A 72,089-nucleotide genomic window follows, 5' to 3' on the forward strand; every position below is an offset into this window, starting at 1 on the left:
CAGGGTCCCTCCTCACAAAGGCTTCTGGGAACGGACAGGGTGGTGAAGGAAGGGATGGGGCCTGGGCGTAGGGGAGGGACGTCGCGGGCGGAGCCTAACAGAGGGGCGGGACTCGGGCAAGGAGGCGGTGTCTGGGAGGGCCGTGGCAGGAGCGGAATGGAGGCGGGGCAGAGCGGTAATGGGTGGGGCCTAAAGCAAGGTGAGGTTGAGCTACTGTCTGAGGCAGAGGGAGGTGCACGCGGCAGGCGGGGCGGGCTCCAGGTCTGATCAGGGGCGGGGCCTGAGCTCGGGCGGGCTTTCCGGGTTTTAAACTTGGCTTCCTCCATCCCGCCCTCTCCTGCTCGTGGGCTCCTGCGCACACTGTTCCGTCCCGGAGGAGGTGAGGCGTCTGTCCTTCAGGGATCCCCCCAGACCTGGCATGGAGAGCTTGGAGGAGTGCGGAGAGGACGCCGCGCTGGAGCCCTGCAGGACCCCCCAGGTAAGCAGCAGCGGCTTCTCCTGATGGGGAGGCTCAGGCAGCGGGTGTAGACGCTCCTCTCTCCTAACATGGAGACTCAGGCCCAGGTGTAGACGCTCCACTCTCCTAACATGGAGACTCAGGCCCACGTGTAGACGCACCCCTCTCTCCTGATGGGGAGTCTCAGGCCCACGTGTAGACGCACCCCTCTCTCCAAGGCTCCAAAGTCACCCGTTTCCCTTCTTGAATTCAAACCCTTCCCTGAAGCCCCGTCCTGGTGTCCGGGTCCAGCCGGATACAACCGTGGGGTCCGTGAAGCAGCCACCTAAAAAGACCATAGGGGGAGAGAGGGGAGACCAAGCACGCAAGGAAGACAGAGTCTGTCTGATAGTGTCAAGGCTCGTTTATTGCAGGTGCAGGGTAAGAATATATTGTGATTAAGGACGGGTTGTAACAGGAGGGAATGTGAAGAGTTTTTATGGTTTGTGGCCGTTGGTCTAGCGACGCCAGTTTCCAGGAGGTAACTTGTTTGTTCAGATTCTCAGAAACCCTTATCTTGTTCCTGGTCAAAAGTTTTCCCCAGATATGGTCTCTGACAATTCCCCCTTTCCTTTTTATTAGAGGGAAGGTTTTTAAGTCAGGACTGCAGCGACGGCCCCTGTCTTAGGCTACACAGGGGGAGTTACTGGATCATCTGGGGTGGAGGACCTGTGCTATTCCCGTCATTGGGTTACCACCCTGCTAGTAAGTTGGAGACGATCAGTATCAAACGGGGTGTGTGGTTGGTCAGTATCTGTTATTTCAATACGATGATATTGGACCCTAGGGAACTTAGTAAGGGCTGAGTCAATGTTTGATTTGATAAATCCTTTGATAAATCCAGTCAGGCGTTGGAAAGCCCAAGGGCCAAAGGTGAGGATTAGGAGGAAGATAATAAAGGGAACTAGTATAGTGGGAATTAGGGTAGAAAGCCAAGGGGAACCTCTCAAAAGGTTGTTGTACCATCCTTCTTGGGCCTCGGCCTCCTTTTTTCTAAGGGCTAGGCGGTCTCTTAATTTTGCCATTGATTCTCTGACCACGCCCGTGTGGTCAGCATAAAAGCAGCATTCTTCTTTAAGGGCTGCACACAATCCCCCATCTTTTAAAAGAAGCAGGTCGAGGCCACGTCTGTTCTGTAGTACAACTTCTGAGAGGGAGGATAGGGATTTCTCTAAAGCAGAGACAGATTTTTCTAGGGCTTCGAGGTCAGATGTCATAGCAGAATGTAGAGCTGCGAGGTGTTGGGTCTGTAGGAGAGGGGTGGTGCCAGTACCAATGCCGGCAGCAAGACCCCCAATACCTAGAATGATGGCAAGAGTAGAGAAGGGTTCCCGCATAACCCGAGGGAATGAAGACAAAAGTTTACCCAAGGTGGTGTCTGAGTGATAGGTAATTCTGGGCCATAATTGTATAAGCACACAGAATTCAGAGGAGGTATTAAAAACCTGAAGGGAGATGCTGTAATGGGGAAAATTTTAGCTTCTGGGATTGTTATAATATTGCACAATGGCCGCCAAGGAATTTACTTATGAAATTCCTAAAATTGAAACACTCAAGTCAGAATGGAGTTTATGGAGGTTTAATCACACTGGGAGTAGGGAAAGGAGAGGGAGAGAAGGAGAGAAGAGAAAAGGGAAAGGGGCTACTCAACCTCTGACCAAGGCAGAGTGAGTTCTAGGCCCAAAGGGCCAAGGTGGAAAGAATCAGTCCTTAACTCACGTGAGTGATCTGAAGGAAAGCTGTCTGCAGGCATCCTCTCCCTCGAAGCTCCTAACACCAACTGCCATCTAGCTCTCTCCACAGGAAGTGAGCGAATTCCAGAGGCTGTTCCTTACCTCACTTCCTGTGTCTCACAAGTGCCAATGGTTGGCTCGAGCTTAGCTTAGGACAGCCCAGGTGGGCAGTTAGTTATTTCTGATTTGTCATTGACTAGCACATGCCCGTGTAGGTGGGTGTGCACAATTTTTGGGTGCTAGACCAAGATGGAGACTTTTAAAATTCACAATCCCCCCTGATGATGATTGGGAGACTAGTCTCCCCAATTGATCACTAAACATAAGCATACTGCACCCCCAAAATTTCTAACTGTAAGTGTATACAAAAATTTTTTCCCACTAAGAGGAAAATTATAATAGTTGTAAATATGGGGAAATAGAGGAGAGAGAAAGACAGCAAACCAATGTTTTGCTGGGCGCATTGACAAAAGCCAATTAGGGGGCAGTCCCCTTTGGCATAAGAGTGTACATTCAAAAGATGTTCAATCAACCACACCCCAAGGTTCATTCTGGATCTTCCTGTAGTGAAAAGGTTTAGATATCTTTCTGCAAACAGTTCATTCTCTGGATTCAGTTAGTTAGCAAGCTTCTTCTCTGAAGATTTCTCTCTCGAACAAAATTTAAATCTTGGATTTGATGAAATACAATCCCCCCTGAAGAAAGTGTTGAAAAAACACTGAGTCCAGCTGAGGATTCAAGTTTTAGTTGTGGGAGTGTGTGAGTTAATCCAAAAGAAAAACAAAACAAAATGAAAATAAAATAAAAAATCAAAATGAAAAGAAGAAAAAGGGAAAAATTAAGGGAAAAATATAAACCCTTTATATATGCATATTTATATTAAAGAAGAATTCAAAGTCAGTATCAAAATTCAAAAAAAAAATCTATGTATACAAAATTTGAGAAAGCAAGAATAAAAAAAAATTTTTATTTTTACAGGCCCCTGTATTAGGGTCCAGTTAAGTAATTTCTAATCCCACAAGTCTGTAGGACAGAATGCAGCATATTTTACTTCCCCATTTGCAGCCAAGGCTACAGGAAGTTGCCATACTATAGGAGAGAAAAAAGAGGACCAGATTTCTTATTTTATATCTAGGGAAGTGTTATTCCCTCATCTGATTTTACCTTCGTTCTCAGGGATGGATGGAGTCAGGATGGTAGCCAACCTTAGGTACTTGTCTGTAGGTACTTTCATGAAGAGTGTGGATACAGGGAAGGCCTACATCTTAATGTCTGTCAAGTGTCGCAACCCCGAGTCTCACACTAGGTTCAAGTCCTTGGTATTGGCTTAGAAATGCATTAATCCTACCTGGATTGGTCTTTTGATTTTTAGACCTGTGAGCTCTTTTGGCATTATCCAGGTTATCTCTGTGCTCCTTTTTTGATCCTGTTCCTAGAATCAGACACAAACATTAATCATAGTCCCACAACAATTATCAATAAATGGCAGGTTCCCAAAGTCTAAAGCTGTTTGGGTGTGTATTAGTAATAACAGCAAGTATATATATTTAAACTAATATTGTAGAATAAAATTAATATTGATCATATGTACCTTAAGTACATAGAAATGAGAAAAGGGAAAAAATAAAATAATGTAAAAATAATAATAATAATAAAATAAGGAAAAGAGAAAAAAGGAAAAAAGGAAAATAAAATTAAATTTAGGAATTCAATGTGTCAAAAGCAGAATAAAACAGTTTCACTTGTCAATGGGTAGTTATCTCCAATGCATGTATAGGATACAGTCAATCAGTCTCAACAGAGGATGCTCTCTTTACATGAGAACAGTGAATCCAAGAGTCCTTTTTTCCAACCTTTATAGATGTTGGAGTAGTTAACAATATTTGGAATGGTCCTTCCCATGAAGGTTCAGTTGCTCCAGTATGCTTGAAATTCTTAATATAAACTTTATCTCCTGGGTTCAGGTCATGCAGAGAAAAGTCTAGTGGTCCAGCTTGTACTGCAGCTCCGGATTCATGAAGTTCACGTAGTTTGTGCTGTAATTCCTGTATATAGGAAGCAATAGTAGTATCTCCCCCTAATAGCGATGTATAAGCCGGGGAGAAAGGCTTAGCCTGTATAGGCGGATGTCCAAAAAGCATCTCAAATGGTGAGATGTGTAAGTCTCCTCTAGGCCTGCTTCTAAGATAAAATAGGGCCAAAGGGAGAATTTCAGGCCATTTTAAATGGGTCTCAGTGCATAATTTTCCAATCATAGTTTTAAGTTCTTTGTTCATCCTCTCAACTTGGCCTGAACTCTGGGGATGATATGGAACATGGAATTTTGGAGTTATCCCCAAGCAAGAATATATCTGGTTTAGAACAGAATCAGTAAAATGACTCCCCCTATCGGAATCAATACGTGCTGGTAGGCCAAAGCGAGGAACAATTTCTTTTAAAAGCACCTTAGCAACAAAAGCTGCTGTGGCTCGGGCTGTAGGAAATGCTTCCGGCCATCTGGTCAGTTGGTCTACTATGACCAAACAAAATTTATATTGTCCAGCCTTTGGCATCGTTATAAAATCTATCTGCAGGTGCTCAAAAGGTGTGTAAGCCAGAGGACGTCCACCAAAGGCTTTGCTACGAGAGGCGTGTTGGTTATATGCCTGGCAGGTAGGGCAGGATGAACACACTTTAGAGGCTACAGTAGTTATACCAGGGACTATCCATACTCTCTTAACAGAGTCCACGATGCCCTTTTGGTACCAAAGTGGCCATTATTATGAACAGATTGGCAGATTTGGTGATAGAAACTTCTAGGGAGCAGGGGTTTTCCTTCAGATGACACCCAGACTCCATTGATCTGTTTCGCTTTGAATTTCTGTTTCCATTTTTCCACTTCCTTCTCATCATAGGAAAGTGATAAATTTGAGTCATCAGTAGTTGTTAATGTTAGAAGTAATTCAGGCCCTTCTATGGCTGCTAGCTTTGCAGCAGCATCTGCTCGGTCATGTCCCCTAGAGACAGGGTCGGTGCCACCTGTATGGGCAGAGCAATGAACTACAGCTAGGGCTTCAGGCAGCTGAAGAGCAGAAAGGACTTCATTAATAATTTCTGCATTAGCTATGGATTTTCCAGCTGAGGTTAAAAATCCTCTCTGGAGCCATAGCATCCCGACTGAGTGACAAATGCCAAAAGCATATCTAGAATCCGTATAAATTGTTGCCTTTTTACCCTTGGCAATTATACAGGCATGTTTCCGAGCTATGAGCTCAGCTCCTTGAGCGCTAATGTTAGAAGGTAATGAGGCTGACCACTCAGTGGCAAATTCTGAGACTACGGCAGCTCCACTGTAGCTGATGCCATCCCTCATGAAAGAAGAACCATCAGTAAATAAGATCAGGTCTGAGTTCTTTAAGGGAGTGTCCAAGAGATCATCCCGAGGCTTTTCTGCCATGGACACTAGTGTTTCACAACTGTGTAATGGTTCTCCTGAAGTTGGTAAGTCTGGAAGCAAGGTGGCAGGATTAAGCGTTGAACAGCATTTCAAAGTAATATTTTCATTATTTAGCAAGGTTATTTCATACCTTGTAATTCGCTGATCAGAAAATGCCTGTGTTCTCTGTCTTAGCAATAATGCTTCTACCTCATGTGGACACATAATTGTCAATGGGCATCCTAATACTAGATCAACGGTTTTTGTCACGAGTAAAGCAGTAGCAGCCACTCCTCTAAGGCATGGTGGTGCTCCTGAAGCTATTGGGTTCAGCTGGGCTGAATAATAAGCAACTGGACGCTGAGAAATCCCCAGAGTCTGAGTTAAAACGCCTGAGGCTACTCCTCTTCGCTCATGTACATACAAAGTGAATGGCTTGTTGTAATTTGGGATGCCTAGAGCAGGGGCAGATAAGATAGCCTTTTTTAGCTCTGATAGAGTTGACATGTGTTCAGGCTCTAATTTGAGGGGTTCAGGGACTGCATCCCTTGTTAGTGCTAAAAGAGGTTTAGTAATTTCCCCATAGCAAGGAATCCATTGTCTGCAAAACCCTGTTGCTCCCAGAATTGCTCTTACCTGTTTTTTAGTGGTAGGAGCACTCAATTTTTGAATATTCTCAATTCGCTTGGGAGAAATAGAGCGGGCACCAGCTGTCAGAATGAACCCCAAATATTCTACTTTGGGGAGACACTACTGAACTTTATCCTTCGAGATCTTATGACCTCTTTTGTGCAATTCCAAAAGCAGGTGTTTACTATCTTCCTGACATGCTTCTGCATCCACGGAAGCCAAGAGTAGGTCATCTACATATTTTATTAATTTGCTGTTTTTAAATTTTATATTATCTGTATCTTGTCCCAAAATTTGTGCAAATAAGGTCAGACTTTCTACATAACCCTGGGGCAGACGACTCCAGGAATATTGTATGCCATTCCAGGTGAAAGCAAAAATATGCCTCGAGTTCTCATGTATGGGTATAGAAAAGAAGGCTGAGCACAAGTCTACTACTGTAAAGTATGTAGCTGTGCTAGGAATAGAAGAAATAATAGTATTGATATTGGGAACTATGGAGTGTCTCTTTATAACGTGATTGTTCACAGCCCTCAAATCCTGTACGAATCTATAGAGGTGTTTGCCATCGGGCCCCCTTTTTGGTTTTTTAACGGGGAGGATGGGCGTGTTGTATTCAGATTTACAAGGGAAAATTATTCCTTGGTCAATTAAAGAATTTATTATTCGGGTAATGCCCTCCATTGCCTCCTTGGAAAGAGGATACTGAGGAATGCAAGGAGGTGGGCTGGATTTAGTTTTTATTTGCACGGGAGTAGCTGATTTAAGTAAGCCTACATCAGTAGAAGATGTGGCCCAAAGAGACTCTGGTATATCTGTAGGTATTTCAAAGGTGGGAGGCTCCTTTGCCTCCTGGCTCTCTGAGAGAAATACAGGGAGTAAATTTAAGGTTTCCTCGGGCACTTCTAAAGAGAGGGAGCCATCTGGGGCGCACATTATTGTGGCTTGTAATTTGCATAGTAAATCTCTCCCCAGCAAATTTGTGGGAGATCCAGGCATTAAAAGAAAAGAATGTTCAACAGTTAGGGGTCCCACACGTACCATGCGAGGAGAAAGTTTTGGGACCTTTAAAGGTTTTCCTGAAACACCTACTACATTTAAAGAGCCAATAGAATCACATTTCTCATCTGGTTTGCTTACTAGAACTGACCTAGATGCTCCAGTGTCTAGAAGACAGTCATAGTATGAATTTCCTACCTTTAAAGTGACATGAGGTTCCTTATTGTTCGGGGGGGGGGGGATATATAGGGATTATTGGCATTAAAATATCAGGGTCTGGAAAATCAAAGGTCTCATTCTTTGATTCCAAGGCCCTCACCCCCCCCTTCACACCTTCATAAAGATGCTTGGGCAGTTTTTTGGGACCCTCCACGCTGTTGGGGGTGTTCACCCTGAGTGTAGCGTGGTCGAGCTCCATTTCTTATATATTGTTGTTGGGCATTTTTTGGGATAGTATCATTTTCTGTATTTTGAGCACTGTCATTTTGATTGGCATTGTGGTTCCTATAGTTATTATTCCTAAAGGTGTTATTATTTCTTGTTTCCCGTAGCCTGCTCCTACAGACTATCATTGCATGGCCTCTCTTCCCACAGAAGGTGCATATTAAGGGGTTTGTTAATGATCTATCTGTGGATTCCTGCAAAGGGGCCATGGTCTCTCCCTTACTTTTCAATTGTTCCTTTAAAATTTCAATTTCTTTTTCTAAGTCTGACACTGATTTATTGTGTGTCTCAGGTTTTTTTGTACGATTATTATAGGCATATGCTGCTACTTTCCTCAGTTCTTCGAGGTCCATAGACTCCCAGTTGGGACAGTTGGTTTCAAAGTAGTCTTTTACTGCTGAACAACAATTCCTAACAAATTGTCTGCGTATATGTTTAATGTCTTTTTCTCTGGACAAATCAAGGTCCATATATGTACTTCCTACGTCAATAAGTCTGTCCATAAAGTGGGAGGGGGTCTCATCAATTTCCTGTCGGGATTGTTCAAATTTTTCCCATGCATCAGGGCTATCAGAGCAGTCTCTCATGGCTTTTAATAATGCTTCTCTGGCCAGGACTAGTTTTGTGTGATCCTGTATAATATTAGGGTTCCAGTGTGGATCTACAGTTGGCCAGTGATGAGCACCTCTACCACTTTTCTTATTAGCTAGAGAGATGACATTATTTTTCTCTCTCTTTGTCAGAAATGTATCTAACAAATTCTCCACATCCAACCAAGAAGGGTCAAAGTTTCTGAATATATTTTCTAATTTTTCTATAACCAACATTGGTTCTGCCTCAAATGATTGAACATTGTGCTTGAATTTTTCTAAATCATCAGGTTTAAAAGGTGTATAGTGTCTTACAGACACCAAGTTCCCTTCTTTATTAAAGGTGGGTACTTCCCTCAATGGAAATAAACTTCTGTCTAAACTATCTGGTGTTACTGTTTCTAGGCTACTTGCTCCATTTTCAATGTTAGGATTATTGGCTGTTGGAGATTAGAGCATTAGTGGAGGGGAGGGCAGGGGGAAGGGCTGGGACAGGAACAGGGGGTGGGGCTGGAGCATGAGCATGGGTGGGGGGGAGGGCAGGGGGAGGGGCCGGGACAAGAACAGGGGGTGGGGCTAGAGCATGAGCATGGGTGGGGTGGAGGGCAGGGGGAGGGGCTGAGGAGGCAGGGTAAGAGGCATGAATAGAAGGAGGAATCAGGGTGGGAGGGGCAAGAGTGGCAGGGGGAGGGGCTGGGTGGTCTGGATGGGGAGGAGCTGGTTGGTGTGAAGGGGCTGCTATTTGAGCCAAATCGTTTTGGGTAGGGTTGGTCAGGGAATCTGATAATGATGGGGGATGGAGAGTTAAATCACTCCTATTATAGGATGTTTTTAACTCCCTTTCACTGTTTTGCAGGAAGGTTTTTATCTCTCCCCATTTTTCCTCCCTAATTTCATCCAGGGAAGTTTTCATCTCTCCCCATTTTTTCCCCCTAACTTCATCCCGTTCCACCAATTGTTGATAAATAAAAGCATTTTTTTTTTTGTAATTTGTTCAATAAAAGTATTTTGGTCCCGAATTCTTTGATCAGTGACAGTATTCAGTTCTTTATGTTGCTGATCAATAAAAGTGTGCAGTTCTTTAATTCTCTGATCAGTATTAATATTTTGTTCCCTAAGTTGCTGGTCAATAAAAGTGTGGAGTTCCCTAATTCGTTGATCAGTGATAGTATATTGCTCATTAATTTGTAGATCAATAAAAGTGTGTAGTTCCTTGATTTGTTTAGTTATAGAAGGAACAAGGGAGTGTTCTCTCTTAGAGGTTAGGTATATTATTGTAAGTACAACAATTACAATCCCAAGGCAGATGAATGTAAGGGTCACGAAGAGGTTTATAGTTTCTGAAAAATACCATCCTAGAGAAACACCTACTAAAAATCCAATGTACTTGGTCATTAAACTTATAAGCCAATTTCGAAGCAAAGCAGACAGTGGTTGTAGCCACATCTTTCTTCTTTGAGTCAATTACTAGGTTGCCTGTGACTTTTTTTTTTTTTACAGTAGGGGGCTCCCTAGTCTACAACCCTATACAGGCTAAGGGCCTATTGTGTTGTAAATTCTCCTTAGCAAGCTTCTGGGAGGGGTTACAAAAGCCTAATGCAGGAAGGTAGAAGCTATGAAAAGGCTGATTAGGAGTGAATAGACCGTAAACAAAAGGTAGAGCTAAACCTCCTTCTTTTACAAAGTGTGTATATGGGAGGGTCCCAGCAATCTTCTTTAGCCCTCAGGCTAAAACTGCTAGGACCATGTGCTATCTTCCTTGAGCAAAGCTCACTTAAATTTTTTTTAAGACTAGAAAGGCCAGGAAACAGAAAAATGGGTTTTAAATTAGCTCCCTAGCTGTATTCAGCTGTTTTTTTTTTTTTTTTTTGCGGGCGAGGAGCTCCTAAGAGCTCCTTCTCCTGAGGTTCCTCGTTGCTAATCAGTTGATTAGGTAATCCTGGCCTGCCTCTCAATCTACTGAGCCACCTCCTTAAAGTAAAAGGAGAGGGAAATGAGAGACAAAAGGGAGAAGAAAAAAAAATCCTGTTGACCCCAATTTAACTTAAGGAGAAAAGGAGAAGAGAGAAAAGGTGTTTTATACTCACCTGTTCTGGCAGCTGTGTCTTTAAGCCAAGGTATTTGGTAAAAGGACTGACGGAGTGAGTAATAAGTGGGGTGAAAGGGCAAGAAAATTCAGGAAATTTATTGAGGTTCTAGAAACTTTCGAAGCACTAAAGCAGGGCCAAGAGCCGGAGTGGGTAGCCGGGGTGGGACCTCTCCCGGGTGATTAGTAAGGAGATCAGAAGACTGATATAGTTCTTTTTCCCGAAGTGGTTACGCCAATTGTAATGGGGAAAATTTTAGCTTCTGGGATTGTTATAATATTGCACAATGGCTTCCAAGGAATTTACTTATGAAATTCCTAAAATTGAAACACTCAAGTCAGAATGGAGTTTATGGAGGTTTAATCACACTGGGAATAGGGAAAGGAGAGGGAGAGAAGGAGAGAAGAGAAAAGGGAAAGGGGCTACTCAACCTCTGACCAAGGCAGAGTGAGTTCTAGGCCCAAAGGGCCAAGGTGGAAAGAATCAGTCCTTAACTCACGTGAGTGATCTGAAGGAAAGCTGTCTGCAGGCATCCTCTCCCTCGAAGCTCCTAACACCAACTGCCATCTAGCTCTCTCCACAGGAAGTGAGCGAATTCCAGAGGCTGTTCCTTACCTCACTTCCTGTGTCTCACAAGTGCCAATGGTTGGCTCGAGCTTAGCTTAGGACAGCCCAGGTGGGCAGTTGGTTATTTCTGATTTGTCATTGACTAGCACATGCCCGTGTAGTGTGGGTGTGCACAATTTTTGGGTGCTATACCAAGATGGAGACTTTTAAAATTCACAATGCAGGGGGTGAGGCCGGTGTTGCAGGCCCAAAAGGTGTTATTGGGGGCTTCTAAATAATGAGGGGAGTGGGAGATGGAAAGGGTAACATTACAAAGATGGGAGTGAGAGGAAGGGGGGTGACCTAGGCAGAGGCCTTTGCCGGAAACTTCGGCAAGGGTGAGGCGGTGGGGGTACGGGGTGCAGCGAGGGGAAGGGGCTGAGGTGTTGCGAGGGTGATCAGTAAAAGCGATTCCTTCATAGTATGGGGCCTGCGGGTGGAGACATAGCCAACAGCTGATCGTAAGGTTCGGGGTGGTAGCATTCAGAGCCAAATAGGAGCTATCAATGAGGTTAAATGGGGTATCGGGCAGGGAATGGAAGACAGTTAGTGCTGCATAAAGCTCTACCAGCTGTGCGGACTCATAAGGGGTTTTGATAGAGCGGGGGCGGTTATTCATAACTATGGCGGCTAGGCCAGTTTTAGAGCCGTCCACGAAGACCGTGGGTGCCCCCGGGATAGGTGAGGATCGGGTTTGGCGTGTAAGTATGAAGGGGGTAAGGGAGAAAAACTGCAACAATTTATTACTTACTGGGCATGTGGTTGTCCAAGATGCCCTGGTAGGTAGATATGAGTATAGCCCAATTATCATTTTGAGATTTGAGCCAGTCAAGTTGCTCCTTGTTATAGGGGGAGACTACATGGTCAGGGGAGCGGCCGAAATGCCGGGTGGAGAGACGGGTGCCCATCATTGCTAATCGGGCACTCAGGTCAGGATAAGGGGCAAGAATTTTTTGGTTATACATAGGGAGGTGGATCCAAATGAGGGGAGAGGGATCTTGCCATAGAAGTCCCGTGGGGGAGAATTCAGTGGGAAAGATGAGAAGGTAAAGGGGAAGGTGGGGAGAAAAATATCCAATGTTCTGTGTAGCTATAGCTTGCTCTACTTTCCTAAGGGAAGCTTCGCCTGCTGGGGTTAGGGAGCGAGGGGAGGAGGGGTCAGCATCCCCTCGAAGGATGTCCTCCAGAGGGCGAAGGTCCGCCTTGGCGAGTTGCAAATAGGGGCGGAGCCAATTAATGTCCCCTAGAAGTTTCTGGAAATCATTAAGGGTTCTGAGAGTGGAGCGTGTCAGTGAAACCTTATGTGAAAATAAGAAGTCAAGCTCAAGGCGGAATCCCAGGAAGGTGAAGGGGTACTGGGTCTGGACCTTGTCAGGGGCTATTCTGAAGCCGCGGGCCTGAAGTGCGCATATGATGGTCTGAGCTATAGTTTGTGTTAAGGGGGGAGATGGAGCTGCTATCAGGAGGTCATCCATGTAATGAATGATGTAAGCTGAAGGGTATCGTGTCCTTACAGGGTCAATGGACTGAGCTACAAACTTTTGACATAAGGTGGGGGAGTTAGCCATGCCCTGGGGGAGAACACGCCATTGGAATCGAGGGTTGGGCCCTATGTGATTAACTATGGGGATGGAAAATGCGAAGCGGGGACTGTCGGCTGGGTCAAGGGGAATGGAAAAGAAACAGTCCTTGATATCGATGACTATTTTACTAAAACCTTTTGGGATGGCAGTTGGAGATGGAAGGCTGGTTGTAAAGCCCCCATGGGAAGCATAGTTTTATTGACCTCTCTTAGGTCCTGCAAGAGCCTCCATCCCCCAGATTTCTTTTTGATGACGAAAATGGGTGTGTTCTAAGGGGAGGTAGAAGGTTTGAGGTGACCCAAGGAAAGTTGCTCCTGCACCAACGTTATGGCAGCCTGAACCTTTTCAGATGTTAAAGGCCACTGATCAATCCAGACAGGGGAGTCAGATTTCCATGTAATTTTATCAGCCTGGAGTGCAGGAGGATCAGTGGCCCTTATGAAAAATTCTGCAGCCCCAGACCTTTCCTGTTCTTATGAGGTTGAAAGGAAATGGGGTGGGGGAGGCCTTGTTCCCTTTTTCCGAGGCCCTTCCCTGGGAGGTATCCAGATTTTAACATCATGGTGGTGACAGGATCGCTAGGGCTAACCAAGAGAAGTCGCATTTGGGCTAGGATGTCTCTGCCCCAGAGATTGACAGGAAGTCCTGCGACTACATATGGGCGAGTGGTGCCACTGTTGCCCTCGGTGTCCTGCCAATTAAGGACCTTAGAGCTCTGAAGGGTATCTTGGACTTGGCCTATTCCTGATAGATGGGTGGATGAAGGTTGAAGGGGCCAGGAGCGGGGCCAGTGGGCCTGAGAGATAACAGTGGAATCCGCCCCTGTGTCCAGTAGCCCAGTAAAGGTTTTTCCTTCAATGTTTAATCGGAGAATGGGTCGGGACTCAGTAAGTTGCTGCACCCAGTAAATATTGGAGGAGCCTGGAGAGGAAGGGCCCCGTGTGTGGGTTATTGCAGGGAAATTGCCAATCATAGGGAGGGGGAGGGCTTGAGCTAAGCGTTTGCCTGCAGGGATGGTAACAGGGCCATGTGAGGATTCTATGATAATTTTTATTTCCCCTGTGTAATCATTATCGACAAGGGTAGGATGTACTACGACACCTTGCAAAGTGGTGAGTGCTCTACCGATGACCAAGAAAAACATATCAGGGGGTGGTGGTCCAAATTTGCCAGTAGGGAGGACTATTGGGCCCTCCTCAGGTGTCAATATTCTGGTGGTGGAGGCACAGAGGTCCAAGCCTGCACTGCCTGCTGTGGCTCGAGTAAGGGAGCTAGACAGGGGCTCCCGAAGGAGCCCCGCATCCCGTTTCCCTGTACCGGGGGAAGAATTTGCCCATCCAACGTAATTCTGGATCGGCAGTCTCGGGCCCAGTGCCGGCCCTTCCTACACTTCGGGCAAATGCTAGGTGGTGGTTTTGGGGGGGCCTATTATCGGTGCAGGGGTCTGCCTAGGATTTGTCCCGGAAGGGCATTCACACGCAAAATGGCCAGGTTGCCCGCATTTAAAGCAATTTCGAGGGGTATTGGGTCGAGAGGCCTGGATGGCTGCCCCAATGGCTAAAGAGATGGACTTGTTTATTTTGTGATCATAAGTGTCAATATCATTGCATAAGCAGATCATCCCATCTAGATCAAGATCTCTTGCTTTTCCTCTTAGGGCGGCCTTACAGGCAGAATTAGCATTTTCGATTGCCAAATGTCTCAGCATCGGGTGATCTGCTCCATCATGGCCCAAGACCCTTTCGGCGGTTTCTAAAAGTTTTGCAACAAATTGAGCGTAAGGCTCATTGGGTCCCTGGAGAATTTTTGAGAGGGGTGCCGTGACAGACCCGGCGGCAGGAACTGCCCGCCAAGCAGCCGTAGCGGCATGCGCAGTTTGCATGAGCAAGCCAGGGGGCAATCTCATCTGCTGGTTTTCTAATGCAAAGTGGTTACGGCCAACGATTTTGTCAATCATCCAGGCGGTTGTCTTGTCATTTTTCGAGTTAAGTTTAGCCTGATTTTCTGCCCTTTCAAGGAATTCTGCCTTCCAAATTAAGAATTGTCCCCTGGAGAGGACGGATTGCACTACCTTGGACCATTCGGAGGGGAGCATATGTCCTTCTCCTCCAAGCCCCTCCAGAATGGAGAGTGTAAAAGGAGCGTTGAGGCCATAATTTTTAACAGCTGAATGGAGGTCTTTAATGTGTTTGAATTTTAATTTGTTATAAATCGGAGTACGGGACTGTGGCGAGCCTGAAGTGTCAGCGCCCCTGGGGTGTTCACCATCGGTCTCATTTCCCTCCGCCCCTTTGGAGTCAGAGGATTCGCCAGAAGGGGGGAGGGAAATATCCTCGGGGGGAATCTGAGCAGCCTGTTGTTGCCTAGTAACAACCGGGAAGGCGAGGGTGGTCTTATCTTTTGATCGAGGTGGCTTGGACTTAGGGATCAGAGGCCGGAAGATATCTATTTGCAGATCATGTAATTGGTTAGTTAATGTATGCACCTCCTTTTGAAGTCCTAGGAAATGTTTGAGGTCAGCGACTTGCCGGCCGAGTTGTTTTGTGGCCTCTTTAAGATTCTCAGAGCCAGGGAGTAAGGGGAAAACAAGAGGGGTGGGGCTGCCGCCGGCGGGGTTGTACTGGGGAGGCCTGTTTTTACACTGCGGGGGAGGCCTGTTTTCCAGGCGATTACTGTCCTGATAGCGTGCGGCCTCTTCCTCTAGCTCTGTCTGATAAGCGGGATTAAGTGTGTCCTCTGAATCAGGGTTCCTATATAGAACGGGATAAAGGTGGGGTTTGGGTTTGGAAGGGACAAGAGGTTCCCTAAGGGAGGGATTTTCAATTGGTTCATCTAAGAGGGAGGGAGGGCGTTTGTCCTTTTCTGATGGTACTTCCTCTTTCTCAGTTTTTGTCTTATAGTCTAAGATAGCATCTTCAGCTAGGCTGAGGAGGTGGGAGACCTGTTTATTAGTGTCGGCTTCTTTAAGAATATCACGGATTAGTCCGTAGTAAGAAAAATATTCATCGGGGATCTCTTGCCCTGATTTTATTAGGCCGTTCAATTCTTTGCCCACTTTGTTCCAAGTAAGGGGGTGAATTCCCGGGCCATGTAGAAATGAGCCAGGGGCAATGTTCCTCTATAAAGCAGAAAAATTTAAATAGATTTTTTCTTTTTTACCCTAATACCTCTCTCCCTGAGACTATCTTTTAATTCTTTAACAAATAGAGCTTCTTTTGAGAGTGTCTTCCCCATGTCTCATTCACACAATTATCACATACGCTTCCCCACGTTTTCGCCAATCCTCTCGTGAGGGTATAGAAACGGATACTAGTGGGTCCACACTCGTAAGCGATTCGAGGGCTCAGTCAAAGTCGGTCCGGCCAAGGCCATTCACTCACCCCAGAACAGGATGGACCACGTCGCTTGAGCTTAGGCGGATGGTATAAACCCCCATCAGGAAATCGCCCTGTTACTCGTATGCGAAACGCGGACTGAGTTTCCTCTCTTCTCTGCAGTCACACACACAGTCACACATACAGTCACTCTGGGGTAATCACTCTCAATTTTTTATGCCTATGGGGGATGGGACGACTTACCCTACCTCAAGGCTGTCCGTCCAGCCTCTACCCTTCCTTTGTCCGTGGAATTTGTTCCTCAGTCGTCCGGTAAGCTGTCTTACTCAAGCCCCACACATTGGGCGCCAGTTATCCGGCTCCAGCCGGATACAACCGTGGGGTCGGTGAAGCAGCCACCTAAAAGATCATAGGGGGAGAGAGGGGAGACCAAGCACGCAAGAGAGACAGAGTCTGATTAATAGTGTCATGGCTCGTTTATTGCAGGCGCAGGGTAAGAATATATGCACATGAGGCGGGGGGGGGGGGTGATTAAGGACGGGTTGTAACAGGAGGGAACGTGAAGAATTTTTATGGTTTGTGGCCGTTGGTCTAGCGACGCCATTTTCCAGGAGGTAACTTGTTTGTTCAGATTCTCAGAAACCCTTATCTTGTTCCTGGTCAAAAGTTTTCCCCAGATATGGTCTCTGACATCCTGGGGCTCCTGCTGGGCCTCTTCTTCAGGACAACCTGCAGCTCCTTCCTGGTTGGCCGTTTCTCCCCTGTGGAAGGCAGGTTCTGGCTCCGGCTCCGGCCCGGCTCCCTCCCTTCCTCCTGGGCCGAGAAGTCGGGTCTCTTTTGGGCCCAGCACGTGCCCAGGCCCAGTTGGGAGGCTTCAGGCCAGGCTGGGGAAGCCAGAATGGCGAGGCCCAGAGGAAGGAGGACGTCCAGGAAGCAGGAGCAGCTGGTCTCGAGGCCGGGTTCTGGGTTCTGGGCTCCACCGAGGGCCAGGCTTGGACAGCCCACTGTCAGCTGGCATCGAGGCCTTGAAGGCCAGAATCAGGCCCGAGTGCAGGACACGGACAAGAAGGGCTCCTGTGCAGATGCAGAGGACACACTTCCAGGCAGGACGGGATCCCCCATGGCTGCTCCAGCCCACTCTGGCTCCAGCCATTGTCCTAAAATGGCGCCTGACCCTGTTTCCCCCTCAGCCTGGGGTCTGCTCTCTTGACAGCCCAACAGAGACTCCTTTGGGTCTTCACAGGCCTCCACAGCCTGGCTGCCTCCCCATGGCCAGGCCTCTATCACCTCCTCCTCCTGTATTCTTCCAGGCAGCCTGAGGCCTTGGTGGAGGCCCTCCATCACCCCCATGTCCCGTCTCTTGGTGTCCCCATCCGGTTCCTCAGTGCCTGGCATGTGCTTGGCCCCTCACAAGTGCCTGTTGCTGGTTCTGCTGCCTTTGGGAGATGTCCAAAGGGGAAGCTGAGCTGTTGAGTGAGAGGCAGCATGGCCTGCTGGGAAGGGCTGTGGACAGGCCTGGAGTCAGGGAGGGGACCAGCTCTGACCCTGTCTATGTGACCATGAACAACCCCCCCCACCCTTCTGAGCCTCAGTTTGCTCATCTGTAAATAGGGACAAGGAGGACTTGCCTTCCCGAGGGGATGGTGAGAGAAGTGTTGGCCAGACCTTGGATTTCACCAGTTATGTGCATGGCGTCTCCCCAGTAGACTGGGGGCTCCTTGAGGCCAGGCTCTGTGTTGGCCCTTCTTTGTATGCCCAGGGCTTGGCCCAGAGCCTGGCACAGGACAGACTCTCCCTCAGTGCTGGCTGACTGATCAGTGGCTGTTCTGTGTGTCCTGACTTTGCATCCAGGCCAGCCTGAGGGTGGGAGCCCAGGCTGGGGTCCGAATCAGCCCTTGTCCTTCCTGCCCACTTCCCTTCCCCTCCCAGGGCCCTCTGGGCTGTGGTCCCGGGCTGAGCCCATTTATATGTTGTTTCAGGCCTACGTGACGTTCAAGGATGTGGCCGTGGACTTCACCTGGGAGGAGTGGAGGCTCCTGGACCCTCCCCAGAAGGAGCTGTTCTGGGAGGTGATGCTGGAGAACTACAGGAACCTGGTCTGCCTGGGTGAGGAGGGCTCCTCTGGGCCTTGGGATCTGCCCATGGAAGGGGATGTGCTTCCTTCTCCTGGGCCCTGTCCAGGGTGCAGCTGGGATTCTCTGGCCTGTAATGGCCTGAGCACTTCTTATGCTAACCAGGCCAAAAGCCAGGCTGAAAGGCTCTCGTTTTGTTTGTCTAGCAATGAAGGGCTTTACTGTGTGGTCCCAGCCCAGCTCTGCTCCCTCAGACCACAGGGGCCTTCTCAAGGCTCAGGGGAAGTACTTGAAGTCAGCAAAGCTCCCAATACCTCAGTATTGAATGGATTGAATGAACCCTTGTCTTTCAGAACCCCCCTCCATTCCTTGTTCCAGTCCTGTGTCTTCCCAGGAAAACAAACCAGATCAGCCTTGAGATGTTTTCTCTAAGCAGCTCCATGGCACCCAGGCTCTATACTAGCTTGTTCCTAAGGGCCTGGGAGATCATCCTCCCTCTTCATCTCTTTGTCCTTTCCCATGACTAGGCCTTGCTGATTCAAACAAGGATGTGATGATGTCTAAGCTGGAGTCAGGGGAACCACATTGGATTCCAACTGGTGGTGTCCTAAGAAGCTGCTGGCCAGGTGAGTGAGGGAGTGGATGAGTGCCTGACCCTGGTGCGGACACAACAACCCATACACAGCTCTGCTGGTCATTCATCTCTCAGCCCACAGAGAATGGGCTCCTGGGTGATCCCCTCAGTGACCTTCTGGGCCAGGAACTCCTCTCTCTGCCACAGATCCCACATAGAATTCCTTCCTGCCTCCTCCACTTTGAATCATTTTGCCTCAAGGTATGGATACAAATGACCAGGTTCTGCTGGTACCTTCATAGTATGGGAAAGAAATTCCACTGTGGGTGGAGCTCTGGGTTGTCTTAATCTTTTGTGGAAAGCAAAATGGAATTCTTCAGTGTCAGAGCTACACATGAATTCTTTTCCTTAGACCCCCTGATCATATTCTCATGACTCCTTCCAGAGGTCTGATTCAGGTGAAGATTTTGCCAGGTTTGTGTGTCCTTTTACAGCCCTTCCTTGTTGGCCTTGAGAGCTTTTCCTGACCCGGCCCTTCCTTGGGCTCTTCTTTTTAAATCCTTACCTTGTGTCTTAAATTGTTGCTAAGTACTGCTTCTGAGGCAGTCTTGTGTGTCCATGTCTTTGTCTATAATGGATATAAGCAGTATACATACACATGTATAGACACATATGTTCCAGGTTGTGTTGTTCATATATAGTGTAGGGCAGCCAGCAGTCATCCCCACATCCAATGATTCTGAGGTCCCTGCATCAGTTTTCCCACCTTCAGCTAATTTAATATTGTTGACTCATATCAAAGGATAAGCTTGGTGAATGCAAAGAAATTTTAGAAGACACATCAACTGATTTCCATTTACATGAATACAAGGACAGTGTTTGTAGCAGCCTGATTATTGGGTCAAATGACGCCTAGACAAAAGCTGATTCATCCAAGGAAAAGCTCTGTTCATATTCTTTCTTTCAGGTTGGGAATCGAGGCTGCAGACCAAGGAGTCAGCTCCCAAGATGAGTATTTCTGTGAAAGTCTTATCCCAGGAAAAGTTCTTGGAGGATGATCTAAGAATCTGCAAGATGGCGAAAACCTGGGAGTGTGATGGCAGGTTGAAGAAAAAGGAGAGCATGGAGGGGAAACCTTCTAGAAGAATAAAAATAATCCAAGCAGAACCTCCCAATGAGGCTGGAGGCTCTGCATATGATAAATACAGTCAGACCCCTAGCCCAGAGCCAGACCTTTTTCCACAACAGGGAGCATCTGTAGTTATGCAGGGCCAGAAAGGAGATAACCAGAGAGGGAGTTCCACCATGTATTTGAACCAAGGACAAAGAGATCAAATCCATTCCAGGAAGAAACGTCGTAAGGTTAACAAATGTCAGAAAGTGCTGGGCCATGATTTGGGCTCCATAAAAAAACGTGGAATTCTTTCTGAAGAGACAGTTCATGAAACGGGGAATTCATTCCCTCGTATTAATGAATGTGGTCCACACCAGACAACCGATAGGAGAAAAAAGTGTAATGAGTTAACTAAATGGAGGAAGACAGTTTGTGCTGAACTTTACTCTCGTTGTCAGAGTAGAGAGAGACGGTACAAATGCAGTGAATGTGGAAAGGCCTTCCAGCAAAAGGGGGATCTTAAAACACATTACAGAATCCATACTGGAGAGAAACCTTTTAAATGCAGTGACTGTGGAAGGGCCTTCCAGCAAAAGGGGGATCTTAAAATACATTACAGAATTCATACTGGAGAGAAACCTTTTAAATGCAGTGAATGTGGAAAGGCCTTTTCCAGGGCTGGAACACTAAAACGACATCAGAGTACTCATACTGGAGAGAAACCCTTTGGTTGCAGTGAATGTGGGAAGACATTCCGAAGAAATTCTCACCTTTTAAGTCATCAGAGGAGAATTCATGGAGAAATTAAACTTCATGAATGTAACGTATGTGGGAAAGCATTCTCTAGGAAGTATGATCTTACTACTCACAGTAGTATTCATACAGGAGAGAAACCCTTTGAATGCAGTGAATGTGGAAGGGCCTTCCAGCAAAAGGGGGATCTTAAAATACATTACAGAATTCATACTGGAGAGAAACCTTTTAAATGCAGTGAATGTGGAAAGGCCTTTTCCAGGGCTAGAACACTAAAACGACATCAGAGTACTCATACTGGAGAGAAACCTTTTAAATGCAGTGAATGTGGAAAGGCCTTCCTGCATAAAGGGGCTCTTAAAAGACATTACAGAATTCATACTGGAGAGAAACCTTTTAAATGCAGTGAATGTGGAAAGGCCTTCCAGCAAAAGGGGGCTCTTAAAAGACATTACAGAATTCATACTGGAGAGAAACCTTTTAAATGCAGTGAATGTGGAAAGGCCTTCCAGCAAAAGGGGACTCTTAAAATACATTACAGAATTCATACTGGAGAGAAACCTTTTAAATGCAGTGAATGTGGAAAGGCCTTTTCCAGGGCTAGAACACTAAAACGACATCAGAGTACTCATACTGGAGAGAAACCCTTTGATTGCAGTGAATGTGGGAAGGCATTCCAGCAAAAGGGGGCTCTTAAAATACATTACAGAATTCATACAGGAGAGAAACCCTTTGAATGCAGTGAATGTGGGAAGGCATTCCCAAGAAATTCTCACCTTTTAAGTCATCAGAGGACAATTCATGGAGAAATTAAACGTCATGAATGTAACGTATGTGGGAAAGCATTCTATAGGAAGTATGATCTTACTACTCACAGTAGTATTCATACAGGAGAGAAACCCTTTGAATGCAGTGAATGTGGGAAGGCATTCCCAAGAAATTCTCGCCTTTTAAGTCATCAGAGGAGAATTCATGGAGGAATTAATCTTCATGAATGAGATGTATGTGGGAAAGCATTCTCTGGGAAGTATGATCTTACTACTCACACTAGAATTCATGCTGGAGAGAAACCCTATGAATGCAGTAAATGTGGGAAGGCCTTTTCCAGTAAGTCATATTTTACCCACCATAGCAGGATTCATGCTGGAGAGAAACCTTTTCAATGTGATATTTGTGGAAAAGTACTTCTCTCTAAATTTAACCTGAACCATCATCAGAAAACCCATATTGAAGAGAAACCTTTTTTGTGCAGTGTTTGTGGGAAAGGTTTTCCTGGGAAAAAAACTCTGACTGCACATCAAAGAACTCATGCTGGAAAGAGAACCTCTGAGTGCAGTGAATGAGGAAAGATCTTTCTTCGAAAGTCATCTTACATCTCACTCTACTATTCATATTGGGGGAAAAATCTTTTGAATGAGAAGGCTTTGGGAAAGCCTTTCCCCAGAAAACAGCACTGACTCTCCCCATCAGAAAACATATTCTTGGGGAGAAACATTATGAGTGCGATGTATGTGGAAAGGCTACACCCACAATAAAAGCCTTTCTTTCATAAGAAAATACATTGGTATAGGGCTGGAGCCCACCAGCTGTGTGGTTTAGTAGATGGAGAGCCAGACGTATTGTGTAATTAGAAATCTTCAATTCTTGAACTTCATCTCCCAGAATTCTTTTTAATTCATCCATGTTACATCCTCACATTTGGTAAATAAGTTGTGTGTAACTCCACCCTTTCTCTCTCTTCTGATGGCGCTCTGTGCTCTGATGGCTATGAGTGGGGTCGTGGGAAGCTTTCTTTAACTGAGATTATTTTCCTTATTCTTCAAATATTTATTAATAAACTATATAAAACGTAATACTTGAAGTATTTGGATATTAATATTTAACCTTACTTATTTGGCCTACCACTTTGGGAAACGAATTCTCAGAATTTCTTCTCAGCCTCTCAGGGAAGTCAGTAAGTTTGTCCAGCGGTGGGGTCTTGTTCCATCACAGGAGTTGGGAGAGGTTTGGAGGTCGGTCACTGCTTCTATCTCCTGCTCGCTCACCCTGCTTGGCTTCCACTGCAGCTGCCGCTGCCCCAGCAGCCATTCCTGCTCCTCCTCCTGCTGCTACTGCGGCTGATTGTTGCTGCTACTGGTAAGCTGCCCCAACCTGTCTTTTCCACCCACCCCAGCTTGCTTCCTATACTTCCTGCCAATCCCAGCCCAGCGGGGATCCCTTTCTCCTACCAGGCAGCCTTTGACCCAAAGGGGGTCCTGGTCCTCCCTCCTAGCTAAGCCCTCTTTCCACCACAGCTATAGGGTGTCCTCCCCTCTAAACCCAGCCCAGGAACCTTGCCTTAATCCTTCTCACCCCTGCTGGGCAAAAACCTAGCGAGGTGGTCTAGAAAAAACTTCAGTCCTTATCTCTGTCCACCTTACCTTTTGTATTCTGGCACATTGTACTACCTCAACCTCCTCCTCTGCTAGACACATTTGTCATATGTCATGCCATTGGCATGCTATGACTTCAGAGGGGATTCTTAACATCAACTGGAAAATGTATTGCCAGCACAGACCTTATTAATCGACTTCTTTCTGTCCTCTAGCTCCCTGAAGACATAGCCATTGGTCACTGCTCTGTACACACCTGGCACTGACCCTGTCTCTAGGGGAAATGTCTGAGAAGATTCTGCTGCAAAACTAGTGGCCATAGAAGGGCCTGAATTAATTTTAACATTCACAACCATTGATGACTTAAATTTATCACTTTCCTATAATGAAAAGGAAATGGAAAAATGGAAGCAAAAATGTAAAGCAAAATAGATTCGTGTAGTATGGTTGTCTTCTGAAGGAAAACTCCAGCTCCCTAGAAGTTTTTATCAACAAATTTGATGATCGATGCATAAAATGGCTATTTTGGCACCCAGGGAATTGTAGATTCTGTTAAAAGAGTATGGAAAGCCCCTGGTATAACTACTATAGCCTCTAAAGTGTGTACAGCCTGTTCTACCTGCCAAGCATTTAACCAACACACCTTTTGTGGCAAAGCTTTTGGTGGACATCCTCACTTATACACCATTTCAGCATTTACAAATTGATTTTATCTCTATGACAAAAGCTGAACAGTATAAATGTGAATTTTAGATTTAATCCACCCTGCTTATACTAACAAAACAGGAATGTCTACACCCCTACTTAAGAATTAAATGTTAAGCAAGCAAGAGCTAGAAAAAAAATCAGAAAATGTAAAATCAATCATTTTGATTACATTAAATTAAAAAGTTTTTGTACAAACAAAATGCATCCAAAATTAGAAGGGAAGCAACAAATTGGAAAACAATCTTCATTACAAAAACGTCTGACAAAGGTCTAATTACTCAAATTTATAAAGAGCTAAACCAATTGTACAAAAAAATCAAGCCATTCTCCAATTGATAAATGAGCAAGGGACATGAATAGGCAATTTTCAGTTAAAGAACTCAAAACAATAAGCACATGAAAAAGTGTTCTAAATCTCTTATAATCAGAGAGATGCACATCAAAACAACACTGAGGTATCACCCCACACTTAGCAGAATGGCCAACATAACAGCAAAGGAATGTAATAAATGTTGAAAGGGATGCGGCAAAATTGGGACACTAATTCATTGCTGGTGGAGTTGTGAATTGATCCAACCATTCTGGAGGCCAATTTGGAGCTATGTCCAAAGGAGGATAAAAGACAGTCTGCCCATTTATCCAGCCATAGCACTGCTGGGTTTGTACCCCAAAGAGATAATAAGGAAAAAGACATGTACAAAAATATTTATAGCTGTGCTCTTTGTGGTGGCAAAAAATTGGAAAATGAGGTTATGCCCTTCAACTGGGGAATGACTGAACAAATTGTGATATATGTTGGTGATGGAATACTATTGTGCTCAAAGGAATAATAAAGTGGAGGAATTCCATGGGCACTGAAACAACCTCCAGGAATTGATGCAAAGTGAGAGGAGCAGAACCAGGAGAACATTGTACACAGAGACTGATACACTGTGGTACAATTGAATGTAATGGACTTCTCCATTGGTGGCAATGCAGTGACGCTGAACAACTTGGAGGAATCTATGAGAAAAAGCACTGTCCACATCCAGAGGAAACACTGTGGGAATAAAAACACCAAAGAAAAACAACTGCTTGAATACATGGGTTGAAGGGATGTTGGTTGAGGATGTAGACATTAAATGAACATCTTAGTGCAAACGAACAACATGGAAATAGATTCTGATCAAGGACACAAGTAATACCCAATGAAATTGCGCGTTGGCAGTGGAAAGAGTGGGTGGAGGGGAGGGAGGGAAATAATGTGATTATTGTAACCAAGGAATAATGTTCTAAAATGACTAAATTAATTCAAATGGAAAAAAAAAAAGAATTAAGTGTTGAGAAGGATGGTCAGTAACAAACATATGCTAGCAAATGACAAATCAGAAACAACTGACAGACCCTCTGGACTGCCCTAAGTCAAGCTTAAGCTACCATTGCTACATGTGAGATGCAGGAAGTGATGTAAAAAATGTTCTATATATTTCCCATCACTTCCTCTCTCTGGCCTCTTTTTGCAGAGACGTGACTCGTTGGCAAGATGTGGCTCTGGCTCTCTCAGGGAGACATGGCTCTCACTCTGTCTCCCACTAGTGGAGAAGTTGGTCTCTGTCAGCAACTTGGGGGGTGTTGGGTAGCGTTTAGCATCTTGGGTCTTGGTGTGGGCATGCTAGGTGAGTAGTTTAGACTGATTCCTTTTTCGTTTACCTTCCAAAACACTATCCTCTTAGGAAGCCCCTAATCTTCTGAGGAGGCCTTGTGGTGGAGGTCTTTGAACTCCCCTTGGCACAGGCTAGACCGGAGAAATTTTATACCTTTCCCCTCTTTCTTCTTAATTCCTTCCCTCTATATTAATTAAAGCACTCAAAAATTCAAAACTGACTTGAGTATTTTTATTGGGATTTGAATTAATCCCTGGCGGCCAACTAAATTTATATTTCAGTCAAAACCCCCTAAATTTACCTCATATAAATTTTGTCTGGTCATAGTCAATCAGCTGACTTAGTGACCTGAAGCATTTTCTACTGTTCAGGAAACAGTGGCTTTTGTTGCCAAAGTACTTTTGAAAGAAATTATTCCTTGTTTTGTCCTGCCAGCATGTATTGATTTGGATAGGGGAACTCATTTTACTGATTCAATCTTACTGCAAATTTATTCATGTTTGGGGATAACTCCTAAATTTCATATACCATATCATTCCCAGAGCTCTGACTAAGTTGAAAGAATGAATAAAGAACTTAAAACTATGATTGGCAAATTGTGCACAGAGACTCATTTAAAATGGCCAGAATTTATGAGAAAGAATACTATACACATTCAGAGGAAGAACTGTGGGAATAGAAACTCTAAAAATAAAATTTGGTGAGTTATAAAAAAATAAAAGATTTAGATGGAAAAACTGTTCCAATATAGGTTGAAAACTGTTTAACTCGCCAAGCAGGTTCAAACTGTTTGGATACTTTTAATAGAGATAATCAAAAGAATCTTCAGTGATAAAGTGAAGCTCAAATATGAATTTCCCTTCAGGTCCAGGTTCAAGGATGCTCAAGAGACTCTTATTATAAACATAAAATGCTTATTGAAATATATAAGGATAAATAAAGGGTTTCTAATTCTAAGGGATTCTAAATCCACCCAAATAAACTCCCAGGTTCCATAAGCAACTGCTTCTCCTGTGTTTCACTGGCTACACTAATCTTCCATGATCTGACAAACCCAAATTTATGCTATCTACATAAAAACTACCACTATTATACTTATAAATCTTAACTTTGCCTTCAGATTACAAAATAGCAAAGGCTGCTGGTTGAGTCTCAACAAGAATCAAGTTAGGACTCTAGGTGAATGTGAAAACCCCTTTCTATGGGATGATCTCTACCCCTTCCCTATTTGGGACTGCTTTAGGGGAGAAAACTCCTTGCTATGGGAGGACCTCTATTCCACCGGTACTTAAGAATGCTTTAGGGCAGAAAACTCCTTGCTAAACAATGAAAGTACTTGAAAACCATACTTATAAAGGAAAGGAGTTCCTTGAGCCATGCCTATTTTTGGAATTGATACAATGGGATGCTAAGTGCCTATAAAGGTGGGGCAACTTGTAAACTACTTAGACCTAAAAGGTGAAAACTCACTCAGAGGGTTTCTCTTAATGAAATTAGTCGACACAGCAGCATTTTTTTTTTACTTACTAAAGAGATTAATCTACTCAGCTGTGAATTCAAAATGGGCTGTCTTTTGGAAAACATCTACAGTGATTGGTAGATGGAAGAACTTAGGGGAGGTGACATAGGAGATTTTGCCCTTAAAAATAAGAGCTCGCCAGAAGAGCTAAAAGTCATTCTGAAACATTGAGATTGAGGAGATCATTCTGAAACATTCAGATTGAGGGGGAGTCATTCTGAAACATTCAGATGGAGGAAGGACTGATTCTGAAATATTCAGATGGAGGAGGGAGCTGGTGAAAGCAGCTGAGATGATGCTGGCTTGGTGTCACTAGATTCCTTGCTTAGGCTGACCTTGTGGTGAGTGTTAAAAGACTGACTGACTGATCTCTCGCTCTCTTAAGACTCAGGTCTAGGCCTGTTGGCTTAAAGCCCTTCATACTTATTTCCTTTTTCTCTTTTCTTTAATTCCACATTTATATTAATTAAAATCTCTATAAAACCCAGTTGACTTGGGTATTGGAATAATTGGGAATATTTCCCTGGCAACCACCTTATATTTGATTTTGAATCCAAGACACTGTAGTGAAAAATATTTTCTGCGGTCAAATTTTCTCACCCTCTCTTATATCTATCACAATTTATATCTTCCACCATTTTAACTCATTACAGTATATGGGCTTCACTATCTTAAATCTCACAAGACTGAGGCTTTGAACCCCTCCTTTTCCACCCCTCCTGCTGTAGCTGAATGTTCTTCCAAAAACTACTGATGCAAGCATTCTCTGGAAATCCCGGTTAGGTGGTTACATATTGTGATTTATCTGCCTATAGAATACTGTCTAGATTCAATGAGGTTAACCAAACCCTTTGTACCAAACTTGTAAATCATTACCTTTTGTAAAAAATGGACTCGAATAGAGGACTACAATCCCCACAAGCCTTTGCTCCACTTCCCCAAAATGCTTTGTAATCTCACGGGAATTCTGAGGTGGGCCGAGATCGAGGAAGGATTTGAGCTGGTGGCAAAGGTTTTTGGTTCTTCTTTTGGACTTCTGCTTTGGAGCAGATGCATCTCTTCCGTGATGTGAGGTTATCTGGCCTAGGCCTTTGGCCTAGGCACGTGTTTTTTCTTACTTGTATATCCTTTAATCCTTAATCCTTATTAAACCTTTAAAAAATATAGTACTCCTTGCAGAGAGAAACTAATTTCAGATGCCTCAGTCTCCCCATATTCCTAAATTTTAACTGTTACAGATGGCAACTACTAGATTGGATGAGAACTTCTCAAATTTTTTAGCCTAGAGAAATTTTTTTAAGCCACGTATCTCCAAGATGCCTTTTAGAAAACCGTCTTGATCAGCTCCTGCCTGGAGCCCTCTCTGGCTCCTGCTTCTGCTCCTGGCCTCTCACCTGGTGCCTGAGCTCCCGGACCTGTTTTTCTGAATGCCGGCTCCAGGCCCTACCCAACCTGGCGGTCGGTCTCTCACCCATCTGGCCTCGGACCCAGACAGCTCATCACCCAGATCCTTGGAGTAGATCGCTCAGGACTCATTTCGACCAGCTGGTAACAGTATTGGCCACGTGGGCGGAGGGGAGAGAGGAGAGGGAAAGGAGAAAGGGTAATTTTCCCTTAGGCTAAGCCTCTGAGTGGACAAGGGTATTGACTCCATGTGGGCGGCCTGGGCTCCATGTGAACTGGGGCAGGAGGAGGTATCAGAGCAGGAGAGAGAGAAAAGGGAGAGGAAAAGAAACATATTTTTTCAAACAGAAACTTAAAAAGCAATGGGCTGTTTAAAAGGATACCTTTTGACTCTTCTGGTAATTTCATTGACTTCACCTGCCTGTCAGAGAGCAGATTCAGCCCAAAGATTCAACTTTAACTTTGAAGGGGCAAATGGGTGGCGCAACGAACTGGGAGCCAGACCTGAGGACATGCGGTCCTGGGTTAAAATCTGGCCTCAGATACTTCCCAGCTGTGCGGCCCTGAGCAGACCCCTTAGACCCCATTGCTTAGCCTTTACCACTCTGCCTTCTGACAATAGACATTTAAATGGATAAGAACCCAAGGAACTTTGAAGAGACTAAAGGCTATGTTCTAAGGCATTTCAGACTCCAATGGTTTATAAAAATCTCTGAATTCTATTGCATTTTTTGTTATGGTTTAACTTTGTGATTTTAAGTTCATATATTACTGGATTCAATATTATTCTGCTTGAACTGAAGGTTGATTGAATTTATTATGTATGTACTTAGTTGTTAAAATTCTGTTGTTTTCCCCCTATAACTGTGTTGAACAAATATTGTGAATAAGCCCATATATGAAAAAACAGCTTTTTTCTATTTTGCCAAGGATAGATGGACTTCAGAACTGGTTATAATTGTATTAACAACCTTGGAAAAATTTAATGTGCTAAATACCTCAAATGATTTGATTTTAAGGGTTTTTTAAATATGATTTTTGGAATTTTTTTTAACAATCTGATTATTTTTGCCTGCCCCTACCACAAGGTAAGGCCCATTCTAGTAGCTTAAGTGAAATACATTTTATAAACTCCAACCTTCCCACATGTGAATGGAAGTTGGGCAGTTAATCTCAGGACATTTGTATCCCTAAAAGCCTCCAAAAGAAGCACCCCTTTATTTATACTCTTCCGCTCACTACTTTACTTGCTCCAGAATGATATCTAGATTTCTTGATTATGTTCTTAACCCAAGATGAGTTTTACTTTGTTTAAAAAAATATGTTTAAATACCAAGATTGAAAGATTGCTATGTTTTTAAAAATTGTGACAAATGTCCATCAATTCATAGGTTTTAAAAAGGTCATACAGCAACTTATGTGAAATATGAAAGTGTGTTTGTTTGCTATTGTAATTAATTGGGCTATTGAGAATTTTGGGGATATTGATATCTACATATTTGTACTACTGTATTTTTAAAAAATGAAAAATTGTTAACCTTGTTCAATTCATTTGCCTTCTACTCACAGTGGAGCATGACCAGATATTAAGAGGAAATGGATCTCATTTTTTGTGAGAAAGCCTTGCATTTTATATTTTCTTAGCTGACACAGAGTGTCAATGATTATAAGCTATATTTTTGAATTTTTTAAAGCTCTTTTATTATTATATTTTTCTTGCATGTGCAATATACTTTTTCAGTTTTATTATTTTTTCTCTCCTTTTTATATTTGAAGCACATGTCACCAGCATTAAGATTTTCTTTAACTTTTTGACTTTTCAGTGCTACAAGTTTGAAATACATTTGCTAATGCATGCCCTAAAAAGCTTGTGACTATAAAAATGATGCCACTAATTATTTAATAAATTATGGGACTTTGCTTAATGATTCTGTCTGATTTCCGGACAAGGTATACACAAAAGAGCCATTGTGTGATATCGAATAAACTTTAAAAGACTGATATATATTAATTTAAGGTCGCCAAGGAATTCAGCTATGTAATTCCTAAATGAAAACTCAAGTCAGCAGTCAACCTTTTGGAGTTTTTAATTACAAACAGGAGGAAGAAAGGTATGAGAGAGAGAGAGAGAGAGAGAGAGAGAGAGAGAGAGAGAGAGAGAGAGAGAGAGAGAGAGAGAGAGAGAGAGAGAAGGGGAGAGAAGGGAATAGGACTTAAATATCCCCTCTCCTTAGGCTGGGCCAAAGGCCCAAGCCCTTAGATAGCTGAGACAAAGAAAAGAGATCAGTCCCTATCACTCACGTGACCAAAATGGAGAAAGTCTCAGGGGCCTCTATCTCCAGACTCCTTCAGAGCAAAACCTCCTCAGAGCAAAACCTCTCAGAGCAAAAAAACTCTCCCCTCTCTGTCCTCAGACCCCGCTATCTTTAAGGAAACCATCTAAGTTCCCTCCCTTCAATTCTCACATATACCAATCACTGTCAATGTCTCCCCTGTGCCAATGGTGGCTCTAGTTTAACCCAGGACCGTCCAGAGGTCTGTGGCTTTGCACATGTATGTTGAAGGTCATATTCTCAAATAATTAAATCTTCATCTTTGCTGCAGCCCTTCCTAAATCCTGTTACTCTAAGTAGGGTGGAGATTGTATTTTCCAAGACCTGGTTCTGTCATTCCAAGTATCTCTATTGTATCAATTCTAAAATCAATCATGACTCAAAGAACTTCCTGTTCTATGCTTAAGCATAGGTCAAAACCCTTTCCATTGTTTAGCAAAAGGTTTCTGTCCTAAAGTAGTCTTAAGTAGGGAGGAGAAGGATCCTCCCATGTCAAGGGGTTTCACATTCTAATAGAGTTCTTACTATCAGTAGGAAATTTTTTCCAGTATGAAATTTCCCAATGGGGAAATTTCCAACATTCATAAGTCTAAGAAATTTTAAGGTTTACAATTGCACAGAGCCAAAGAAAGGCCAATCCAGGATGGATTGATGCACGTCTAGGCCAATACAAAGGTCTTGAACCTAGTGTGAAGACTCGAGGTTACTGTGTTTAACATTGTTAGACATAGGCTTTCCTTGTGTCCACACTCACTCTGAAAATAGTCACAGACGAGTATCCCCAAAACCTTGGCTCCTATAATCTGGTCCCCTTTTCTGCCTTCTATAATGTGGTACCTTTCTGTAGTCCTGGCTACTGACTGGGTAAATGCATCATTGCTTAGATCATTTTGATTGGGCCCTGATAGAAGGACCTGTTATAGATTTATTTTTCTTTTTACTTGGAATTTTTACACATAAGACTTTGATAGTCTATATTTTTATCCAGAAATTTTTTCTTTTCTTTTGGCTTTTTCTGATATCTTTTTAATATCTCTTGCCAATTGATTCATATACCTCAGCCATGCATCCCTAAGTGATCCCAGTTTTTTAATCACCCTCTTAATGGGGGGAATGTAAAAAATTATTATTATATAAATTGCAAAGTTTAAATTCCTTTTGAGGAGAATTTTAGGTAAAGAAGATGCTACCTCTCTGAATCCAGAACTGAACTGCTGGAGAAGCCACCATGAAGATGCCTCCAGATCACAAGTTACACAAAATTGAACTTTGAGTGTGGTTGATTGAACATTTATTGGTATGTATACTTTTATGCCAAAGGGGACTGCCCCCTAACTGGCTTTTTGTCAATGTGTTTCAGCAATTATTGGTTTAATTTTTTTTCTTTCTCTTATCCTCAAATTATTATAATGTTTAAGTTGATTATTTTCTCATGATCCTTTTTGGGGAAACTTTGCTCCCCAACAACAATCAAATGGGGAATGTAAAAAATAGACTCGAATACAGGAATACAATCCCCACAAGCCTTTGCTCCACTTCCCCAAAATGCTTTGTAATCTCACGGGAATTCTGAGGTGGGCCGAGATAGAGGAAGGATTTGAGCTGGTGGCAAAGGTTTTTGGTTCTTCTTTTGGACTTCTGTTTTGGAGCAGATGCGTCTCTTCCGTGATGTGAGGTTATCTGGCCTAGGCCTCTGGCCTAGGCACGTGTTTTTTCTTACTTGTATATTCTTTAATCCTTAATCCTTAATAAACCTTTAAAAATATAATACTCCTTGCAGAGAGAAACTAATTTCAGATGCCTCAGTCTCCCCATATTCCTAAATTTTAACTGTTACACTTCCACTGTGAATGCGAAAAGCTTACCTAAGCCCTCTACCTGTTTCAGATTCTCTATATGATAGAAACCATAATCAATAAACTTTGCCTTGATTAGCTACCAGCTTATTTCTGCCCATCCTGAACCCCAAACCTATTTTCTCATCTCCCCCACCCCATCCAGGGGTCCCTTCAATTATTTGGTAGGGCTAGTCTCTCTCATCTCTCCAGTACGACTTGTCTGGTGTAGGGTCAGTAAGCTTCTCCAGAGAAAACGTTCCCCACAAATATTGCATTGAAAAGGTTTCTCTCCAGTATGAATCCTGCTATGGTTGGTAAGATATGACTTACTGGAAAAGGCCTTTCCATATACTCTGCATTCATAGGGTTTCTCTCCAGTATGAATTCTACTGTGAGTAGTAAGATCATACTTCCGAGAGAATGCTTTCCCACATACACTGCATTCATGAAGTCTTATTCCTTCATGACTCCTCCTCCTGTGTATGCCAATAAAAGTTTGGTGTATGCCAATAAGGTTTGGGGCAGAATCCGGGGGAGACCAACAAGAGGACCATGAGAGAACCAAGAGGAAAAGAGACAGAGCAGGCAGGAGGTGAGGGGGAATGAGGAAGATACATGCAGGCTAGGCACCAAGTGGTCAGGTTACTTAGGAAAGAATCCTGGTGCAACTGTGGTATGTCAGGAATGTTTGCTAGACAAGTAAAATTACTCAGGAAGGGGGAGGGGATGAGCTTCCTTGACACAGGGAGGTGGGGGATGTGTGTGGAAGAGGTGCTCCAGGCTGCATGGCTCCTGGTGGCTTTCCTTTGGTAAACTTGGGGCAGTGAGGAAGCCTGCTTGAGAAGCGGGACTTCTAAAGCTTCTTAGTATCAGACCAACGTCCTTTTCTTATTTCAAAATTATTCTACCAACAGAGTGGAGCAAAAGCTCCAGCTCCAGAATTTGCTACGAATGAATTGACTTAAGGAGAGTAAAAAGTGAAGAAAATTGGAGAAGATTGAGGGTAGTTGTTAAACCTTTGTGGTCTGCCTAATGTAATAAATGAAGTAAAATAATGAAATGTAATAGTAATAAAACATTGTGGCCACTGTTACAAAATCAGCTCTCAGGTCATGAGTCTGTCAGGAGCTCTCAGCAATGTAATTTTAATTAAAAAGTGGAAATATATGAAAAATGGAAATGTAGGAAGGGGACAGAAAAATCTCACCTATCTAGGAAAATAGCTAAGCTGAAGTCTGAAGCCACCAAGCTGCTTAGCCCACAAAAGCCCTTGAGAGCAGAGAGAGACAGGAGAGGAGAGAGGAGAAAAGAGAGTGGAGAGAGGAGAGAGACACACACACAGACAGACAGACAGAGACAGAGAGACAGAGGGAGAGTTCTGCTCTACACCTTTTATCGTACATGTCCCTACTTCCCTCTACATACACATTCAAAAATGGGGTGAGGGGTAGGACAAACTCAGGGAGTGGTTTCTATCATCACAATAGTCTACATATATGGTACCTCCCCTATTAGAATGGAAGCTTCCTTTTTTTTTTCTTCTGTGAGACTGGAAGAGTCACTTCACCTCTGTTTACCTCAGCTTCCTTATCTGTAAAATGGAGATAATAATAGTACCTGCCTCAGGATTGTAGTAAGGGAGGAATGAGATGTTCATTGTAAAGTATTGGTCCCAAGGTAGAAGATTAGTAAGGAGAAGGCAATGAAGGTTGAGTTGGTATGGGACCCTGGGTTTCCCTTGGATTCTCCAAAGCCTAGAAGTGTTTCAGGTCAAACAGAAAGCAGGAAAGTTCCTTTCCTTCCTTACATTCTTGCTAATGCTGGGGAAAAGGTGACTCTGGGCATCAGAGACTCATGTTAAGGGAAAACCCCAGAGAGAAATATTCTCCTTGCATTCTCCCCTAGATTTCAAGATGGACACACATCTACATCTCCCTGTAATGCTCTGTTATCATCAGGTTGTATCTAAGACATCTACTTGCCCCCTAAACGATGGCTAGTCACTCCCTGTGTCTTTGGTGCTCCAAACATCATACTAACCCAAGTCAGCTGACAAACATCCCCTACTTCTGCCCAACCTCATTCCATTCCCTCTTCCTTTGTCACATAGCCCCCGGAAGCCCAGAATCTGTCTCCTCGAGGAGGCAGTGTCACACTTGCACTATCCTCCAAGCCAAATTCAATATGATTCCAAAGTAATAAATCATTTTATTTCTAAGCTAAGTTTTGGAGTATTGCATTCCTGCAATACTGTCCTAAACCTGGGGTTCACCTCAAGTCCTCCCACTACCATCATAGAGTGACTTCAACAGGGACATACAACTAGAAAGTGTCTGAGACCAGACTGGAATCCAGGACCTCCCACATCTGATCCTGGCTCTAGCCACTGATCCTCCCCCCTTTTCTAGGCTTTTCCCATGTTCCTCTTCTTCCTATATTCTACCATCCAGCTTGATATGCCTCACTCAGAGTGTGCCATATCTGGTCTCCATTAATGTGGAAAAGCATTCCTTTGCATCCCAGCTACTTCCTCAACATGAAAGAATTCTTGATGGAGAGAACCTCATTGATATATTCATTGAAACAATACTTTCTCTGGAAGGGACTCCTTGATAAATGTCCTTCATACTGCAAAGAAACTCTAGAAATAGGGAGCCTGTGGAAAGCCCTTCTGTTAATGCTGGTGAATCATTTCTCCTCATTAGAGGGGTCATTGACTAGAAAGGCAAAGGAGCCAGAATACTGACTGATTTCCCCATCATTAAAGCACCATCTTCATGGAATCTTTTGTTATTAAAGCCATAGATGGTCAGCTTATCCAATTAATTGATGAGCCAGGAAAAGGTAGCTTGGTTTTGTCCTTTCCCCCTAAGTCCCTTTGATGGAAGTTGGGGATTCCCTGAGGGAATGGGTAATCAAATGTGCATCTCAAGAAGAAAGAAGAGGTAGAACTTAGGACATGGGCTAAGGGCTTTACAAATATTTGTTGTTAATAACAGTCCTGGGCTAGGTGCCATTATGAGCCCTATAATACAGGGGAGGAAAATGAGGCAGGTTAAGTGACTTACTCAGGGTCACATAGTAGGTGTCTAAGGCAGGATTTGAACTCAAGTCTTCTAGTTGCAGGCCAAAAGCTCTTGTTTATAGACAGTCTATAGGGCCAACCTCCTTGGACAGCTTTCCTGATGCCTCTAATCAGTCCACTTCCTCAAATCATCTTTCATTGGTTTCCTTCTCTATACCAGGACAATGAAAACTCCTTTGGGTTGGAGATTGTTTTGTCTTGGTGTAGCCAGTGCCTTCTGTGATGTAGACCAGCATTCTGTCCAACAGGTAGCATCATTTTAAGGGCAGGATGGGCTGTTGGGGGGGAATGTCCAGTGGATAGAACTGGATAGTATCAGGAAAATCTGAGTTCAAACTCAATCGCAGACAAGTACTGTGTGTGTAACCCTTGGCAGGTCACTTAACCTTCATTCGACTTAGTTATGCTTTTGTAAAATGGGGTCACACTGGAGAAAGAAATGACAACACACTCTAGTATCCTTTCCAAGGAAACCCCACAAAGGCCATGGGATCCCAAAGAGTCTGATGCAACTGAATCACCAAAAACATTATGTTTACGCTTGACCATAATTGTTAAAATTCTTTTAAAATTAAAATGTAAAAACCTTTAAAAAAAAAAAGCTTAAAAACTGTGGTGGCCCAGGGGTAGTCTGTAGAATGCTGGGTCTTAAGTTAGGCAGCCTCATCTTCTTGAGTTCAGATCTGGCCTCAGTTATTAGCTGTGTAACCCTGAACAGTCCTTTAACTGCCTCAATTCCTCATCTGTAAATTGGGCTGTGAGAAAGGGAATTCTTGGTTCTGTAAACCTCAAAATTCCTTAGAGATTTTATGTCCTCTTTTGTGCAATTCCAAAAGAAGGTGTTTGCTATCTTCTTGACATGTTTTTGCATCTGTTGAAGCCAAGAGTAGATCATCTACATATTTGATTAATTTGCTATTTTTAAATGTTATATTGTCTGTGTCTTGGCTCAAAATTTGCTCAAATAAGCTCGGACTTTCGACATAACCCTGTGGCAGCCGACACCAGGTATATTGTGATCCCTTCGTGGTCGCCACAATGTAACAAGGGAATCACTTTAAAAGACTGATATATATTAATTTAAGGTCGCCAAGGAATCAGCTATGTAATTCCTAAATGAAAAACTCAAGTCAGCCTTTTGCCTTTTTTGGAGGTTAATTACAATAGGAGTAAGAAAGGAATTAGAGATATATATAGAGAGAAAAAGGGGAGAGAAGGGAATAGGGCTTAAATACCCCTTCTGTTTAGGCTGGGCCAAAAGGCCCAAGCCCTTAGATAGCTGGGGCAAAGAAAAAAGATCAGTCCCTATCACTCACGTGTCCAAAATGGAGAAACAGTCTCAGAGGCCCCCACCTTCAGCTTCCTTCAGAGCAAGCTTCCTCAGAGCCCAGGAACCACACCGACCAAAAACTCAACCACCCCCTCGAGTCCCAGACCCTCCTATCTTTAAAGGAAACCATCCAAGTTGCCTCCCCTCAGTCCTCACATCTACCAATCACTCTTCATCAATTTCCCTGTCAATGGAGGCTCTCGCTTAACCCAGGACCGCCCAGAGGTCTGTTGAAGGTCATATTTTTCAAATGATTAAATCTTTACTCCTTTGTTCCAGCCCTTTCTAAATCCTGTTAACTTGAGTATGGTAGAGATAGGAATAATTAAATTTTGATCTAGGCTGCAGCCCTTACTCAATCCTATTAGGACTGAATAGGGTGGAGATTTATTCCAAGTATCTCCATTGTATCAATTCTAAAATCAATCAAGACTCAAAGAAATTCCTGTTCTATGCTTAAGCATAGGTCAAAGTCCTTTCCATTGTTCAGCAAAGGGTTTCTGTCCTAAAGTAATCTTAAGAAGGGAAGAGAAGGAACCTCCCATGCCAATGGGGTTCCCATTCCAATAGACTATCAGTAAGAAATTTTCCAAGTATGAAATATCCCAATGGTGAAATTTCCAACATTTATAAGTCTAAGGAATTTTGAGGTTTACAGTTCTCTTTGTCTATTCTGAGTTTACACTTTTGAAAAGGGAATCCTTATTCTCTTTGCCTACTTGGAGTTGACACTTAGGTTAACATTAACTTAAGTATCCCTACTTAGTACCTCACTAGACTGAAGACAGAATTAACTCTCCTTTGTCTACCTTTTGTGGGGTTTTCCTTAATGGACTTCCCTGACCAGCAGGGTCCCACAAGGGAAGGGGCTCACCTTTGTGATGGGACCCGAGGAGAGGTAGGAACCGAGAACCAGGGTGGAAATGAAAGACAGGGACAAGTCAGTGGTTGGACAGGGCAGGCAACCCCTATGATACTCCCTTTGATAGGAAAGTATGAGTACAAAGGAACACGAGGTGGAGGAGGAGATTAAGGTAGGAAATGCAGGCCGAGATGGTTGCAGCCTTGGGGAAGGAGAAGGTCAAGAGGAGAGAGAGACAGTCATTGAGGAGCCCAGTGGAGCTCCATGAAAGGGAGAAAGGCCAAGAGGCAAGAGGAAGTTCATGGGTTTGCCTCCGAATTTATTCCTGTCCTGCTTGGGCGGTTCTCCCAAGCACGAAGTAACCACATCACAAAGTATAGACAATTAAGATTGGGTGGCAAGGTAGAGGGAACACCTTTGGGCGTGTAGATTGCAAACCGTGGTGCTTTCCTGGGGAATTGAGTCCGAGCATGTTAATGAGTTTGTCTTAGCCAAGGGCCGCATGGCCAGTTCAAGGTTACCTTCACAAGCCTCCTTGGTATCACCTTATGCTTGGAGACACAGTCACCATACAGTCATTTATATTTCATAGATGTGAATATGCTTGGGATGCTACATATCCCCCCCTTTTTTTAAAAAAAAAATGAAAGGTGGTTGATATAGAAATGTGACCAAAATTAAAATATAAAAATCATGTAGCATCACCAATTGATGCTTCAAGTGATTAAAAATAGATATTCACCATATATTGCCAAAGCCTTGGCTGAAAAAAAGTAAGTGTGATTATCAACAATAATAACATCTTCCGCTTTGCTCATAAAGATTATTGCAAAGATAAAATGTGTTCTTAATACTGAACAATCAAAATCAAGGATGAAAATTTTTCATAAACGATTAAAAATAATGACAAAAGTAATGAGAAAATAGTTTTCACTCTGATTATCCTGAATTATTGAAGTAGTAGTCCCATAGAACATAGGATGGGTGCATTAGATTATCACCCACACACAGTTAGGATTACAAGAAGTTGCCAGAGCTTTCGTAGCAAGATAAAAGATGACTGCATCTGGATATGAAGGGGAATTTCCTTTTTCTCCCTTGTACTGATTATGCATTTTAGGGATACCCGCCTAGATGCCTGCCACATGGCAATATGGTTGCACTTTGATACCCTAGCCATCTGTGAATGAGGGTGTCAAGCACCGTGTCCCAGGACCTCCAACCTCAGCAGCCCACATACATCCATCTCTTATGGAATATATGTCTGTGTGTGTGGCTTTGGCTGTCTGGCCCATTGAGGTGTCCTCTGCATTCCCTGTTTATGCAATCAGTGATGGTTTCCCAGGATAGTCACCTGCAACTGAACAATTGCTGTCATGTTCTTGTAATCTGATGCTGTTGGGTACATATTAAGAGAAACATTTGCACCTTCATTGCTCAGGATTAGAGTGTTAAAAGTACTTGAAATATTTTTCAAAATATAAGAGAAAAATGAAAACAACATAGTATAATCAAAATATTCAGAGAAAATAAAGTGAGAGCATCAAATCAAAATTGCTCAATAGGATTAAAATGATATAAAAATGGTATAAAAATGTTCTTAAAAATACTTTCTGTCTTCCCCCCCCCTTTTTTTTGGAATAGCATACCAAAGATATGAGCATCTTTTACATTTTTCGAACAGTAGTGCAAACATTAATACAAATATCAATTTTGCCATAAATATAACATTTTGATTTGTTGAAGACATAACAAAACTGAAGCTAATGAAATGACTTTGTACATTCTGGCTGCATATTTCTTATATGAGCCTTATTTAAATCTCTGCTATAAATGAATTAATATAATAACCAAGAATAACATAACCGATGTTTGCACAATTCATTCCACCAAACCAATGTTTGGACTGATAGAAGCTTGAGTTGCTTTCTATGTAGAAGCAATTTCTACAGTTACTTGATCATATGGAGTTTGATGTAACTTATTTTTCCTAGGTGTAAATGAATAATATTCAATGTGCTTTTTCTACAAGCTTATTAGTGCCAAAATTTTTCCTATTTTCAATACATACACCAAAAAAGAGAAACTTAGTGTATCCTTTGCCCTTGCTCCATGTATGTGTGTAATAACCTATTCCATCTAGGAGGTTCAACAACTGCGCGTCCACAGAGATTGTCCAACCTAGGCTTTACTTTCATGTACCAGAACGTCTTCCAGTACCTGAAGTGGAAGCTAATAGACCCCGAATCCAGTGGCTGTCTGAATTCTGGGACTGGTGTTAGAGAGCAAGAAAGAGTTTCCATAAAGATGGGGTTTTAGGAGTAGTGATCAACAATGATGTTATCCTTTAACTACAGCAATGGCAGTTGGCACATGATGTCTACATAGATTTTGTCAGGAATATAACCTACACATAGATGTAGATGATCAATTTTCAATAACATTGGTTCCTAATTAAAAATTTCTAAAGTGCATTTTGCCTGATATCTCATCCCTTTTTTTAAGAGTGGTATCGGTACCATCTGTGCATTGGACATTCCTGTTCAGCATCTCCTGCATTGAACATAATTTTTGTAGTCAGGGTTGCTAGATTTATGTTATGAATGAAAAATTTCCATCTCCTTTCCTTTGGAGAGTCATACCAATGTCTATTCCCTTGTTGATAGACCAATTTTTTACAATACAAGGAGTTTTACAATGCATACAAAATAAATGTCCTTTTGACATATAGAACAGATATCCAAAATGAAAGATATACATTAGTGTTGGAATAATTATGGCTGTTTCAATTTTGATCCCATGATAAAGTCTTTGCAGTGTGGGATCCATCTGACGTCATAAATATATACAAGTGGGGTTTAGTCCATACAAGTTGACATGCTTGATATTGGTTTAGTTATAAAAGACCAATGGATGTCAGCATGACAATTGTCCTTCAGTGGAATAGTAAATGTCATTAAAAGTAGTGTCATGTCAGTGTTTGGTTTTTATAGTCACCAATAATGGTTTCTTCCAGTGTGCCTGTTATGCAATCAGCTGGCATCATAGATGGTACGCGTCTGCTTCTCTTCCTGGTCCCGTACCACATGGCATGACATGCTTGGTGGGTGACCAGGTGTTTTCATTCTCTGTAAACATACAAACAAAATCTCGACCCAAAATTATCATCCTGTTGGGTCCCTGACAGTCTTAATCTCCTGGCAATATTCAGCCCAATCCATGTACAACATACAATGCAACGTTTATCATTACATGGGAATTGTGATTTAATAATATTAGCTTATATTCCTTCTGGGGTGTAGGAGATAGATGGTTAGTAATACCATTTCCACCCTGTTTTTCTTTTTAAAAGCTTCAATGCTTTTCCAAAAACTTATTGAATAAGATTGATTCTAATGAAGACCTAATTCGTTCTTACAAATTTAAAATGAACCCTATAAGATAAATATTATACATACATATTGGATGATAGCAACAATTTGTGTTACAATTGGACAGTATTCACTGTACTGTTATAACATTTCAATAGTATGATATTCATTTGATCAAATTTGGGTAACATGGAACAATTCCACTAAAATAATTGCAGGTTACATATTGTACAAATACCCTTTGAAGTTTTCAGGTACATGATGAACTTAGATCTTACAACAAATACCCATATACTGGCATAATAGAATGCTAGTGAGTAACAATGATATTTTTCTCTAGGTATTGTCTTTCATACAAGTACTTTTGTGTGGATATTGCATTAGACCTGCCTATAGGGCAGTGATGGTTTTTCCCAGTTCATTGGCTGCTTTTCCTGTTGTCTGGTGTCGGTGCCATGTTGTGGATGGTGCCAGATATATCTGCACTGACTTTCTGGGCAGACTGTCTTTCAGCTGGATCATTTCAGATTTCTTCCATGGACTTCTGGTATCTGAGAAAATAAACAGAAGATCTCGACCCCAAAAGAAAGCCTTATTGGGTCTTGTTAAATTAGAAAGTGGCTGAAAATATCTCCTTCTTGTGTTTAGAGTTTGGGGCTTATCCATTCCTTTGAGCCCTTTTGAAATTGCTTGCATTTAGGCCATGGATTATCCCATTCAGCCCATGTACTGCTGTTACAAGCACTGTTACTTCACAATTGTTTTGGAATAGTTAGATGTGCCCAATTATTTAAAAGATCTGTAATAAGTTTGCATGCTTTATTGTTTTGAGCTTCATCCTGTACATCAGGAGAGTGATTGTCTCCCATCACATGTTAGCTTTTAGATTTCTATACCACAGAAGCATGTAGTAATGCCTCCCTTAGCCCACAATGTTTAGTTCAGACACATGTTTGAGGTGCATGAGTGACATGATAACATTCACAAGATTTTGCACTGGTAGCTAATTTCACTTGTGTGCATAAACTATGGAGGAATACTGGACTTGGCACTCTGATGCGTCAGAGAGTGCAAGTGATCTGTGTCTGCCCAAAGCAGTGTCCTCCAGGCCATTTGCCTTTGATAATGATTTCACCTTGGCTTTGCAATGAGGTCTTTAATATTCACGTTTTGAACCAATACTCATAAAAGCCTTATACCCTAAATAGATGCAGTAAATGTAAGCATAGCAATTGCCGTGACATTTTTATTTTTAAACTGTCAAATTTAAATTTATGACTGAAAAGATTTTGACAATATGAATGGAATTATCAATTTTACCTAAGAGGTTTACAAGATTCTGTTGCCAAACTGGACCACCTAGTGCAAGTAATATTTGAGCTTGTACACTAGTAATTGGTTTTATACTGCATTAATGATCAGGATTGATATATGCAATTTGAATAAGTGGTAGTGTCGCCGATTCTAAACCACACATAGGTCACTGTTACTGGTTAACCAAATTAATTAATAACCCTAATAATTTATTACTGATTAACAATTTGAATCCTATCAGCACTGTTTTTACTCTGATGCCTTGCAATGCTGAGAATGTGTCTCATATTTAGAACTGATGCTATATTATTTTGATATTGAGTAATTCTAATTAATTTGCTTTTTGGATAAAGTTGCAATAATGTGCTTTACATACAATTTTTGAACTTTATCCAGGTTTTTAAATAATGGCTGCTAATTTTTATCCTTGTTGACCTTATGTCCTGTTTAAAAATTTTATGATTCCTACATCTTTAAAATTGGAATATATTGGAAATTTTTCTAAAGCGTATGCCAATGGATGCTAGTCAATTAAAAATTTGCACTGATTATTAATTTTGCTTTTGATAATATTCAATACTTGCCATAAAAACTTGTAACCTGAGGTGTAGATGCATTGCCTTCTATGTGGCAGGATCAATTTATGAAACTGCTGAATTGTTTCCTTTCCAGATCCAAATAATTTTGGTAGTGAGTCACATGGTTGCAAGAGTCCATGAGGATTTACCTCTGAAAACCTTGATAAATTTGTGTTTATCCCTTGGTTTTTGGCCTACAGTTATACAATAATTCATTTTTTTTTTTAATTTTAATATTATTTTATTTGGTCGTTTTCATACATTATTCACTGGAAACAAAGATCGTTTTCTTTTCCTCCCCCCCCCCCCCCCCCCCGCCTTTCCCTCTCCCATAGCCGACGCATGATTCCACTGGTTATCACATGTGTTCTTGACTCGAACCCATTTCCCTGTTGTTGGAGTTTGCATTATAGTGTTCATTTAGAGTCTCTCCTCAGTCTTATCTCCTCCAACCCTGTGGTCGAGCAGTTGCTTTTCAGCGGTGTTTTTACTCCCACAGTTTATCCTCTGCTTGTGGGTAGTATTTTTTTTTTTAGATCCCTGCAGATTGTTCAGGGAAATTGCATTGATACTTATGGAGAAGTCCATCACCTTCGATTGTACCACAATGTATCAGTCTCTGTGTATAATGTTTTCCTGGTTCTGCTCCTTTCGCTCTGCATCACTTCCTGGAGGTTGTTCCAGTTCACATGGAATTCCTCCACTTTATTATTCCTTTTAGCACAATAATATTCCATCACCAACATATACCACAATTTGTTTAGCCATTCCCCAATTGAGGGGCATCCCCTCATTTTCCAATTTTTGGCCACCACAAAGAGCGCAGCTATGAATATTTTTGTACAAGTCTTTTTGTCCATTATCTCTTTGGGGTACAAGCCCAGCAGTGCTATGGCTGGATCAAAGGGCAGACAGTCTTTTATCGCCCTTTGGGCATAGTTCCAAATTGCCCTCCAGAATGGTTGGATCAATTCACAACTCCACCAGCAATGAATTAATGTCCCTACTTTGCCACATCCCCTCCAGCATTCATTACTTTGCATAGCTGTCATGTTAGCCAATCTGCTAGGTGTGAGATGATACCTCAGAGTTGTTTTGATTTGCATCTCTCTGATTATAAGAGATGTGGAGCACTTTTTCATGTGCTTATTAATAGTTTTGATTTCTTTGGCTGAGAATTGCCTGTTCATGTCCCTTGCCCATTTGTCAATTGGAGAATGGCTTGATTTTTTGTACAATTGATTTAGTTCTTTATAAATTTTAGTAATTAAACCCTTGTCAGAGGTTTTTATGAAGATTGTTTCCCAATTTGTTGCTACCCTTCTGATTTTGGTTACATTGGTTTTGTTTGTACAAAAACTTTTTAATTTGATGTAATCCAGATTATTTATTTTGCATTTTGTAATTCTTTCTAATTCTTGCTTGGTTTTGAAGTATTTCCCTTCCCAAAGGTCTGACATGTATACTATTCTGTGTTCGCCTAATTTTCTTATAGTTTCCTTCTTTATGTTCAAGTCATTCATCCATTTTGAATTTATCTTGGTGTAGGGTGTGAGGTGTTGATCTAAGCCTAATCTTTCCCACACTGTCCTCCAATTTTCCCAACAGTTTTTATGAAATAGTGGATTTTTGTCCCAAAAGCTGGGATCTTTGGGTTTGTCATATACTGTCTTGCTGAGGTTGCTTGCCCCCAGTCTATTCCACTGATCCTCCTTTCTGTCTCTTAGCCAGTACCAAATTGTTTTGATGACCGCTGCTTTATAATATAGTCTGAGATCTGGGACTGCAAGACCCCCTTCCTTTGTATTTTTTTTCATTAATTCCCTGGGTATCCTTGATCTTTTGTTTTTCCAAATGAACTTTGTTATGTTTTTTTCTAAATCAGTAAAAAAAATTTTTGGGAGTTCCATGGGTATGGCACTAAATAGATAGATGAGTTTGGGTAGGATGGTCATTTTTATTATATTGGCTCGTCCTACCCATGAGCAGTTAATGTTTTTCCAATTGTTCAAGTCTAGTTTTAGTTGTGTGGAAAGTGTTTTGTAGTTGTGTTCATATAGATCCTGTGTTTGTCTCGGGAGATAGATTCCTAAGTATTTTATTTTGTCTTGGGTAATTTTGAATGGGATTTCTCTTTCTAGTTCTTGCTGCTGAGCTGTGTTGGAATTATATAGAAATGCTGATGACTTATGTGGGTTTATTTTGTATCCTGCAACTTTGCTAAAGTTGTTGATTATTTCAATTAGCTTTTTGGTTGAATCTCTAGGATTCTTTAAGTAGACCATCATGTCATCTGCAAAGAGTGATAATTTGGTCTCCTCCTTGCCTATTTTGATGCCTTCAATTTCTTTTTCTTCTCTAATTGCTACTGCTAGTGTTTCTAGTACAATGTCAAATAGTAGAGGTGATAATGGGCATCCTTGTTTCACTCCTGATCTTAATGGGAATGGATTTAGTTTATCCCCATTGCAGATGATATTAGCTGATGGTTTTAGATATATACTGTTTATTATTTTTAGGAATGACCCTTCTATTCCTATGCTTTCTAGTGTTTTTAGTAAGAATGGGTGTTGTATTTTATCAAAGGCTTTTTCTGCATCTATTGAGATAATCATGTGATTCTTGTTGGTTTGCTTGTTGATGTGGTCAATTATGTGGATAGTTTTCCTAATGTTGAACCAGCCCTGCATCCCTGGTATGAATCCTACTTGATCATGGTGGATGACCCTTCTAATCACTTGCTGGAGTCTTTTTGCTAGTATCCTATTTAAGATTTTTGCATCTATATTCATTAGGGAGATTGGCCTATAGTTTTCTTTCTCTGTTTTTGGCCTGCCTGGCTTTGGAATTAGTACCATGCTTGTGTCATAAAAGGAGTTTGGTAGGACTCCCTCTTTGCTTATTATGTCGAATAGTTTGTATAATATTGGGGTTAACTGTTCTCTGAATGTTTGATAGAATTCACTGGTGAATCCATCAGGCCCTGGGGATTTTTTCTTAGGCAGTTCTTTGATGGCTTGATGGATTTCAATTTCTGATATGGGATTATTTAAGAAAACTATTTCTTCTTCTGTTAGTCTAGGCAATTTATATTTTTGTAAATATTCATCCATATCACCTAGATTGGTAAATTTATTGCCATATAGTTGGGCAAAGTAGTTTTTAATGATTGCCTTAATTTCCTCTTCATTTGAGGTGAGATCCCCCTTTTCATCCTTGATGCTATTAATTTGCCTTTCTTCTTTCCTTTTTTTAATTAAATTAACCAGTACTTTGTCTATTTTGTCTGTTTTTTCAAAGTACCAGCTTCTAGTCTTGTTTATTAGCTCAATAGTTCTGTCACTTTCTATTTTATTAATTTCTCCCTTAATTTTTAGGATCTCTAGTATGGTTTTCTTCTGGGGGTTTTTAATTTGTTCATTCTCAAGTTTTTTGATTTGCATTTCCAATTCCTTGGTCTCTGTCCTCCCTAATTTGTTAATATATGCACTCAGGGATATGAATTTTCCTCTAAGTACTGCCTTGGCTGCATCCCATAAGGTTTGAAAGGATGTTTCGCCGTTGTCATTTTCTTCAACGAAATTGTTAATTGTTTCTATGATTTCTTCTCTAACTATCCGATTTTGGAGTATCATGTTATTTAATTTCCAATTAATTTTTGATTTGGGTCTCCATGTACCCTTGCCGATCAATATTTTAATTGCCTTGTGATCTGAAAAGGCTGCAGTTAATATTTCTGCTTTTCTGCATTTAAGTGCCATGTTTCTATGACCTAGTGTATGATCTATTTTTGTGAATGTGCCATGTGGTGCTGAAAAGAAGGTGTATTCTTTTTTGTCCCTATTTATTTTTCTCCATATGTCTATTAATTCTAATTTTTCTAAGATTTCATTCACCTCTTTTACCTCTTTCTTATTTATTTTTTGATTTGATTTATCTAAATTTGATAGTGGTTGGTTCAAGTCTCCCACTAATATGGTTTTACTGTCTAATTCCTCCTTCAATTCTCCTAGTTTCTCTATTAAAAATTTGGATGCTATACCATTTGGTGCATACATGTTGATTAGTGATATTTCCTCATTGTCTATACTTCCTTTTAGCAGAATATATTTACCTTCCCTGTCCCTTTTGATCAGGTCTATTTGTACTTTGGCTTTGTCAGATATCATGATTACAACTCCTGCCTTCTTTCTATCGGTTGAGGCCCAAAAGGTCTTACTCCAACCTTTAATTCTAACCTTGTGAGTGTCAACCCGTCTCATATGTGTTTCTTGAAGACAACATATGGTAGGGTTTTGTGTTCTAATCCAATCTGCTATTTGTCTGCGTTTTATGGGTGAGTTCATCCCATTCACGTTCAAAGTTATGATTGTTATTTGTGGATTCGCTGGCATTTTGATGTCTTCCCCTAGTTCTGACCTTTCTTCTTTAGCTTTCTCCTTTTGAACCAGTGATTTACTTTAGGTCAGTCCCCCTAGTCCCCTCCCTTGAGATGCTTCCCTTTCTAGCCCCTCCCTTTTTATGCTCCCTTCCCCTCCCCCCTCTCCTTCCCTCCCTTTTTGTGCTCCCTCCCCCCTCCCCCTCCTTAACTTTCCTTTCTTTCTTGCCCTAATGGATAAGATAGAATTCAGGATCCCACTGGATCTAGATGTTCTTCCCTCTCAGATTTGGTTTCACTGAGAGTAAGGTTTAAGTACTTCCACTTCACGCTCTCTTCCTCTCCTTCTCATATGAGAGTTCTTCCCCTCCCCTTCCCATGTGTATCTTTATATGGGAAAGTTTATTCTATTGATTCCCCCCCTATTTCTTGAAGTTAATCTTAGTATTATCACGGTTCCCCCCTCCCTTTTCCTTTTTTTGCCCCAACTTTCCCCAAATCTTCTTGATTCCCCAATCTTTCCCTATGCATGTTTCTTCTAACTACTCTTATGATGATACAATTTATGAGAGTTACACAAAACATTTTCCCCACATATTAATATATATAATTAGATGTAAATGTAGTCCTTATAGAAGAGAGTTTGACTTAAAGAGAAAGATAAGATTTATCTCCTTTTCCCTTTCTTTCATGTTTACCTTTTCATGTTTCTCTTGCTTTCTGTGCTTGGATATCGAACTTTCCACAGAGCTCTGGTCTTTTCTTAGCAAATGCTTGGAAATCTTCTATTTTGTTGAATGCCCATACTTTCCCCTGGAAGTATATAGTCAGTTTTGCTGGGTAGTTGATTCTTGGTTGGAGACCCAGCTCTCTTGCCTTTCTAAATATCGTGTTCCATGCTTTGCGGTCTCTTAGTGTGTTAGCCGCTAAGTCATGTGTGATCCTTATGGGAGCCCCCTTATATCTGAAGCTCTTCTTCTTGGCTTCTTGTAGGATTTTCTCCTTTACTTGGAAGCTCTTGAATTTGGCAATTACATTCCTAGGCGTTGTCTTTTGGGGATTTAGTATAGAAGGTGTTCTATGAATCCTTTCTATTTCTATTTTGCCCCCTTGCTCCAGAACGTGGGGGCAATTTTCTTTTATAATCTCCTCTAGAATAAAATCCAATTTGTTGTTTACCTCTGGTTTTTCTGGGAGACCGATGATACGGAGATTTTCTCGTCTTCCTCTGTTCTCCAGGTCCGTGACCTTCTCAGTGAGATATTTTATGTTTTCTTCCAATTCATTAATTGTTTGGGTTTGCTTTATTGATTCTTGCTGTTTTATCATCTCACTTTCTTCTAGGTGCTTGATTCTGGTCATTAGGGACTGGATTTGCTTTTCAGCCTTGTCTGCCCTTGTATTGGATGCTTCGAGTTCTTTTTCCAATTGAGCAGTCTTATCTGTCAGACAGCTGATCTCTTTCTCCCATTTTTCTTTCCAGAAGGTTTCCATCTTTTGGATAAGTTCCAGTTTGAGATCTTCCAGAGCTTGTTGATAGTTTCCATTTTGGGAGGCGTGTTCTGAATTTTTTTGGATTTCCTCTTCATTCTCCTCTTTCCCTTGGGTACTTCCACCATAAAAGTTTTCAATAGTCACTTTTTTCCCTTTCTTCCTGGAGGCTTGATTTTGGGCCATGTGAGCCATCCCTTTGGTGGTTTTATTTCCCTTTCCTTTTTGGTCTGGGGTCTGGGTTATAAGAGTGGTTTTTCTGTGAATTTAGGTTGCTTCAGACTAGTTCTTCCCAGCCTCCGAGCCCAGGTATTCAGCTCCGCCCAGATAATCCGTGCGCCTTGTTCAGCGCAGCCCGCCCGAAGTCCGCTGGCTTCTCCAGTGAAAGCGCCCTGAGACGTTTTTTCCTGGCAGTCCCCAGATCCCAAGGACCCTGGAGTGCCCCCCCAGACAGAGACGCTCCCCACTCACTCGCTGTCCCGGTGAGCGCTCAGGTAGCTCACTCTGGTTTAGTGGGGGAGGTGGGGTGGGGGAAGGGCGGCTCAGTTCACTTTTCTGTGCAAGCTTTTCCTTCTTATTTTAGTGTGGAAATGTTCAAGCCCCACGTACCTTTGCCTCTGTGGGGTACTGGGGAGTCCTTCTGTTCCTCCAAAGGTGATTTTATGCTCCTTTGATGTAGTCTATTTCGTTCGGTGCCGGGGAGAGGAAACGTGCCGCGTCTAGATTGCAGCCATGATTACCCGGAAGTCCTACAATAATTCATTTTAAAATATTATTACAGATAAAATATCTCCTGTAGCATATGACAAAAGTCTTTCTCTGACTTTTTAACTTTAAAACTTTGCCTTATAAGAAATACAATTGGACCTTCTTATGTGATTTTGCCATGTCCAATCCAAGTTAAGACAATTTAATTTTTTAAATTTTGCTTCATAATAATACCATCTCTTAGCAAAGATCTGTTTGAAAGACATAACAGGTTTATACCTTTACATTTAAATCATAGTCCTCCTGCATTCTCTGGTGCTGCTTCAAAAGGCCTGTTCCTTTTAGAAATGCTAAACTGGTGGAGAGGTTTGCTGATAAGAAAGTCTTTTTGCTGTTTGTCCTCTTGAGAGCAAAATGTCTGTTTGCTTCCTAGTTAGGGCAAACATGTGCTCTGCTTTTTTTTTTTTTAAACTGGTCTTCCTTTAGGTGCTTAAGGAATATTTTCATGCTTTGATACGATCTTATGGTCCTTATGGGAGGGATCGTCTCCTCACAGCACTTTAACCTTATGCTAGTAGCCCAACGTGATGAAAGGTTTGCTCTCAGTTTAAGCGTTGCTCATTGAGCTTTCACCATTCACCTGTGCCGGGTAACTTCTGGTAGATGACAGTGTTATGGCACAGAGTTATGACTTTTGGCTTTTTTCTTGTCTCACTTTTGCAATAAGCAATGTTTAAGTAAAGAAATTTCTTGCCATGAACTTGTATTAATTGATGAGAATGGTTTGGTTCTAGGACTTGTCTGTTTTGGTCTTATCTAGCCCCGTATGCTTTAGCTAGAAGCTTGATACTCTGCTTTGGATTTCTAGAGGAGTCGGGATTTCGATGGCCAGAGGCTGAATTAAACTTCCGTATGTACTATTGGAGTCATTTCTAAGTTTTGTAGGAGAAACGTTTCTACCTGCTTATTTCTGTACATTTAAATGATCCTAATACTCCATGAAGCAGGGGTGGAGGCAGAGGTTGACGTAGAATATTTCTGTCTGTTTCTGCAGCAACAGACGGGAGAGAGAGCAAGGATAGATCAGTCAGCTGAAGGAAGTGAGTTAAGTATATTGTTAGTATCTTTAGTGAAAGGAAGGGCAAGAGACTGAGAGACAAGTCCATCCTCCTTGTTTAATGTAGCATTTTAATTAGAATCCATGTGCTCTTAACAGGTAATATTTGTCTTAATTTCCAATCATCTGGTGTAGAATTTGTTGCTAAAGAGTTCTGATCCGCTCTGCAATGCTGGGAGCTTCCCATATTTTTGCATGCTTTGGCACAATCTAGAAATCCTGCTTCTCCTGTGCAGGGGGCTCTCTGTGGCCTCCTTATTGCCACATTGGAGGGGCGGGCTGCACAAGACAAGAAGCCTTAAAGGATGAAGGTGGCCGGAGAAGGCTGAAAGCTTCCGAGGAAGGCACTTCCTCTTGTGTTTGGAAAGATTCTTCTACCTCATGATCGGGATGCTGACATGGCTTTGTGTGTAACGCCCTTTGCCTCATTTCCCACGTTTTAAAAGGGAGAGGAGGGAGCCGTGAGCCAAAAGCATTGAACGTCATGGCTTCTGCGCTTTTTAGAATGGAATCCTCCATAGTGAAAAGATTAGGAGAAAGTGTTAGACGTGCCCATGGCGCTCTCTCGGCCATCTGCCCTAAGAGATAGGTTCGAGCAGAGGCTTTTTCCTCCACAGGTGGAGGGACCTTCGTCACTCTGAGAATTCGGGTCAGACTGAGGCTTGGCTTTCCAGCCCCTGTGATGACTGAAGTCTGCACAGGTTGAGCCATCGAGGCCATCCTTGCAGTGTCCCAAGTGTTCCAACTGACCTGCGATACTTTCTGTCTCTCTTTCTGACACGGCCTCGTTTCTTCTTGCACCCATCAGATCTCATAGCTGCACTTTGGGAGCTCCCCTTGCTGGGAATTCAGGCTTTGCTTCAGTGCCCATTTAAGCAGTGCTTCAGAGATCTCAATACGTTTCTGTTCAGTCAGAGACATTAGCCGTCTGAGGGGACGAGTATGTGACGAGGCTCATAGAGCCGGTTCTAGATAATGTCTAAAATGAGAAATTGAAATAAAAGACGTTTCTCACCTTCAGAGGCCACCTGCAAGGTCACGCCTTTGTGATTCCGTACCTCGATGGTCGCTCCTCCAGTTGCTCGTGCTCGAATGCCTGTGACAAAGGAATTTCGCTCCCAAATCCGGGGTGCCATGTGTGGGGTTTTCCTTAATGGACTTCCCTGACCAGCAGGGTCCCACAAGGGAAGGGGCTCCCCTTTGTGATGGGACTGAGGAGAGATAGGAACCGAGAACCAGGGTGGAAATGAAAGACATGGACAAGTCAGTGGTTGGATAGGGCAAGCAACCCCTATGATACTCCCTTTGATAGGAGAGTATGAGTACAAGGAACACGAGGCGGAGGAGGAGGTTAAGGTAGGAAATGGTTACAGCCTCGGGGATGGAGAAGGTCAAGAGGAGAGAGAGACAGTCATTGAGGAGCCCAGTGGAGCTCCATGAAAGAGAGAAAGGCCAAGAGGAAGTTCATGGGATTGCCTCTGAATTTATTCCTGTCCTGCTTGGGTGGTACTCCCAAGGACTTAGTAACCACATCACAAAGTATAGACACTTAAGATTGGGTGGCGAGGTAGAGGGAACACCTTTGGGCGTGTAGATTGCAAACCGCGCTTTCCCGGGGAATTGAGTCCGAGCATGTTAATGAGTTTGTCTTAGTCAAGGGCCGCATGGCCAGTTCAAGGTTACATTCACAAGCCTCATTGGTATAACTTTATGCTTGGAGACACAGTCGCCATACAGTCATTTACATTTCATAGATGTGAATATGCTTGGGATGCTACACCTTTTAAATTGAATAAACAAAAGATTGAACACCCTACTGTATTTTAATTTAAAATCTAAGAATTTTTTGAATTGAATTTTTGAAAAAATCCAAGAATTTTGTTTAAGATTTTACTGTTATAAAAAATTTCAAAGATTTTGATTTTGTTCGAGAAAAGATCTTCAAGAAAGAAGCTTGAAACTTTTATATCCAGAGAATGAACTGTTGCAGAAAGATGCCAGAAACCCTACACTTCATCAAGAAGATCAAGAATGAACTTTGGATGTGATTGATTTGACTGAACTTTTGATTGAACATTTATTGTAACATTTATGCCAAAAGGGACTGCCCCTAATTTGGTTTTCTGTCAATGCACCTAGCAAACATTGGTTTTGCTTTCTTTTCTTTTCTATTTCCTCTCTCACTATTCTAATTTCTCCTAGAAAATTGAATATTGTGTATATCTTTAGTTAGAAGTGAATTTAGAACTACAAAATAATTATGTTAAATGATCAATGGGGAGACTAGTCTCCCAATGATCATCAGGGGGGATTGTAAACCTCAAATTTCCTTAGACTTATAAATGTTGGAAATTTCACCATTGGGATATTTCATACTTGGAAAATTTCTTACTGATAGTCTATTGGAATGGGAACCCCATTGGCATGGGAGGTTCTTTCTCTTCCCTTCTTAAGATTACTTTAGGACAGAAACCCTTTGCTGAACAATGGAAAGGACTTTGACCTATGCTTAAGCATAGAACAGGAATTTCTTTGAGTCTTGATTGATTTTAGAATTGATACAATGGAGATACTTGGAATGAATCTCCACCCTTTTCAGTCCTAATAGGATTGAGTAAGGGCTGCAGCCTAGATCAAAATTTAATTATTCCAATCTCTACCATACTCAAGTTAACAGGATTTAGAAAGGGCTGTAGCAAAGGAGTAAAGATTTAATCATTTGAAAATATGACCTTCAACAGACATGTGCAAAAGCCAGAAACCTCTGGGCGGTCCTGGGTTAAGGCGAGAGCCTCCATTGACAGGGAAATTGATGAAGAGTGATTGGTAGATGTGAGGACTGAGGGGAGGCAACTTGGATGGTTTCCTTAAAGATAGGAGGGTCTGGAGACTGGAGGAGGTTGAGGAGTTTTGGTCGGGGTGATTGCGGTGGACTCTGTGAAGGCTTGCTCTGAAGGAAGCTGAAGGTGGGGGCCTCTGAGACTGTTTCTCCATTTTGGTCACGTGAGTAATAGGGACTGATCTCTTTTCTTTGCCCCAGCTATCTAAGGGCTTGGGCCTTTTGGCCCAGCCTAAACAGAAGGGGTATTTAAGCCCTATTCCCTTCTCTCCCCTTTTTCTCTCTCTCTATCTCTAATTCCTTTCTTACTCCTATTGTAATTAACCTCCAAAAAAGGTTGACGGCTGACTTGAGTTTTTCATTTAGGAATTACATAGCTGATTCCTTGGCGACCTTAAATTAATATATATCAGTCTTTTAAAGTGATTCCCTTGTTACACTACTTAGTGCTAGGTGAGAAGCCAGCAAGATACTCCACATTAAAAAAATTTTTATTTTAAATTTAACCCCTCACCTTCCATCTTGGAGTCAATACTGTGTATTGGTTCCAAGGCAGAAGAATGGTAAGGGCTAGGCAATGGGGGTCAAGTGACTTGCCCAGGGTCACACAGCTGGGAAGTGTCTGAGGCCAGATTTGAACCTAGGACCTCCCATCTCTAGACCTGGCTCTCAATCTACTGAGCCACCCAGCTGCCCTCCTCTACCCTTTTTTAAACTCATCTTTAGCCTTAGCCTTCAAAATTGCTATATCATGCACCCTCTTGAACTCGAGACTGGGTCTTCATTAGCATAGAGGCTTTCGTCTGGGTTAGAAGCTTGGTGACACCCCTTCACTTTTGTATATACCCCTTATACATCATCAGGCTTTTGCCCCATGTTAAGGACTGGCACCTCCTCCTTATCCTGGTTATCTTAGTATCCATCATCCTTGATATCATCAGGCTTAGAAAGTAGGGTTTGGACTTTCCCATTCCCTCCTTGTCTATCAAGTGAGTTCTCCCAAAGAGAAGTATTTCCTGACTTCAACCAATCCACATCTCCATTTTTATCACTGTCCTGAATTATTTCTTACTGGTATATGTTTTGATATTCTTTGGGGTACATAGGAAGGTCTCTCATAGTGCTGGGTTTTTTTTTGTCTTGATCAGAAGACTGGCTTTATTGGAAGACCCCAGCCCCCTCCAAATAAACCTCTTTCTCTATGGCTTGGAGACTGTGCTTATTATTTGCATTACTGTGGTTAGAAATGTCACAGCAATTGGTGAGCATGAAGGGACCCAGAGGAAGTCCTGTCCCGGGGGGGGGGGGGTCCTTCCACCAAAAAGGGGTTTCTTTCTGGGTATGCACATAAGAGGTTTTTGCTCATAGCCCCTTCTTGAAGGAGAGATCAATATACAGAGATTCCTCCTGATTCAAACCAAAATGCAAGCTGGTGAGTTTATTTCAAATCTGTGGATTGAAATTTGCTCTTATCTCTTTTCCTTTCTTTTATCCTACTAACCTCAAACTTTCAAAAAATGTCACACATTTTAAACATGTCATAGTTCCTGAGTGTCATTTTAAAGCTTAATTTAAGGAGAGACTGCAATAAGTCAGAATTTCTGTTTGTTTGCTTTTCCTCTTTTGCCTGGTATTGTGAACTATGTGTTTTGAAATTATGCAATCATTGAATAAAATGTTTTAAAATGGGGATTATTTGTCTATAATGTACTTGGTTCTTCATGGGAAGCTTAGGCTACACTGTGGCTAACCACCACCACCATTGGTAACTATCCGGGCCGGCCGGAATGCAAGGGTGGGGTCCGTGAAGCAGCCACCTAAAAAGACCATAGGGGGAGAGAGGGGAGACCAAGCACGCAAGGAAGACAGAGTCTGTCTGATAGTGTCAAGGCTCGTTTATTGCAGGTGCAAGGCAGGAATATATATGCTTGAGGTAACAAGGGGGGGTGGTGATTAAGGACGGTCTGTACCAGGAGGGAACATGAAGAATGGTTATGGTTTGTGGCCGTTGGTCTTGGCGACGCCTGTTTTCAGGAGGTAACTTGTTTTGTTCTGATTCCAAAAGATCCTTATCTTGTTTCTGGTCAAGTTGTCCCCAAATATGGTCTCTGACAGGTAACCAGTTCTGACAAGTAATACCAACAAATTAAGAGTTGCTTTCTATAAGGCACCAGTACCAGTAGGCAAAGACCAGGAGAAAGTCTTGGGTCATTTCTGTTAGTGGAAGACTAACCAGAAGGAACATTGATCCAGCCTATAGAGCTGCCCAACTTGGTTTCCCCCAAGGGAAAGATTTGCTGGACTCTGAATCTGGTCACGACCAGCAGGTTTCCCTTTCTACAAGTGTGAACCTTAAAATTTCCCAGACCCGACTTCATCAGGTTGGGTTATTCCCCATTTAAACAATGAAGGAACTAAGATCAGGAATGTGAGACCCCTACTCCACCCCTACTTAAGCCTGCTTTAGGGGAAGATAAAGTTGTAAACTCCTTGCTGAACAATGAAAGAGACTTGAACCCATACTTATAGTAAGACAAAAGCTCTTAAGCTGTGCCTATTGTTAGATCTAATACAAAAGGGTGCTAAGTACCCATAAAGGTCAGGCAACTTGTGACTTCACAAGGAGCAAAGAGGAGAGAACTTACTCAGAGGTTTTTTCTGGTGTGAATTACTCAAAAATTTAAGCCTTCTTAAGTGTGAATTAAGAATGGTCTGTCCTTTGGAAAACATCTTCTGTGATTGGTAGATGTGAGAACTTAGGGGAGGTGACAGGAGAAAATTCACTTTAAAAGGGAGCTCAGATAGAGCTGGAGGGACTTTCAGATTCAGATTCAGGATTGAGCTGGTGGAGTCAGCTGAGATGGAGCTGGCCTGGTGTCTCTGAACACTAGAATCCTTGCTTGGACAAATCTTATGGTGAGTGGATAAAGGACTGACTGATCTTTCTCTTCGGGCTTGGGCCTGGGTTGGAGGGGAGAATACGGAGGCCTGGGCTGGGCATGGCCTGCCCTCCCCTGGGATGGGGGTGTTGGGGGCCCCCCAGGCCCTTCCCTGAACTTCAAACTCTCCTTCCAGGCTTTGAGCCTGTCCAGATTGAGCTGGGAGGCAGCCCTAAAGGGAGGCCCAGAGGAGGAGGCCTCCAGGGAGGTGGCTGGGCCTGCCCTCAGGGGAGGCAGTAGGGGGGATCCAGCACCCTCTAGGGGGGTCGTCCTAGGCCTGTATGATCTTTAAAATCTCCATCTCACTTGGTCTAGCACCCAAAATTGTGCACACCCACACTACACGGGCATGTGCTAGTCAATGACAAATCAGAAATAACTAACTGCCCACCTGGGCAATCCTAAGCCAAGCTTGAGCCACCATTGGCACTTGTGAGGCAGAGGAAGTGAAGTAGGGAACAGCCTCTGGCATTCGCTCACTTCCTGTGGACAGCGCTAGGCGCCAGTTGGTGCTAGGAACTTGAGCAGAGAGGAGGCCTGCAGACAGCTTCCCTTCAGATCGGTCACGTGAGTCAAGGACTGATTCTCTTCTCTACCTTGGCCTTCGGGCCTAAGCTCCCTCTGGCTCGGCCAGAAGGTTGAGTTCACCTTTTTCCTTTCCCTCCTCTCTCCTTCTCTCCCTCTCCTTTCCCTACTCCCAGTGTGATTAAACCACCATAAATTCCATTCTGACTTGAGTGTTTCATTTTAGGAATTTCATAAGTAAATTCCTTGGCGGCCATAAATTAATATTATAACAATCTTTAAAGGTGATTTTTCACCACAAAACCTGCCAGCCCCCAGGAGCCCAGGAGGAGCTCTTTCCTGCAGGCACCCCCACGTCCGGCCCCCAGAAGCCTGGCTCCTGCTCTCCCCCAGCATGAAGGTCTTTTCCCCTGGGGCCTCCTCTCAGGCCTTCAGACTCCCCATTGCAGGCCAGGCCTCCAGTAGCAGAGGACCATCCCCATCAGGGGCTTTCAGGCCTCCCCTTCTCCTCCCTGTCCCTCCCCGGCACAAGCCCTGCCTTCTCCCAGCTCTCCCCTGTCTTGTTCTCCTTCTTGTATAAGCCCCCCTCTTCTGTGTCAGTCAGGGCTGAGTCTGGGCTCCAGAAGGTCCAGAAGGGCTCTCAAGTGTCCCAGGACACATTCGCACCCAGAACCTCTGCTCTCCAGGTGTTAAGGTCCAGGGTTTCACCCACCACCATGGAAGTCCACGAACAATGCAAACTGGCAGAGAAAGGCCATTTCTTGAACTGATCCGCGCATCAGTGGGAACCTCTATCCTCAGAGTTCCGAGTTGCTTCTGACAGGCTGGGCTTTCTATACTTTTCTGCAGGCACCTTATCTACTATATACCATCCTTGGAATTGTGCCTGCACGTATGGCCCTTATCTGCTTCCTACTATTCTTGGAGCTTTGACAATTCTATACTGTTGGGGTCCCCCTGACCTGTTGTTTGACATATTTGTTGGGGTCCTCCTGGCCTTTATCTGGTATCTACTGCAGCTGGCGGTTTGGCCTATTGATGGTTCTGACAAGTTTCTCAAGGCTGACCAGCTCATTAGGCCTCCCTGCTAGGATTTGGTATATTTACGGTTCTGACAGGTCAGCTTGTTAGGCCCTCAAGTCTGGCCATTTTCCGGCCTCCCTCATTCCCAACTCCTTTTTCTTTTAGGGGGCAGTGGTTAGGCCCACCCACTGGGGCAGCTCGTGGCTCTCGGCTAGGGGTCTGTACTGCTGTCGAACAGCCAGCACCTGGATGGCATCTAGTCAGTCTTTTAGGAACCGAACAAGGCGGTTAAAGATACCGCGGCCAACTGTCACAAGTAGGGTCAAGATTATGAGGGGTCCTATGAGGGACGTGACTAGGGAGAGAAGGTCGCGTATCAGGGGCCGGCAGTTTCCCCCTCCTTCCGTCAGGGCTTCTAGACCTTCTCGCAGCTTGCTCAGGAAGTCCCTAATAATCCCTGAGTGGTTAACATGGAAGCACCGTTCCTCACCCAAGGCTGCACAGAGGCCCTCTCCTTAAGGAAGAGGGGGTCCTGCTTGGCATAGCAGGTCACTTGGGGCACTCTTGTGAGGGGGTGCAGCGGGCAGTGAGGGAGCTAGGGGAGACACAGGGCTGTAGGCCAGAACGGGGGCACAGCCAGTGCGCTCCTGCAGGTGGGATAAGGTATTTCCCAGTTGAGGGATACTCTGTGACAAGGGAGGGGCAAACCAAGAGGCGGGGGAGAAAGTGAAGTAATGGAAGCGAGTGGGTCATGTATTCCTTTTGCTAGCAGTCTCCCCACTGCTTCTGGTGAGTCGTGCCATCTGGCCAGCCCAGCCATCCATAGGGGAACCACACAGCCTCCCGGAGGGCCAGAGTCTCAGGCCCCACCTGGTTCAGTGCCCCCTGCCATCCCATCCCCTCTCGTCTCCAAATGTCTAAGGGGAAAAGGGCGGAGGTCCAGATCTTCTGTAGTTTCTTCAGTGCTGAGCATGGGTGTAGAGCTGTCCCTACCTATGTGTAGGAGAGAGAGGGAGGGGAATACGAGGGGGAGGGAAGGCTGCAGACAGTGTCTTTAGGGGCGCGTCCTCAGTGGATTCCAGGGTCCCAGGTCGGTGGAGAACTGCCTGGAGATCCGAAGAGTGTCCTGTCACTCCTTCCCTCGCTTGGCAGACCGGTCACAAGGGGAAGTCAGCCCCTAAGAGAGAAGGGTACTGGGGCAAATAGCAGATAGGAGCAGGACATTAATCCAATAGCAATGAACATCACACCTTTGCATTTGGGTATCTTAACCAACAGACTTCATCCTCAGAAATCATCTTCTGACAGGAACAGATCCCTTCCTGAGTTGTTTGCAGAGCTGGTAGGTGACGTTTCTGTTAAAGAATATCCTATTGCAAAATACACATTAACTGTAACGTCTATAAACACTGGAGTAACAATATCTTACAGATGTATTTCCTTACCCCAGAGGCTGGGGAAACCAAGAAGGCTGTGAGCTATTCCTAAGCTCAAGAACCAAACCTCAACTGTGGTAACTTAAGGCTACAAATACAAGCCATCTAGGAATACACTCCACCTATTTCTCAAAGCATGTTCCTAACCATTTGAGAATTCCCAATGATTAGGGTTGTTTGAGGAAATGGAAACTTTAATATCACCATTTGCATCATGTGCTGATCGTGGGAATTGTCACGAAGGAAGAAGGCCCTGAAAGGGAAATATCTCCAAGTCACAAAAGACACCCCAAGCAAGGCTGTCACTTGCCACTGTTGTTCCACTCGAGGATGGTCAGGAAAATTCAGTCCAAAGTGAGCCTTGGGCTGCCTTCTCTATAACCATCCTAGGACTTTTTCTCTCCTTAGAGCCCTTGCCACTGGGTCCCAGAAGCCTTCTTTTTCCTTAAAAGACAAGTTTCCCCCCATTTCCGCTGAGAGAAATTTGCTTATCGGCAATCCAGGAACAAATCTCCACTCCCCCAAACAAGCCTTTAATATCCCTACAAGGCTGATCACTCCATGATTTTCATGTATTTACACATCAGGTGTAGTCACATGAGTGCTGAATTAAGTGGTTCCCTATAAACCAGGGCTGTATCCTCTCCTGGACCTAGGCCATCTGCCAGACTGAGACAAGGTCATGCAGGAATCACTTCAGGGTAACTGTCCAGAGAAATGAAAGAATCATGGGTGATTTTCTCACATACATTACGTTATATAGTATCCCTAAGTTAAAGAGCCAATTGTGAGAGCAGAACATTCATCGGTTCTCTTTCACCTTCTCTCTCCCTTTCTGTTTCTTCAAAACCCTCTGCTTAAAAGCAGAGCACACCGTCCATCCTTCCTTTACAAACCCACCTACTAAAGCTTTTTGGACTCAAAATCAAAGTTCCCTCCTACCAAATTCAAACCCATCATACCTCCCCACTTTCTCTAACCTGCTTTTACCATCATAAGTCAGACAACCAGCCCCCTGGTATCACTTCAACCGCTAATCGGTAACCCAAAAGAATTCTGATTTAAAATATGACATCATTGAACAGTCTTTAGCCTAGAGCTCAACCATAATTTCAGTTCAGAGCACAAATTGGTAGACTGAGGTAACAAAATATATGGTAGAGTCACGTTTACAATAAGGTTTTGTTTACATCCAAATAATACTTAAACACATTTTAGCAGCCATTCACATAACAATCATAAATTTCTGAGCAAGCATTTCACATAGATGTCATTTTTAACACCCTACCTATTCTTTGGCTATTGTTTGCCACATATATCCTTATACAGATGAACAATGTAACCAAAATATCAACCAACAATCCCCAGAACTCGTATGAGGTCACTTTATCAATTACATATCACTTAACTCATTTTATCATTCTGGACCTGGAATGTTTGTAGTGAGATTCCACAGCTGCAAACAAGCTTTTTTTTGGTCAGCCAGGGCTGGCAATATTTGCTTGCTTGAGCACCTTAAACCCTCCGTTTCTACAATTAAGATATACTCATCTTTAAGTTCTCTCACACAGCGGTTGTTAACTCTTTGAAGCCCCTATGTCAGATCATGAGTATCAGTGTAGAATAATTATAAGCACTTCCTTCTCCTTCCTGTGTGCAAGGAAGGGGTTAATAGTTTCTGAGCAAGTTATCCGAAGGCTCCTTGGCTCCATTTAGATTTATTACTTAACAGCCTTGTCCCATCCTTCTTTAACAAGTGAGCGTACTTCAAGTTAAAATTGTGAATTTATCAAACCTCTTTCATAATAATTTACTTTCAGTAAATTTTTAGTTTGAACTTCCCAACTTCCAAATAACTGTGATTCAGTTCTCTAGCAATCTTTCAGTGTGTAACCAAACTGAAGTACAAAGCATTTAGATCCTCCTCTTTAGTTTTCTTGTAGCTCAAAATATTGTTACATACTGGATTAAATTCCAATTTATAATTTGTTGTATCTTAATATCAACTAGTATCTCTATTCATTACTGTCATTGAAATGGAGCACTTCATAAAATGAATCCAGATACCCCCAAATCCAATTATTAACTTCTCTAGCTAGGTTAGAAGATAGGAAGTTATTTCCTTTCACATGTGCTTAATCGCCTTTCCCTAGTTAGCTCCATGTTACCTGGCGTTCCAGCCTGACCTCGCTGATATACCTGAAGCCTGACTGTATTTAATCCTCATGAAAAGCCCTCTCGATGACAGGGCTGGTTGAATTTATCTTGTTAAGGACATACAGGTTGTATGTCATATACCCTTAACCTATTTAGGTGGAAAACTTAATCCTCTTCATAATATAATGCATACATATTTAGCATTCACTCAGCATTACTCATTTCCAGCATTTGGTATCTGAATACATACATGTGCATTTCTAGATTACAAATTCCTTCCTATGCATTTTGCATTTTGCACGTTTAAAAACAATACATATAACCTTGATTAAAAACAACATCATTTAAAAATTTCCTCTTTTGTAAAACATCAATTCTTAGCACTTATCTCATTAATCCCATGCACAGATTAACCACTTTAAAAAACTGCTTGTGTGTGTAATATCATTTCTTGCTGCTATTAAAATAAAGGTGATTTGAAGGATCCCCAAATTCAAATTCTAGAATAAGTTCTTTTCAACAACACAAGTTTCTCTGAATGACTTTCACATTTATAAAGTAGTCAGTACAATTTCTGTCCATACAGAATAAACTTTCCTCTCTGCATCAGACTTGCTATCAATCACATTTACACAATTCTCAAATTCACTGAAATCATTATGCATTGCAAGACCTAACAAAACAAACCCCTAACCATGGGTTTTTGTGCTCAATAAAAATCTGGCAACATTTCACATTTAACTGGCAAACAGTAATACATGGAATTACATTTGTACCGTATCAAAATCATTATCAATCCTCCCAGTTTGAGAATTAATTTTAAGAGAAAGTTTCTAACTGTGGAGTAAGAATCTCCCTTTTCTGCTCAGAATTTTCTCTCTTCCGCTCCTTTGGGGGCCCATCCAAAGGAAGAAGGAGAGAAAAATCATCGAATGGATAATTGCACTCTCTCTCTAGCCCTGAAGCCTGCTTCCAGGAGCAGGAACAGTGTTGTTACTTCATCATAGCCTGCCTGTTGGAACGCAGGCAGAGGGAGCAGGGGTGCAAAATCTATTCTCCTTTGTGACCCTGCATCCCAAACTCCCCCCCCCCTTTTTTTCTTAATCCAGCCACAACAAAGACTCAAAGAACCCTATAGGACACCCTCTCCGACACATCCACATACCTGCGTCTAAATACAGAAAGACCCACGAGACAAACAGCAAAAGCCAGAAGACAAATAACAGAGACACAGACACGTAAACTACTCCGATCCTAGGAGCTTATTTTAAGATCTCATTTCTTGGCATGTACTTGTAAAGACCATAAAACACTTAAGCAAGCTGTTTGACAAACAGACTGGTTTTCTATTAATGAGACCAAGAAGTTGCAAGGAAAGGGTTAATTTGGTATACTTACGGTTCTGACAGGTCAGCTGGTTAGGCCCTCAAGTTTGGCCATTTTCCAGCCTCCCTCAGTAGCAACATCACAGCATTAACAAATACAAACACTCTGGTGCATAATCATATTCTGATACAGGATGAAAAACCCACCCTGACTGTATAACTTAGATATACCAATCCAGAGTGAACCTCAGCATAAACTGGTTCAGTGATCAGTCTTAAAAATCCCAAACTGATCTTTCTATCTGCCTGTCTGCATTTCAGGATCGATGCAACAGTCTTAGTAGATATAAAATGTTAAGAAAATAATTTCCACACTACTGATCCTGGTCTAATGAGGTAGAATTCTATGGCTCACATGACAGGTGCAATAATCAAACACGCCACCTTTCACAGTCTGGACTATAAGAAGTTGTTCGCCTTTTCAACAGTTAGCAGAATACTATCTCTGGAGATGAAGGATAAGTCCTTCCTTTCTCTCCTACTGATACTGCATCTTGGGGATCTTTCCGTGCTCACTGCCAGATGCCTGCCACATAGGAAACTGGTTGGTAGCTCAATGCCAGGACATTCAGCGACTGAGGGTGTCAGTACGCCATGTCTCTGCATTTCCCAACGTCAAACATCCATTTGATATGGAAAGTGTATAATCGTGGCTGAGGCTGTCTGGTCCATAATGAAAGCTTCATTATGATTCTCCTTACATGCAATCAGACATCACTCTCCAGAATGGTCATCTGATCTTGAACAAATGCTGTCATGTTCGTGTCGTCTCCGACTTTTGGGTGCCTGAAACAGTAAAATTCTTGTACCTTTGTAATCCAGGGTCAGAGCATTAAAGGTACTTTCCATGTACTAAAACTTGTGGCCATAGTAGAGCAAAAGGAAAATCAAAATTGAATAATAGAAAGGGAATCAAAACTGTTCTCAAAAGTGAAAATACTGACATTTTTAAGATTCTTCTCCCCATTTTTAAATTGTTGTTGTTGTTGTTGTTGGGAGAGATCCCTTCAAAGAAAAACATCCTCTCTGAACAATTCTGGAGGATCATGTATATAACATACCAAATCATCTGAGCAAATGATCTTGGGAATGTGATTCCAAAATGAAAACAAAATTTTAGACTCTTGGCTCACTGTTAATGTGGCATGTTTGAAGCTGAGCCAATATGTAATAGCAGCATTTACATTCCCAATGATTTCTACTTCCTGACCTAAATTGATTAAAACTCGCCTTGTACAGGAGCATAATTTTTCCACCATTAAAAGCTTTGTAAAAACATTAATACAACCAGTATTGTGAAATTTTTAACAAATACCAACATTCCCATACACATTACAATCTGATTTGCAGTGTAAATACCCAGGATGATGATAATGAAGTGACATTTCAAGTTCTGGCTGCGTATTTCGTATATCATCCTCATTTAAATTTCTGCTTGTATAAATAAACCCATCAATATGATAGACAAGCATATCACATTACCCATATTTGGAAAATTCATTCCACCAAACCAATGTTTGGGTAAATAGAAGCTTAAATTGTTTTTCATGTAGAAACCATTTCTACAGTTTCTTGAACTTGTTGAATTTGGTGTAGCTTTTTCTTTCCTAGTCGTTAATGTATAATATTCAATGTGCTTTTACTACAAGTTTATCCATGCCTATTGTGTCATATTTTCAATACCTACTCCAAAAAGGGAAACTTAGATCATACTTTGCCCTTGCTCCATGTATGTGTGTGATAACTCCTTCCACCTAGGAGAGTCATTAACTGCGTCCACAGAAATTGTCCAACCTAGAGCACTCAGATGACCACTAAGCCAATAGACCCCGAATCCAGTGGCCCGCCTGAATTCTGGGACTATTGGGAGAGAGCAAGAAACCATTCCCATGAAGATATTACCCCAAAAGACAGGGTTTCCGGAGTATTGGTTAACAATGGTACTAACACTCAAGTACACCCACGGTGGTTGGCATGTAACGTCCACCTAGGTATTGCCAGGAACATAATCTTTGCATGGATGTAAAGGATCTTTTTTAATAACTTAGGTTCCTGATTAAAGATTTCAGAGTGCATTTTGCGTGATGTCTCAGACATTTTTTCGAGAGTAACATCAGGATCATCTGTCCATTAAACCTGCCTGTGTAGCATTTTCTGCCTTGCACCTCACTTTTTGTTGTCAGAGGTATCAGATCTATGCTATGAGTGAAAGTTTTCTATCTCCTCCTCTTTGGAGAGTCATACCAATGTCGCAGCATTTCTTACAGTACAAGTAGTAGTTTTACAATGTATCCTTTTGACAGTATCTTAGACATACGAAATGAAAGGTATACATTAATGTCTAAACAATTGTAGCTATTTTGTTTCGATTCCATAACAAAGACCTCAGAGTGTGGGATTTATCTGATGTCTTAGACAGACACAAGTGCGGTTTAGTCCTTCTGAGTTAGCATCCTTGCTCTTGGTTTGGGTACACTATATCAATGGATGTCAGCCGGACCAGTGTCCCACAGTAGCCTAAAAGTAAATGTCACTAATAGTGTAATGTCAGTCTTCTGGAGTGATCTTAGTCACCGGTGAAGTGTCCTTCCAGCGTGCCTGGATAGTGGCTGGCGTGTCGTTAGCTGATGTCAACAGCGTTGGTCTGCTTCTCTTCCTGGTCTTGTGTTGGCTGGCATGATGTGCTTTGTGGGTGACCAGATGTTTCCACTCTCTGTCAACATACAGACAAGACCTCGACCCAACGTTATCATCCCCTTGGGTCCCTCACAGTCTTAATTTCTTGGTAATTAATATTCAACCCAATTGAGATATATCCTACAATGTAATCTTTAGCATGACATTCAAACTGTTATTGCAAAGTTTTAACTTATGTTCGTTTTAGGGTGTGGAAGAGATAGATGGTTAGTGATACCATTTCCACCCTTCTTTCTTATGAAAGTTGAAATGCCACAGCTGAACAAAATTGACTCTTAGATAAGTCTGATACGAAGAAAGGCATGCTGTTGTTTGCCAATATAATGTACCCTTGAAGACAATAATCATATATACATTTTGGATGATAGTAACAAATCGTACTGCAATTGGACAGTATTTATGGTACAGTCATAACCTTCCCAATTGTACCATTTGATATTTGATCATATTTGGGTAACATGGAACAAATCCACAAAAATAACGTTAAGTTACCTGTTATGCCAATACCATTTGGAATTTTCAGGTATGTGATAACGTTTGATCTTATAACAAATACCCATAAATCTGTAGCACAGACTATCTGTCAGGGACTTAATGATATTCTTCTGTAGGCAAATTGTTTTTCATACAATGACATGTGCGAGGATAGTGTGTTAGACCTGCCTATAGGGCAGTGATGATCTTTCCAGCTCATTGGCTGTTTTTCCAGGTGTCCTGTGCCAGACACCTCTGCAGTCTGTCCTATTTCTGCTGAGATTTTTTGCCATCGGATGCTTTTGGTCATCCTCCGTTGACTTCTTGTATCTGAGGAAATAAACAGAAAGTCTCGACCCCAAATGAAAGCCTCATTGGCCCTTATAAAGTTAGAAAGTAACTGAACATAAATACCTTCAGTTTTTGAAGCTTGGGGCTTATCAAATTCTTTGAGCTCTTTTTGGCATAGCTTGCATATGAGCCATGAGGTATCCAATTCAGCCCATTTATTGCTATTAAAAGCACTGCTATCCCAAGATGTTTGGAATAGACAACTGTGCACAATTATTTATAAGTTCTGTAATCACTTTGCTCACTTCTTCATTTGAGCTTAATGCCATAAACCAGGAGAGTAACTATCTCCCAGCCCCTTTCAGTGTTCAACTTTTGATCTCAGGAGCATGTTGGAATGCACCCTTTGTTCCAAAACGTGTAGTGGATATTTTTTTCAGAGGTGAACATAATCCACAACATTTTGCAGTGGCTTTGAAACGTTTTACTCTTGACTTTGCAAGACCGCATACATAGATGCTTATTCTTTGCTTTTCCACACCAATAACCATAAAAACATCATACCATAAATCACGTATGATTTTACCAACGTGTGCTGTGATCTTAAGCATTTGTCTATTTGCACACAATTTTTTGCTCTATCCAAAATTTTATCTTATGTAATCATTAACATTATATTACTGTCTTATGTTGTAAAAGTATGCGCAGCTTTATCAGGCAGTTGCATAGGTGTTATAGTTAAGTTGTAATAGTTAAATTCATAACTAAAAAGATTTCAATACTGTGACTAGAGTTATTAGTTTCGTTCATTCCCATTCTGTCCCATGTAGGTGTAGAATAGCCTATTCCACAGAGTAGGGTCAATAACAGTGCATCCACAGAGGTTGTCCAACCTTGAGCACTCAGTTGACCACTGAGGCTAGACTTTCCACAGACCAGAAAGTCTTCCAATATTAGAAGGGGGAAAATGATAATCCCCAAATCCAGTGGCCTGCCTGAACTCTGGGGCTGGTGGGAGGGAGCAGGAAACAGTTATCATCAAGATATCACCCCAAAAGATGGGCTTTTCTAGGAGTAATGATGGAAGAATCAACCACGAAGCATATATGACAATCGAGCCCACAGATAAGCTCCTCTGCCCATCACTCATTTCCCAAGGACAGGACACACGAGGTGGCGATAACCATGGAGATCAGAACTGTGTTCAGAAATAGATAAAGAGCAAGCCCTTTCCCATGGAGCCTTGCTGCAAGCACGGACATTTAAGGCTTAATGATAGGGGTTAGAGCAGTAGAGGTGAAAGACGGAGCATGGCTAGAAGCCTGCTCCATGAGAGAGAGAGAGAGAGAGAGAGAGAGAGAGAGAGAGAGAGAGAGAGAGAGACAGACAGACAGACAGAGAGAGACAGACAGAGAGAGAGAGATAGTAGTAAAGAAGAAATATGAGTATGTAAAGCTGGGCTGGGTCTGTGGGCTCGTCTATTTATTGATGATCATATGCAAAGATACATAATGCATAGTAATTAATGACACAGTAGATTATCATTGGTTTAGAGGTACATCGTGACAAGATATGGGCATCCCCTTTTCTCAGCCAGGTGAGAACAAAGAAACCTGATTTCACGCCTAATCCTGGGGGATGCTGGGATCAAGGGTCAAAGGCTTTACTTGCCATGCTCAGGACTGAGCATGCTCTCTCCTAAGACAGCATTTACATTTTAATTATTCCCCTTGACCATAGATAGGTGTGGACTGCTACATCTCCCCCTTTTTGTTTTACATCAAAACAAAGATGTGCAATATCAAAATGGGTGATAAATCAAGAGATACAGAGAAGTTAATTGAAATGGGGAGCTGAGATGGCCCCTGATACTATTTTCCTTAGAAAAATCCTTACAGGAAAATATGAGACAGAAGAGACCAAGCGGAAGTAAGAATTCCGAGATAGAAAGCACATGGCCAAGAGTGGCGCTAGGACAGATAAAGAGAGACAGCAGGGAGAACTCCAAGGTTGCAGGAAACAGGAGAAAAAGCAGGGGGCCTCACCCCAGCCTTTATTGTGGATTGAGAGGTGATCAATGAATACGTGACATAGCAGGTAGTTCTTAACTTTGGTTGGATAGATAATATGAAGGTCGGAGTAGGTGGGGATTCTCCTGACATGAGCTTTTCAGAGGAATGAGGTTTGACAAGGTGAGGGCTAAGCCTTTGTGACTCAGACTCAGGAATTCTCTTGCCCTTAGAACTGCCGATATACTGATCAGGAATGGATCTGATCAAGTACTTAATACATCAACCATACTTCCATGCCTCGTAGGTTACATATCCCCCCCCTTTTTTTTTACAAAAATTAAATAAGAGGGTATCCTGTTAAAAAGAAATTGTAAACTTAATCAATAAACAGCAATACTAGTGAGCATAGTAGGATAATGAATCAAAAATGAATTCACAATCAAATATCAAAATGAAACGTCACTTAGCCATAATGCTGTAAAAATGATAAGAATGATCTTCATTTCCATTTAGCAAACTCAAGCATAACAATTTTCATCATCAAAGATCACAAGTAATAATATAAAATAATAAGAAAATGATCTTCACTCTTTAGTGATCCTGAATTAAGGTGATAGTCATCATAGGACAGGTGCATGGACATATCATATTACCCACGTATAGCCAGGATTATAAGAAGTTTTCAGATCTTCAATAGTTAAAGAAAAAGACTTTCTCTCGAGATGAGAGGGAATCCTTGTCTTTCCCTGGTTCTGATTATGTATATCCTTTGGGATATATAAGCCAAGATGCCTGTCACATAGACGTATGGTTGCAGGGTTGCTACCAGGGCGACCTGTGAATGAGGGTGTCTGTAACCTGGTAGTGGTGGTTACAAAAAGGGATTTTTCCTTTGTGGGTTGGGTCCCGAGAAGAAGGAGCAGGGAGTCTGAGAATATGGGTGAAGAATGACAGACAGAGACAAGGCAATCTAATAGATAGGGTAGGCGGGATCCCCGATGGTATTTTCCTTGGTCAAAGAATTAAAGGAAAATATGAGAAGCTTGCAGACATGTGGAAATGAGGATTCTGAGATAGAAAGCATGTGGCCAAGAGAGGCCTTAGTAAAGAGACAGTAGTGAAGCTTTAAGATTGCTTAAACAAGAGAGGGAATCACGCCTTTACCCCAGGCTTTCTTGGGAATAGCCAGGATCAATGACCAGGTAACAAAGCATAGATAATTCAGATTGGATGGGAAGGTAATGATGACAGCTTTTGGGCGTGTTGACCTCAACCGGCCCATTTACCAAGGAATACGAGTCTGCTCCAAATGTTAATGAGTTTGCATGTCTAGGTCAAGAGTCCACCCACAAATGTCAGAGTTCAAACCTTGTGTCTGAAGACACAATATCCATACATCAATTATATTTCTTAGATGTGAATATGCTTGGAATGCTACATATCCCCCCTTTTTGTATTAAAAAAATGAGATGAAGGGTGAGTGATATAAAAATATAAAAAAAATTGTGACTCAAATTAAAAATATGAAAATCATGTAGCATCATCAAATGATACTTCAAGTGATTCAAAATAGACACCCAAAAGATATTGCAAAAACTTGGGATGTAAAAAGTAAGTGTGATTGTCAACAACAATGAAGATTTTACTGTCAACTTATTAATAATTTGATAATGATGAAAATGATCTTCATATTTAGTAATCAAAATCAAAGATAAACGTCTCATAATAGGTTAAAAATAATGATAAAAAAGTAATAAGGAAATAATCTTACTTCAAAGTGTATGAAAAGAAAAACAACATAGGATAATCAAAATATTCAGAGAAAATAAAGTAAAAGAGCATCAAATCCCAATTGCTCAATTGAAATAAGAATGGATAAAGATACTCTTAAAAATACTTTCTCTCTTCCCCCCCCTTTTTTTGAATAGCATACCAAATAGATTAGCATCTTTTACATTTTTCAAACATTATTGCAAACATCAATTCAAGTATCAATATTCCCATGAACATTACATTTTGATTTGTTTTTGAAAGAACAAGAATGAAGCTAATGAAGTGACATGGCAACTTTTGGGTGCACATTTCTTATATAAGCCTTATGGTTATGTCCAAAAATAAAATTTCTGATTCATATATCAGGATCAGAGCATTAGTCGTACTTACAATGTACTTCTAGTATTTCAAAGAAAATATATGGGAAAAATATCTGAGAAAATGATCATGGAAAATGACCATAAAATGACTGCAAAATTTTAAACTAATGGCTCACCTTTCATGTGGCATAGCTGTAGCTGAGCCAAAGTGTCATGTCAGAATTGATATTCAAAAATGATTTCCATTTCCCTAATCGATGTTGACCAAGATTGACCTTGTAAAATTTTTACACAACTATAAATGCAACAATTAGTGCAAATTCTTAACAAGTACCAATATTCCCATAAACATTTCACTCTGATTTGTTGTTTAAATAACAGGAATGAAGATAATGAAGTGCCATGGCAACTTCTGGCTGCATATTTCTTATATCAGCCTTACTGAAATCTCTACTTCTGTATAAAAGAACCATTCAATATAACCAAGAATATAACATTGGCAATGTTTGAAAAATTCATTCTACCATACCAGTGTTTGGGTTCATTAGAAGCTTAAGTTGCTTTTCACGTAGAAGCAATTTCTACTGCTTCTTGTTCACATAGAATTTGATGTAACTTCTTAATTTCTTGTAAATGTAAAACATCCAATGTGCTCTTTCTACAAGCTTATCAGTGCCAATCCCCGCCCCCCCCAATCTTTAAATATACACTCCAAAGGGGAAACTTAGTGTATACTTTGCCTCTGTCCCATGGAGGTGTAGAATAGCCTATTCCACAGAGCTGAGTCAACAACTGTGAGTCCACAGTGGCTGTCCAACCTTGAGCACTCACTTTATCACAGAGGCTAGACTTCCCACAGACCACAATGTTTTCCAGTATTAGAAGGGGAAAATGATAGACCCCAAATCCAGAGGCCTGCCTGAACCTCTGGGGCTGTTGGGAGCCAGCATGAAAGAGTTCCCATAAAGACTTCACCCCAAAAGATGGGGGTTTTTAGGAGTAAGGTCCAAAAAGGGTATTAACATGGAACCACACCAATGGCGGTTGGCGCATAATATCTATATAGGTATTGTCAGGAACATCATCTATACATAGATGTAGATGACAGTTTTCAATAACTTAGGTTCCTACTTAAAAATGTCAAAGTACATTCTGCCTGACATTTCATCCTTTTTTTTGTAAGAGTTAGATCAGGACCATCTGTCCATCCTAAATCCCTGGGCTGCGTCTCCTGCTTTAAACATAATTTTTTTTTGTTGTCAGGGTTACTAGGTCTATGCTGTGGATGAGAAATTCTATCTCCTTCTCCTAAGAGAGTCATACCAAAGTCTATACCCTTGTATAATAGTAGCATTTCTTACAATACAAATCGGAATCTTACAATGCTTGCAAAATAAATTCCTTTTGACAGTATATAGCATCGACATATAAAACGAAAGGCATACAGTAGTGTCTGAACAACTGTGGCTATTCTTTTTTGATCCCATGGTCAAGTCTTTGGAGTGTGGGATCTTTGTGGTGGTATCTATACCAAATAGATGAGCATCTTTTACATTTTTCAAACATTTGTGCAAACATCAATTCAAGTATTAACATTCCCATGAACATTACATTTTGATTTGTTGCATTAATATGCCTTATATAAAGTTTCTGAACTTCAGTTAGGATTTTTAAACAATTTCTGCTCATTTCCATCCTTGCTGACCTCATGCCGTGTTTAAAAAATAATAGTTCCT

At 42.2% G+C, this 72,089-nt stretch overlaps 1 protein-coding gene across 3 annotated transcripts; it reads left to right on the forward strand.

The window, feature by feature from the left end:
* Window positions 1–298: 298 nt before the first annotated feature.
* On the forward strand, window positions 299–29,997 carry LOC100009893 (zinc finger protein 260-like). Of its 3 annotated transcripts, none has more exons than XM_056803549.1 (5): window positions 299–478; window positions 17,898–18,024; window positions 18,518–18,616; window positions 19,532–21,102; window positions 21,187–29,997. In XM_056803549.1, the coding sequence occupies exons 1-5, from the start codon at window positions 419–421 to the stop codon at window positions 21,427–21,429; spliced, it is 2,100 nt and encodes a 699-aa protein (XP_056659527.1). In that variant the 5' UTR covers window positions 299–418; the 3' UTR covers window positions 21,430–29,997. The 3 variants fall into 3 exon arrangements, 2 of the variants coding, with proteins under 2 accessions (XP_056659527.1, XP_056659525.1); XR_008913080.1 differs by having other exon boundaries at window positions 300–478; window positions 19,532–22,567; window positions 23,019–29,997; XM_056803547.1 differs by having other exon boundaries at window positions 300–478; window positions 19,532–29,997.
* Window positions 29,998–72,089: the final 42,092 nt, after the last annotated feature.

The sequence above is a fragment of the Monodelphis domestica genome, chromosome 6 (genome assembly GCF_027887165.1).
Source record: "Monodelphis domestica isolate mMonDom1 chromosome 6, mMonDom1.pri, whole genome shotgun sequence".
Lineage (NCBI taxonomy): Eukaryota > Metazoa > Chordata > Mammalia > Didelphimorphia > Didelphidae > Monodelphis > Monodelphis domestica.

Bases quoted from the DNA above. Each gene is read 5' to 3' on its own strand.
- LOC100009893 (XM_056803547.1), top strand. From the start codon at position 419: ATGGAGAGCTTGGAGGAGTGCGGAGAGGACGCCGCGCTGGAGCCCTGC. The intron at 479-17,897 runs GTAAGCAGCAGC...ATGTTGTTTCAG, and splicing joins AGCCCTGCAGGACCCCCCAG to GCCTACGTGACGTTCAAGGA. The intron at 18,617-19,531 runs GTGAGTGAGGGA...TCTTTCTTTCAG, and splicing joins CCTAAGAAGCTGCTGGCCAG to GTTGGGAATCGAGGCTGCAG.